Below are 72,089 nucleotides of genomic sequence, written 5' to 3' on the forward strand. Positions count from 1 at the left end.
ACATCAAAAATCTCGCTGAGATGGCTCTTTGTGGAAAAATCCAGATTCTCAAACTAGCTTTCACAGTTATTAAGTCAGTCATAAATATTAAATTATTCACAGTTCATTAAACCATCTAAAATAAATTTCAACTAATTTTTAAAATTCTCATTGCTCACTAGCATACATGCAGAACTGGGAAGCCGCTAGTAGATAAATATATGCTATTTATGACTAGATATATATTGATATACAGATATAAGTATATGTAAATATACACACACAGAAAAATAAAGTTGGATGCAGAAATCCAAAGCTTCAAGCCAGGTGAGCTTAACGGATAGTCTTTCAGTGAACTAACCCTTAAAAGATCAAGGAAAAACACAACACGAAAAGGCTATTGTTCTCATATTTCATATGATAGAAAATAATGAATTATGGCATTACAATAATTACTTTAAACACGTAGAAAAAATCAGGTTATGATTTTGGAAAAAATTTTGGAAAATTTGTCTCAGGAATTTTGCAAAACCCTATCAAACTCCAAAGATTTTGCTTCTCCTTTATTTGACAAGACTTTGATAGTGTATGTTAGAGACCCTGGCTCAATCAATTCCCAAATGACAGAATACAAATCTCACTTGCTGCAGCAGGCAAAATAGGTATGAAAAGCTCTTGAGACTGATCTTCCCACACAATGTGCTGCCCTCCTGTTTCTCTTCTAAGAAATACTGACATAACACTCTTCTATGAAGTTTCTGCACATTTTTCTCGTTCTAATTCTGAGAAATAGTTGAAAAAAATTTTAAATATGCCAGAATAAAGGGGGGAAGAAAAGGAGAGACTCTCAAACTGATGCAACCAACCATTAAAAAAGGCAAGAAACAATGTAAATTCACATTTGATAATCTGTATGTGAAACTGGTCTGTCACTGTACCTTCTTTTTCTTCTTCAAGAACACACAGCAACTTCACACATAATACCTTTCCTGTCGGTGCTGTTGCTTAATTAGTCAACATGATGTGAACCTTATTATAAAAATAATTGAGTTGGGGCCTTCAGTTTCTGAAGAGAGGCATCAACATGTGGGCTATTCTCACAAGATATGGGTTCCATATACTGTGAATATGAATGTGACAGGAAGAAGGGACACCAAGCCGTGCTGCGGAGGACTATACAGAACTTCAGTTTCAACTTATACTAAAAGTGCTACTTAGTCTACAGAGCATGCTTCCATTTTTTAAATCCTTATAAGAAATTGGTAATAAATATAAATATGTGCACATTTTAACGATCATTCCCATTATGCAGCAGTCTTTTTCAATGATGGAAGTTGGCATACGAAACTTAGAAATCTTTCTTCTCCCATCCTCTCCCAAATAGCCAAGGGAAAAACGTGTGACATGCAAGACAGAATTGCATTTATGTGCAACATATACACAGATGTGAAAAACAAAAAGACAAAAAATCCACCAAGACAGTAACAGAAAGTGATTGGTTAAAAATATTTTTCTACAAATGATGATATATAATTCTTCATCTTGATCCTCAGGGGAAGACAGACTTCTCTCTGATGCTTTGTCATTTTATATTCAAATGCATTAGTCTTTAAGGTGAAAGCAGGCAATTGCTGAGACAAAAATGTATTATCAGTGTTGTCAATACATTAATATGAAACAATCAAACCTGTATAGGTACTTTAATATGAACAATCAAACCAGCATTGATGTTTTGAAACAACTATCTTTAAATTTTTTGATTAAATATTATTATTTTTCTATTTGGCAAGGGTTTAAGTTGAAAATCATTTTGTAGACATAACAAAACTATGTCTTCCATTGTGTTTTCTAATATGTCAAATTTGTCATTTAATGGGCCAGCCACTCATCTTTCATTTTCTGCACAAGGAAGAGTAAGCAGTACATTATAAAAACATTCATTTCCTTGCCTTGCTCAACTTCATTTAACTTGAACCATTTCCAGAATAATACATAAATACAGTGCCTATCACAATTTGTTCATGTGTGGTCCCCCTTCAGAATTAACCATCAGGAAACTGCACATTTTCTGAAATTTGTATTTCCTTCTGGAGTACTAAGAACTTACTACAGGAACAGTGCTGGGCAAGAATGTATTCTTCAGTGTGCCAACACATTAAAAAATGCTGTTCATGCCATGATCCAGAAATGAACTCCTCACACAATGAGATGGAACTGGAAAGCCAGTAATTAATTTTCTCTAATAGCTCGAGGTTTTTCCTTCTAGTTTTCTTCCTTCTGATAGCAAATACTGCATGTTTTCCTGTGATAGAATTTTTATTTTGAATAAATGCAAAAAAAATGTAAATCATACTGCTGGAATTTCAGCAGTTTCCAGCAGGCATTTTCTGAGAAAGAATTTTCTCTTTGTCTTGACATTGACATTCAAGATTAGTTCCATTTTTTCTTCCTAATTAGCTTTTCCAAGACAATTGTATGTTTGAAACAAACAGAATACTTTCCCTCAGGGCATCAGAAACTTAATCTTTCTAATTTCCTTTCAACAGACATTGAAAACAAAGAAGTGTGTTGTAACTCAGTTGGGAATTAAGAACCATGTGACATAAAAAAATGGGAAAAGCACTATGTACATAAATTTAACACAGATATCAATAAAAATATAGTAATGAAAAATCCTTTAAGCCACCTTGTTAATACCTGACAAAACTGCCTGTTCACATTAAAGTAGCTTTGCCTTTTAAAGGAAGTTAGGGCACTAAATTTACACAAAACTGAGGAATTTTATATTCACAACAACGCACTGAGTGATTAGCATTAAATCATTGAAATATCATAAACAATCTGAGATCTTTCCAGTCACTTTATCCAGCAGCCTTCTTTGTACTCAAAAGTTTTTTTTTAAACTTTGATCATTCCACAAAGATAATAGTCCCTCACAGAGCTCTTTATTTTCCTTATATTTGATATAAAAAAATCAATAATGCTAAGCATACAGTTACAAGATTATGGTGATAAACCATAAGACTGTTAATGACCTTCTAGATGGAAGCTGCACTCATAAATCTCATCAATAAAAGTAATGGTTAGAGCAGTTTTTGGATTCCGATCAACAAGCCACTAAGAAAATAACTGCAGGTCTCTATTTAAAAATTTTGGAGAATTGAATTGAAAATTCTAATCTTTGTGGCATATGGCACTCTACCAGTATAGCCTACCAGGAAAAGAGCTCTATGGTATGTTTTTTTAGGATTGTTAACATGCAGACTTTCATACGTCGTACACAGTAATTTCTAGTGTATCCCATCTGGAGATAAGGCTGCACACAACCCCGGTGTGTGTAACATACAGACATTGCGAATTCCTTAAAAGTGGACACACGTCTCATTCCTGTGTAGATTTCAAGTTCAGCTGTGCCTCTTAAACAGAGTCCAGCAAAATACTTACTGATGTGTAGAGGAAACCTTCTCCATTTAGGGCTATATACAACCCAGTCTTTACACCCTGGATAGCGACAACTCGAAGTCCCACTGGTATAAGGTTGAATAAAGCTGTGAAGGAAAAGCATGACCAGATATAAATATGCTACGGTTAATACAATATTCAAATAAACATAATTAGCAAAAAGAAAAAAAAATAGTTCCTCTATAATTTTTTAATGCTTTTAAAATTAGACTCACTCAGAAAATCTTGCTTCTCTGATTCTGGCAAGTAGCTCTGTATTTTCTTGGGCATTTTTAAGGTTTTTGGTTAAGAGGTGTCCTCATTAAAGACTGATGTCAAGGGGTCTGTGATTTCAATTTTCTTTTTTCTTTGCTTTTGTGAATGATATATTTGATAGAAGCAGTAAGACACTGGTGTCAGGTAATGAAAAAGGCTTATCATAGTTCATCAAAGCACTGAAATATGTGCCTGACTCTAAATGTGCATAAATGTTATTGAACTGAATACAGAACTTGGCATAATAATAAGAAAATAGTTAGAAAACCACCTAATAACAAATACCCTAGAAATACTATATACTTCTGTAGTAATCAAAACAGCCACAACTTTGATTACTGTCTGAAAAAAGACCAGTGTGAAGAGTGGGAGTTTACCAGCCTCACCACAGAAAAACACAACTTGTTTAAGTAGGTGGCAGGAACCAATTCTTCTAAAACTTATGCCAGCACACACCTATCCTAAGTTTACTGACTCATGCTAGAAAATGAGATGCAAAGCACACATCAGTCTTGGAGCAAAATACCTCGGTGAGACAGCGCTCACGCTAAATGTTTTTCCACTGTGGATGAGCCAGGGGCACCCAAGTCCTTGGATGAAAACCAAAAGCACAACATATGCAGTGGGGACTATGGTTCTATCAAGTCAGGTCTCAGGAACACAGTAACACCTACAATGAGTTCCTCAAAATTTAAGAAGGACATCCATAGGTGTGACCAAAAAGTGTCCTGTATGAGGCTATCTGTAATCAGAATGCCAGAGCTAGAGCCCAAATCAAGAGAAGAAGGATAATTTAATTGCAGTGGATAAACACATTTCTCAAGGTGTGAAAATTCCTGTTTGGTCAAAGGACAAAAATCCACAGTTTGTTTATGATGAAGATGATCAAGTCTTTACAACTGAGAAAAAACCATAGGTTAACTATTAGAAAGATAGGAGTTTATAAAAAAAAAAGAGACACCTTTCCTTCGGCATTGTCATGCAGAAAAAGAATGTGTAACATTAGATCATTTTAGGAACACACAAAGCCAACATAAAGCTAGGAATTGTAGCAGAGTACTTCCCAGAGCAGTAGAAAGAAAAATATATTCAAAAGAGCTCTAGAAGAACTGAAAACAATTTGGCAGGTTTACAAAGAAAATAAAAGAGATTATAAGAATTAGCACAAATAAACAGCATTTTAATTTCTGTCATTTCCAAAATTCTCCATTACGCTAGGATATTACAGTGCTGTTTACTAAAAAATATTTGGTACAGACAAGGTTCCTTCTCTAATAGATGTAAAACAGTGAAATATGGCACTCACAGAAAAGATATCCTAAGAGTATATAGGCTAAACACTGCACGGCTTGAGGGCTTTTAGTTCAACAAAATTTGGGAGCTAAAAATTATTTATAAAGTCATTACCCTCGAAACAATGTCAAAACCAGCAAAATCACTGCTGTGGGTTGTGGAGGGGGAGAATTGAGCTTGGGTTTTTTCCTAGAAGAAAAGAAATTTCAGGAGGAAACCTGCACAGGAACACCATGCTAAAGGAGTGAAGAAACAATTGAGGGGACACCAGGAAGGAAAAGCAAACAATACTTGTATAAAGAAAAGAAGTGAACACAAAAGACAAGTCAGCCATGAGAACTAGGTCAGCTAATGAAAAATAACTCCAAGTCACAGTGGTTCAGTCAAAACTTCTGGATGCTAGATATTATTTTCTGTATTACAAATAAAAATAAAGCACCAAAGCTAGAAAAAAAAAGAAAAAAATCCAACCACCACTGAACAAGAATTACAGGCCTGTAACACATCAGTGTTTAATGCAGCCTATAAAGCTACTGAAGTGGCTTATAGTTGCTGGTGAATTTAGAAAGCACTGTGGAGGGCATGTAATATATCTTTTACTGCCACCAAATTTTAATTGGAGATTTTCAGAGCTCCTGTAATTAGTCTAAACCCTTAAAATTTTAGAGTGCGAATTGCTGCAATTCTGCACACACAGAATATTCAATAAGTTTCACAAAATCTTTCAGACTTGAGTAAAACTAGGGAGGCCAGCCTACATTCAGCTATTGATTGACAAATATTCAGCAATGTGTTTCATACTGAGGTCAGCAAAACATGCACCAGTAAGGCACAGCATGTGGTTTTAATGTACTTTGAAGCTGGACAAAAGAAAATCAATTTCCTCCAGAACCTGACTGCACAGTACCCTTCACTGAGCAAGATTTTATTGTTCAATTACACATTTCAAACATTCTTAGGATTCACCTGTGCTATCCCTCATTCTAGTAAAAACCTGCTCTGAGAAAAGCAGAAAGCCTTCCAGAGTCTGCTGGCATTCCAGTTCTGCACAGCCAAACCTATATTCTTACCTGAGGGCGTTGTTAAAAAGAGCCATGTCCCCTGCTCCCTTCTATCTTTAAGGAAATGATCCAAAACCAAAACCTGGGGTGTGGGGAGTGAGGTCCCTGAACATCTTTATGTGCCTAAAGCCAGTTCAATGAGTCCACAGATGAGTCGAGAGAAGGGGAACCGTCCAACAGCCCAGGAAATATAGCTGTGCCTGGTGCTCAGTGTGCCCATGCTGCATGCTTAAGTAGAAAGCCTGGCAATTCCAAATGTAAGAAAGATGTGGGAACATCAGGGAAACCAAGGGAACTGATTGGCAAAAATGGTCCAAGTAAAACCCCTTCTCCTCTTCAGTGCTGTGCGCACTCCCTTAGCTTTGCATTGTATTCTATCTAAACCACAGCCATAAAGCATTTGGGTTCTCCTCCTTTTCCTAAGCCTGCAAGCCTACTCCCACCGCAACAATATCAGAAAATGAGAGTGGGGACAGTTAGCAGGAACAACTTGCATGAAAAAGGATTATTGGTTTAGGTTTCATGGAGGAGACTTGCAGGAACTTCCGATCTGAGTTGGATTCTAATCCTCAAAAAGTTTTACCAAAAGTTTGAGTCCACTTTTTTTTTATAAGCAGTCACTCCTTTCTTGAGCAAAACACAAAACCGCCACATAACTTTTTCCTTCTCTTGTGTTATACCAACACAGTCCATTAACTTGAAATCTGAAATGCCTGAATTCAGATATTTCCATGTGCTCGTGAAAGTCTATTGAGGTACAGCTGACTTGTAGCTACAAGAAAATTGCTATTACAGCTCCCTGTTTTTCTCAAGATCTTGCTATAAACCGATGGCTTAAGAGTTACAAACTTGCAGCCTCTTCTGCATGCACACTGCCCTCGTGACAGTTAACAAAACTTTCCACAGCACCAAATGTCCAATCAGATCAAAGTAACCATTTCTTTAATTTATTTTCATCTGCAGGCCCACAGACAAAAATGACAACTCCACCAAAACATCTTTTAGATTGGCAATGACTGCAAGGAGGTTGCTGTTGAGAGGTTTGTCCATGCATTTCTTATGGAGCAAACCCATTCCACCTGCCTGATGTTACAGAAGACATAATTAAAACTTTTTTTGAGCATGACTGAACATTGACCCTATCAGACTAAGATTATGCCAGTGGGAGAAACAGGCTTATCTAACTCCCAGAGGTGGTGTAAATAGATGATTAAATGCCTGTATAATTCTTTGAAGACAAACTTGAGTAAAAACCAGTGCAAGTATCAGGTGGCAGATATTTCAGTGCAGTAATGCAAAATTAACATTCATTAATCCAAATTTAACAGCACTGCAGGTGTTTTTTTCCTAATCTTTATGTGCTTTATTTCTATCTAATTATCTCCTTTACCTTTCAAGGGTGCTGTAAAGATTATTTTATGAGTATCTTCAAACCAAAATATGATAGTGGTAGGTATTTTATAAAGACATTAAAAAGTTAATACTTCCACATTCAATTTGGAAGATATAAATGGACCATTAGAAGCATGCATTCATTAAAAGATGAAAATAAAGAAATGTTAAATGGTTGCAGGATTTCTTGAAGAGCAACAATACCAGGTACGAAGCACCATAAAGGAGGTAAAGCATGTTGCAGCATCATAAAAGATGTGCACAGTACAGCCAAATCAAAGTTTCTTGGATAAGGTTCACTTTCTTATTTATCAGTTTATGAAATAAGACTACCAATGAGTAATGCTCTTTCAATTAGAGAATATTATAAACATGGTATAAACACGACTGAAATTTCATAAGGGGCACAAATTGCAACATTTGACGGTTCCTATGAAGGAAAGTATAATCTATGTTGCATTTTTTCAGTGATTGTTGCCTGAGATACACTCTAGGTGAATTAAAACAAGTGATAGAGCTGCAAGATTCAGGGTTTCAATCTCAGAAATTAGAGTTGGAATTTTCTGTTTCTCAAATCAATTAGTCTTCCTACTAAACCTACCCTTCATTCATGAGACAAAACTTTGAAGATAGACCAAAGCCTAAAAATGAGCTGGTGTAGGTGGGGAGGACAGGAGGAGAATGTAATGCTTGTTACTACAAGCACACATGAAAATAGTTTCTATTTCTTTTTGAGTTCTGTGTAGTAGCTTGTGTTTCCTAAGTAATAATGATGAGGCCAGTGAAGCAAGTTGCATTTGCACCTGTAAAATCCAGGAAAATCAGTGTGAGATAATGACAGCTACACTGAGTAGGACCTCAGTAACCACAGCTACAGCTTTAACTACAGTCGCTCCTGCCCTTTGCTGCAAGCAAGACACAAAAGCAAACCAGAAACTGTAAGGCATTAGAGAAAATAAAAAAAAAACCCAAAACTAAAACAAGATATCTCTGAGAGCAGGGCAAAAAAAAAAATACAGACTGTACACACAAGATTGTTTGGCTAACAGCCTTGATTTGGTGAAGTGATTTAAGGAAACTCAGCACCATTAAGCAATAGGTGCATTTATTACCATTGTTTCATGAAACATCATTAACTCAGAAAAGTTATAAAAAGATATTACAGCAATGAACTGAAACCTGTTGGTCTGTTTAGGCTGGATTCTAATATCATGGCCATCAACATGAGCAGACGAAAGTACATTCAGGGATGCAATTACATGTCACATCTTTCTTCCTTTTTCATGCAAGCATTTGCGCACAGTGATAACAACACTAAAAGTATTGCCATCTCTCTCTGCAGTCTTTAGCCTTTACTCAAACTGGGACAATGAGCAGCTTACTAAAACCACTGGTACAACTCATTTTGACTTCAGATGGAAGCAAAGAGTCACATTAAAGGGACTACTGAGAAGCTTTAAAACCACCTTAGTCTTAGTTTGAGCTACCTCTCTATAACACTGTGACTCCAAAAGTGTGTAACTTATGTTTACTGACATACATATAAAATGAGAACAAAATGATATAGGCACTTGAGGGAGTTTTAATTTCAAGTACACCTCTAACTGCTTGACACAGAATACATGGCAGCAGCACAAAAAGTAGCAGCATGACTAAGCTTCAAACAGTTTCTTGCTGAAGACAAAAAAGAAATTGCATCTTTTTTCCTCTCCCTCACTCCTCGCTCCCTCTGGCTTCTCTGACACCCCGTTACTCAGTGGGCTCTCTTCAGGGACGGTGAATAGAGCAGAAGACAGGTGGAAGGCTGGCAGAGATGCACACCCTTTGGCAGTCTGTATTTCTTTTTTTTTATGAAATACACTTTAAATTGAAGTCATCCTCATTATCCAGGTAAATATTCTATCTGTCCTACAGACAGCTAATACATGTCCATCCCTTCACCCACTGAGCACATTAAATAGGCAGCCTGCAAGCACCACAGTCAGAAGCAGGATTTTCTCCCTTGGGCAGCTGCCAAAACTTATTCACTTGTAAGCCTCAGACAGAAATTATCATGCTAAGAAGCTCACAAAATAAAATATCAAAATACTAGAAATTCTATCCATGAGAAAATTATTGTTTTAAAGTGAGAGAAGGAAAAACAACATATGCTGCAATAAACAAAAGCAATAGAAAAAAAATTAAACAGGAAATGAAAGGAAACAGAGTGAAAAGGGAAAAAACTAACAGCGCAAAAGAAACAAACACATATTCATACATTAATGAATATACCAAGTAGATAAATCTTTTTGGCTCTTAATATAGTGTTGATACATATATACCAGCAAAATTTCCAATGGAGACTGTAGGCCTTCCTGGCAAACACAGTAATCTTGCATTCTTCTGTTCTAAACTGTCTTTAATAAAAAATATTGGAAAATTGGACTAGTTAAGAAAAAAAAAAATCACACCACTGAAAGACAGAAAAAAATGACTTTATGGAAAAAAAACCAAAACCCCACACCTTTATAGCCAGAAAATAATTTTGGAGAAAAACAAATTATCTAACAATATTTATACAAAATACTGCTATATGGAATTTGGTTGAGTTTTGAGAAGTTCAATATTTCAGAATATTTATAATATAGATTATTCATTCTGCATTTTGGTAAAACAAGAACAAGGGAGATAGGCATAGAGATGGAAAACCAGAAATGCACAGAAGAGGGGAGAGAAAGAGTAAATAAAAAAAGAGGACAATTTGTGAAGCTGACAACACCAAAAACAGAAAAGTAAGGCACTGCGGTCTAGCTTTGTAAAGGCTCCAAATCCATAGAGATCTAAGAGTTAAAAAACCTCTCAGAAATAACAATAAAACATTAGAAAATTGTTGCAGTCATACACACCTTCTCGCTGAAGCTGAAAATAAGAGAGATGGGCAGAGGGAGAGAGATACGCACTTATACCCTAAGACAGTTCTGAGACCTCATCTAGGCAAAGCTTCTAAAAAAAGTGATAATAATCTTGTCTTGCTTAAGGTCTTAGTATGTACTTCAGTACAGAAGTGGGGATGACAGATGGACACATTGAGGGAAGAAAAGAATTAAGGATGGGGGTGGGATGGGGAGGGCAAAGGAGGGAAACAAAAATACTTGGAAAACAAGCAGAGAGATACACAACAAAATATATTATCTAATTTTTCTCAGTTAGAAAAAAACCAAAACAAACAACAAAAGATGATCATGCGATGTGCTGATGAAAGGTGTTATAAATGACAGCTGTGCATCAATTAAAATCAAGACCTTACCAATGTAAAGCCGAAACCCCAAATACCTTAATTTTTGCAGCCTAATTCCAACATTTTTAAGGAAACTAAGGGGTTATTTATGTGTGCATAACAAGAAGATAAATATTGTGTATTAAAAGTGCTTAAAATAAAATTCAAGATGACACAGAAACGTTACTTAAATATGTCATGATAATTAAAATAAACAAAATACAAATCATATGTTTCTAGAGTAAGAATAGGTTTGTTTAATTACCATTTGCAGCTAAGTTATCAAACATATATATGCTCATTGAATGAAAATATGTGGCAGTATCATAGGAAAAGCATACCAAAGCAGCAACCCACACGGCCTTTAAAGACCTCTTTTGTTTGGAATATTTTTAAAAACTGCCACTGTTGCAGTCTCTGCAGTGGCAGAAAATCTCTTAACATCATTGGAATTCTTGCTGGTGGAGGGACTGTAGGATTTTTAGCCCCAGAATTTTTAGTACCTTCAGCAAGGTAATTTAGCATGTGTTTTATTAAGGACTTTGACAGTTTAGCATACATTTATTTGCTTGTAAATTCAGATTTTTCAGGGAAATTTAGTTTCCATCTCTTGTTATTTCATTGTTATTTATTGGAATATAAGAAATTTATGCTAGATAAAGAGCTTTAATTAAAAAAATTCTTTTATTATAATTTTACCACTTTCATAAAATTACCAGAAGACATTCATTGGCCTAAATATCTCTCTCCTAAGGTGCATGAGCACGTATGCCTTCCCCTTCAGAGGCAAAACATTTAGGCCAATGTCCTGCATGAGCCATGCTGGTGGTCATCAGCTGGTGGTGGTTCAAACAGACAGAACCCTCCTCTTTGGAACAAAACACATTCAGAACCCCTCCAAAGGCATTAACATGGTGCCTGTGCATACACATTTGAGCGATGCGATCTGCGTGTGCGATTAAGACATTCCCCTGGGGCAGTCACTTACTAGAATTACTGCTGTCATCCTTGGTTCCATCGAGACTTCCATCGGGGTGCATTTGCAAGTAGTAGCCTTGCCTGCAATATAACCTGGTCACTATACCCTTGAGCTGGGGATCTGAAAGACAAACATATTTTGTCACTAGCCTCAAAACTTTTTCCAAGAGTTATCCCTACTTCTCTCACTGTAGGAGGAAGTTTGGTGAAGCAGCAATGCTGTCTTAAAAGTAAGTACTAAAATAGGATGTGTGCTGATGGAGATCGAGAAAAATCTCTCTGCAGAGTGTTGTTAGCTCAGTTCTGTGTCCTGTTCTCTGCCTCCAACATCCTTGATTATCATTAATACAGGTGAAAGAGAAAAAAAAGAACACCCCAAATACCCACAGTCAAAAGCTTAAACCATATTAAGCCCTGCAAAAAAATTTTAGACTTCAGCAACAAGTATAGCCCATTACAGAAACTAACAAAACATTTGAAAAACCTTACTTGATTCATATATGTTAGCAACTTATTGTACTGCACGTAAGTTTTAGGGAAACTGGGTCGAAAAGACCTGTTTCCTTTCCTATCAAAAGTGGTAAACCTATCTGGTATAATTTACAACAGTACCATCTGAAGTTCCCAAAATATTTTAACCAAACTAGAAGCAGATTCAAGTCACCTGCCCTCTCCCACCCCCAGGGAATAACACCCACAATCAGGGCAAGACATAACCCATGTTCAATAGAAGGAAAAAGCTGAAAAACTTCTCAGTAAGCTAAAGCTACAGGAAATCCAGGTAGCTGAACAATGAAGGTACTCCATTAAATACGCTGCATTCATGAAAATTGCCAAGAATTGGGCAGGGAGTGCCGAGTCACAAAGTTTTTGATTCACAGCATAGATGTTGCCTTACCAAATCACAAACTGAGCTGTTGTAAAAGTGATTCAGAGAAAGAAGACATCACATCTTCAAAAAAATCAACAGAACTACCTCTGTGTGATATCAGTATTAATATCGTCAAACATTAACTATTAGGCCCAGTTCCAGGCCGCCAGTACATAAATTTGTGAGAAGGTTGGCATTAAAAGCATCTATATCATATCATGCTTAGCCCTGCTGTAATGCATTAAATTCATAAATACTTTGATACAGATATGTAATAAAATAAACGTGAACTTTGAAGGAAGACAGAAAGTATTTTCATGCAACCCTGTGGCCAGAATACAAAATTTGTGTATAATTGCTCTCACAATTAATCATGCTGAGTTACTTAGAGTATCCTAAGGGGATGTGAAAATAAACAGTAATAAACAAAACTGCCTCTAAGTGGTATGTACTGAAATTTCTATAGAGATTCAGTCCTATGAAATTATCCTGCAAATGTTTTTATTGAATATCCAAATTACGAAGTCATATTAAACAATAAGCCCATCTAAATTAAAAATAGAAGATTAAACTGTAAATATACTAAAAACTGTTACTATAAACAGTAACACCATAAGACTTCTGAGGCATGGAAATAAATAATTTAACAACTGAAGATCAACATATAAGCATATTACAACTTAATTTTTTAAAATTTATTTTAACTGCAAATTTTGCTTTCTGGTAATTTTTACATTTGCATAAGTTTGTCTTTATATATGAATACTCAGAAACAAATATTTTTAAAATTTTTAAACATGCTGAACTGTAATTCATTTGAATGTACTGTCTCCATCAACTTCATCAGGTAATTCAAAAGTATTTTCATAACTTAAAAATGAAAAGTGAGTTCCTCTTACATAGGCACTATTCCTGTCAAAGTAGGCTTTCAATGTGTACTTTCAAACTGACATGCTTGGTTAACACTTATTAAAAAGGCATCTTTAAAGACTAAATAAAAGTATAGTAAAAATATTATTAAAACTAGATCTTTAAAAATTATTTACAGGAAAAACATCAGCATTTTGAAAAACACTTTCTGTTCCCAAGGAATCATGAATAAGTGATTTTTTATCGACCCTTTCTAGTGCAAAGTTTCATAGGAAGGCAAAGTACAGTCAACTCACTGTCACCAGCTGTTTACATCTACTGCTTCAAGGGAAAAACGTCAAACTTAGAAGTCACTTTCAAAGTTGTTCTTTATACTCATTCTATTCATTTTTCTAAATTGACAAATTAAATCTACTTTCTAATGATCATTTGTCTGTTTTCATCAAAAGCATTATTTAACCCTGCTTTACCACTTATCCAAAATGATATTTGAATGAAAGTGAAATGACACATCAATCTTGATGCAAGTCATAATAAGACTGCTCCATACAGCTTCAAGGTAAATATCTCCATGATGAAGCAGACAATCCTGTCAGGCAAGAAGTTTATCTCTTCCCCTTGCAGAAAGATAAATTACTTTTTCAGGCCCTTTTTGAGACACCTGAGCAGCAAGCAGAGAAGAGAAATCTGCTAGTCCCTGTATTTCTGTATCATTTTATCTACCCTTTGTCTCTTAATAATATTACAGGAACAGTCTTAGCTTCAGGTGATTTAGAAATGAGTTTCTCAAATGCTTGTTGACCACACTTTTTAATTCTTTTTTCTTTTTGCTGTCTGCTGGACAGCAGTAGTGAGCAGCGATGCCCAGAAACAACAGCAGAAGATTGGTGCTGCCTGTCCACAAGTGTTCTGGGTGTGTTACCTTTTTAATTCTCACCACAGTGATGCAGACAGACAGACAGACCAGCATTTATTCTTACCCTTTAGCCCCCACACTCGCTTTTATCTTCCCATATGTGAAAGAAAGATAATGGCAAAAAAATACAGTAAAAAAATAAACCACAAACAAACAGGATGAGAGCATACAACCTCACCTAAGAGCTCCCAGCTCCCATGATTTTATTATAGAAGTTTTGCTACTAGTTCTCTTAAAATCCCAGCTGCTGCAGTGAGGTTATTTTGTGAACAATGTAATTTCTATTTAATTTTAAACACCTTGATTTCAGGGGAAATGAAACTAAAAAAAGCAAACTTCACCATGCATCAAAAATTAAGAGACAGTTCAACATCTCCTAATGATTTTTAAGCAATCTTATTTTGCACCTTGACTTCTGAGGTTGAACAGTTCAGCATGACATTTCAGCAATGTCCTACATTGGGAAAAATTATTCTGACTTGTTGTTATTAAAGGTTGTCTCTTAAAATTCAAAGCTATACTGAATGGACAAAGCAACAGCTCTTCAAGACTCTCTTTCACAGCAATCTGTGTGACAGCAGCCACTTGCAGCCCACTTTTCTTGCTTTTTTTTCCTTGTCAGTGGTGATGGCAGGATAGATGATTGCAGTTAGCATGAACACTCTGTCAGTAGCTTTTCTGATGTCCTCAACAAAGGCAGAGTTTAATTAAGATGTCTTCTCTCTCAAATAGTGGCTACAAAAATGGCTTTGGCATTAACTCACGACAGGCTGAGTGCAACTCTTGCTCTAGAAAAATTATGACACTTTATGTTTTGAATTGTGAATATTTTCTGTTCACAGAGAGAATGGCTTTAGCATGTACTTTCCCACTCCAACACACTGCCAGAACAGATTTAGAAACTACAGATTTAAAATAAACAAGGGAAAAAAAAAATCCTTAAATATGAGTGTTAAGACATAGACGAACTTAAAATGCTAAAAGAACAGTGGCGAATATGCCTATTGTATATTTAAAAAATTAGTCCCTTAGCATCCACTGGAGTTTTAATTTTTCGTTTTTACCAGAGGAAGGCTTTTTTTACTGTCATTATTTATTTCCTCCCTCCTCTGTGCAAAGATCCTAAATAAAAGCCTGCTGACAAGCAAATGCTTAATGGGGGGGGGGAGTCTCACATCAACTCACATTCTTATGGAGAATAAACTGCAGTATCCAGTCATCTACCAGTCTCTCACAAAATGAGTTGCTCAGTGGGCCAAGTAAAAGCCAGTATTTAGAAGTACATTCTGCTCAGATAGCAGAGCATCAAACTCATGATAACAACTGGTAACCCAGGTCCTTCATGTTTTACTTGTCCTTTATTCTTCACAATTCCATCCTGCAGTTCTCACTTTTGGATATTTCAGTGCTAAAAGTACCACTCACATTGGTCCAGGAAAAAAATAGAGCACCTTTTTCTTTAAGATTTATGGTACGCTGATAGTTACCATGACTTGGCTGTCATATCTTGCTCGCTGATGTTATGGTCAGCTTTTGTTAGGAATCTTCTCCCTCATCTATTAAGCTTTATTGAAATATAAAAAACCCCCAACATATGTATTCAGATTTTAAAAACAAAGTAAACCCCCCAAGATCCTGCAACCAGCAGATTTCTTTGGAAGCTGGAAAGTAAAATACCCACCCAAAGTCCAGAGTGTTTCATTCCCTCCAGACACATCTTCTCATTAGTTTGTAAGCCCTGGGAAGTGCAAAAGGGCTTCCTGACTTCTCGCACAAGAGTACTCTAACAGTAGTGTGTGTGTAGGGTGTGCTGGACTGGAATTCTTGCTGAAGCATCTCTAGTTTGTAAATAATTAACTACCCCCCTGCAGGCACCTTAGACCCCATCCACTATACCAGAGTTCAGGACATCTTCAACCCCTCACTGACTTCTGCACAGAAACTTATTGTTGCTTCAATGTCTGGATAACTTTTAAAACTTCAAACTTGTCTCTGTAGTGCTTAGTATTTCAGAAACTTTCCACTAAGCAATTCAACTCTGGAAGCAGGGAAAAAATGCCATGTAAAAATTACATTTTCTTTTTTGGATTATCATTTCAGGTATTTCAATTCCTGCTGTAATGCTTTTCCCAGTTTCCAAAAGTCATCTTCTTCTCAAGCACATTGCTTATGTTCAATTGCAACAGTACTCAAACAGGTACAGTTGTTATAGATTATAACATTACATTTTGCCTTGTTTTTGGCAAGCCTTGCATCATCATTCCAGCACATAAAGTGCAGGGTCTTCTGAAATGTGTGTTACACAATCATAAAGGCAAGCTTCCTGAAGCAAGTACATTGCCAATGGGGAATTCAAAATACAGAACTTTGTACTTCATTTAAAGGTGATAAAATCCTAAATAGGCATCTGAAACCATCCTTCATTATTAAAGCCTTCAGCTGTTCCAGTGATACAGCTCTTACATTCAAAAGCTTTATACACTCCTTAACTCCTTTATTAGACTGTCCTATCACCTGGTGTCTCAATGTTTCCAAGTTTCTGATCGTGTTTTTACTTTCTCTCATTGTTAATAGGAAATGATAAAATATGGACATTTATTTTATATGTTATTATTTTATTTTAGTGCTCTCTCATTTTAATAATTTTTTCAGTATCTCACAATGTGCATCAGAAAACTAAAATTTAATTAAAAACTTGAAAGAAAAATATTTTTGAAAGAAAGTTTTGCTCTATTCAGGGCAGAAGAGAAAAGCACATAATGTGAACTCAGAAAAGCAATAGCTTCCATTATTCCCTGTTCCCATAAGTAATAATAGTACTTGTTCTGAAACGAGGTGGCTTTCTCTTTGCTCACTTATTTTTCCGTTCTCATGATGATTACAGGGCACTCAACTTTGGTGTTTATTTTTAACTCTACTTTTTGTCCATTTATGTCTCACATCACAAGCTCATCTCCTGCAGAACCTCACTTTGAGAGCGCGGTTAAAAGACAGAAAGTCCTCCTACGTTCCTGCTCTGTCATTGTCATTGGCACTTCCACAGCGTTTATGAAATTTCCCAGTAAACTATGAAAGCAGGTTGGAGTTCTGCAAAATGGTTGCTTTTCTTGAAAGCCCCCTTTGTGCTGGTATCCTTGCCTTTGTGTTGAAAATGTTTTTATGTTAACTGCAAAATGCGCTCCCTTCCATTTGTGGGCACTGACATTTTGGCTCTGGGTCTCACAGTGCATTTCAAACTACATAAGACTTGTTTCTTGCTATATGGTTTTACTTGAACAAATTTGATCATCCACAGAATTACAGGAACTTGGCTTCTAGCTGGGATAATCTATATCTGTTCAGATTTACAAGGTGATTGGATTTAATAGACTTGTCTACAGCATAATAATTAACAGCCTCCTTTACCAGACATATTATTTTTGGAGTGTATTTGCTGGAAAGGAAGAAGTTTAGGTTGTTCAGAAATCACTTTGTTCCAAAATCACAATTTACATGGCCATAGTAGTTTAATTTTAGTAAATTCATTTAATAATTTCCATTTATCTTCCTACTGGACTACATTGTATAATTCTAATTGTTCTGATCTTGCAACACATGGATTTGTTGGGAAATTCCTGCCTGAACACTGCCTTCCACTTTTGACCCATGTTTCTCCTACTACACTAAAATTCAATGATCTCCACTTTCTTAATATCTAAATGATATCTAAGCTTAAGTTATACACAGGAATATGGAGAAAAAGCTGGTCTCTACTTCCAAGCTTACTTAGATAGCATCAGTCACAGTTTAATATATTTAACTAAAAAGCATCAACTTCCACTGATGAAAAAGCCCCATCTTTGCAACTATATTCACCTTCTCAATTTACTTTGAAATCCTAAAAATTCTACTGTCTAAATTCCATGCTAGAGAAATCTTGCTATTACAGTTTTTATTTGTTCTTTTCATTTTACATAAGCCTAAAAAATACCCAATATGTCTTACTGAACGTTAGGAACTTAGATAAAATAACATTCTAGTATTTTGTATTGAAACCCTTCCTATACCTGACCATCATAGTTCTACCTAGCATATTCTTGATTCTGAATTCTAACAGCAAAACATTAACATTATACAAAATATTGTTTAATGTTCCTCTTGGGAAAAAAAAGCATCAAGCAATAGATCCCAGAATTAAGTAATTTCTGTACCTTCAATTAGCAATAATCTCTGTTACCTTTCTATAAAAAGCTTTTGTCAAACGCCAAATATAATTTTTCTCACACTCAAAAAATACCAAAGCACAACATAGCAGCTTCTATTACCACTTAAGCTATGTATAAAATTTGACTAATGCACTGCCCTTGGAATCAGTAAATAAATGGGATTTAAGAATGAGATTTCTCTGAAGATGTCACTGAACATTGAAAGCACAATAGGATGGTCATAGATGACCTTTACAAATGTAACTGAATATATTTCACATAACACCTAACTTACAAAAGAATTAATTTGATACTCCCCTTCCTAAATAATTTCTATTTTTAGAAGTCAATGTTTGAACATTGCATTTGTATTTACTACCTTTACTACTTATCTCCTTGCATGCCGCATCATTAAGTAATTAAATATCTGAAGTCAGCTTCTATTTCTTTCACCAACTGACTTAGAACTAAATTTTAAAGTGCCTAAACAATCTATTTTACAAGAATTCAAAGCCATCAGAGTAATGGTTAATGGAGAGAGAATTAACAGGATAATTCGAATGCCAAGTATTGAATTCTACACCGCATTCCATTTTCTATTTTTGTATTCAGGAGGCTTCTGTAATATCAAGTGGCTGAGGTCTTTAACTTGTAATTAACTTTATTTAATTCTTGCCAGAATACATAAAAGTCCACATAATGAAGTGTATTCCCTCTGCTTTCAGATATGCAAAACCATCACTTCTGAAATATGTTTGTCAAGAGCATAGAGGATCATATTTACTTTTATTTTCTTGCCAGTGGCTCAAAATACTGTAATAAGCCATTCATATTATATTAAAGAAATTTTAGTTTACTGACTAGTCTAAAAATTGGAGAAAAACAGAAATTGCACTGCCAATGTACTGTGACAAAGGAGATTTGTCCTAGTTAGGAAGTGGTAATTAGAAATTGCAAAATATAGAATCATTAGGAATTGCAAGACATAGAATCATAGAATCATGTAGTTTGGAAAGACCTTTAAGCTGCTAAGGCCAACCGTTAACCCAGCACTGCCAAGTCCACCACCATGTTCCTTAGTGCCTCATCTACGTGTCTTTTAGACACCTCCAGGGATGGTGACTCCACCACTTCCTGGGGCAGTCTATTTCAATGCTTTCATCCTTCCAGTGAAGAATTTTTTTCTAATATCCAACCTAAACCTTCCCTGGCACAACTTGAGGCCATTTCCTATTGTCCTGCCACTTTTTACGTGGGAGAAGAGGCCAACCCCCACCTGGATACAGTCTCCTTTCAAGCAGTTGTAGAGGGTGATGTCGTCACCCCTGAGGCTCCTTTTCTCCAGTCTAAACAACCTCTGCTCCCTCAGCCACTCCCCGTAAGATTTTTTCTCATAAGATGTGTCAGAGACACATTGCAGAGCAAAATTAAATTTTCTTTGATAGCTGAACAACTTAAAAGTTTTCCTGGTTTCAGGTGGAGCAGATTTCAAATATCTCCTATTGTAGCAGTCTCTTTTTTTTACTGCCACCACAGATACATTACTACATTTTATAAAGTTACAAAAATCACAGGTTGTCATTTCCACATGACAGTTTGTTGAGCTGAGTAGACTGAGTTGAGATTTGTGCAGGTTTAAATATATAAATCAGAAAGCCAAAAGAAACAGGAATTATCCTTTTTCATCAGTACTAACAAATTAGTGCACAAATGTAAACTCCTGATTAATAACAAAATAAAAGCATTAAGTAGTAACCAAAGATAAATAAACCTGTTTCAGATTAAAAAACTCATTCAAAAGGAAATTAAGATGTTGATAAAACAATTACATTTCAATTTAGTGTTCAATAATTTACAAAACAAAGGGATTTCTTTTTTATATTGGACAGGAAAACATTTACTGTGAAAAATTTGGATCAATAAGCTGCCTTATAACCTTTAAAAAAGTAAAAAGGATTTTACTTAGTAGAACATCATGTATTTTTATATATTAGTATTTAATCCTCATGCTTTAACATATATCCTCATTGTCAAACCATTTCATTCACCAACAGTTTGAACAGATTTGTTTACAAAGACAAAATTTGTTTACAAAGAAATCGCAGCAAAGTGAGATCTGTTAAGTGCAAATTGCATTTCAGTCCTCTTCATGAACAAGCAATATTACTGGAGATGCAGGAATCCAAAGGAAAATTGATTGAGAAATGGATAATCCCATTGTGAAAAGGAAATAAATATATTTCCATATTAGTTATTAGTTAAGAACATTATTGTTTCTGTATAAGCAAGATTACAGAGGTTCCATCAGACAAGCAGACTGTTTGTGCTGTTAGTATGAATACAATGCCTTATTTACTTAGAAAAATATTTATTTGTCTAGGAAAGCATGAATGCACTGGCATTAAATCTTATAGAAGAGCTACAAAAGAATTTTTAATATCATTACACATACAGTGTCATTAACAATTTTTTAACATTTTATACGGCATTACATTCCTCTTTCACAAAGGGTTGCTGTTTTCACTTATAACCTCCAAAACTACTAAAAGCAACAGAGGTGAAAATGAGGCAGTACTACTAAAAAGAAGTATAATTGAGGGTCTTCTGTTTTTTTCATTTATTTATTTTTTTAAAAAATTATATACCGAAGAAAGGACATGAGTTACTGGAAATGGATTATTAAGAACTCTTTGAACCAGAAAATAGCAAGACAAACTAAATATGAAGTTAATGTGTAACTAAGTGTTACCTGGGAATGCTCTTTAACCAGGGAAGAAATAACAGACTTTTTCCTATATTTTATTCTACCATATACACAAGCACTTGTACATTTTATTTGTGAGAATGCAGTGAGATGGAGAGACAGAAAGAGAAGCAATGCCTGGCTGCTTTGGTTTCCTGAGCTAATTTTTTCCCAAATTCTCCCTGTGAGAAAGAGAAAAGTCCATTCAGCCTGCAGATTGCAAGGCTTTATAATCTCTGGTATTAAACACAATTCAGAAATCCTAAGAGTAGAACCTCGGAAAACTGATTTTCAGAGACAAGAAAATAATCCCCTGCACTTGAAGAACACAGTCTGAACATTTTAGAATTCTGAATAAGAGAGTAAGTTCTTCTATCATCGGTATGACAAAACCATACCTCTTTACTGAAGCTACTCTCTGCCTATTTTTTGAGTTTGAGGTTTTGGGCCACACCTTCAAGGCTTTTTTGTCTTCTCCCCATCTCTCTATCCAAGAAAACTTGGGATACACAGAAAGAAAACAAATTATTGTGAAGTTACATGACCCCAGGATCTGGGCTTTAAGGAAATCAGTAGAATTTGACACTAATGATACAGGACAATCACAGCAAACTGTGACAGGCAGTCACTCAACTAGAACCTCTTTGAGGGACTTCAGCACACCAGCCTTCCTTCTCTTCTCAGTCTTTTTTCAAGACTGACTCTAGCAAGAAAAAAAGGCACGGCTAAAACTGGCAAATTCCATTTATTCTAGCTAATGCTCCTAGAGGAAAAATAACAGATAAAAAAATCCCCAAACAAAACCATTTAGATTACTGTGAATGTTTTGGAAACACTATTTAGTCCTGATATTTAGCTACTAACCAGAAAATATTCAGAACAATAATCATAGCATCTATGAGGAAATGTGCAGAATCACTTCAGATCAACTTGATTATTCACTAATAAGGAGTAAATCTTCCAGTTCTGAATCTTTTTATGATATAATGGAGGTTCAGAAGAGACTACTCAGCCACTCACTGTCACCTACAGAAAATGAAAGTATTGTATAAAGTATCTCAAGATTGAAAATATCTGCTAGGTTTTGGAGGAGCTTGTTCCTGTTTGGCTCAAAGTTGGTTCATGTTTTGATGATGACCTGCCCAAAAATACCTCAAAAACACCGATAGAGATTTCAATCTCTGAATCTAAATTTTATTAAAACACAGACCAGAACATATAGCTTTAAAATATATAAACTGAAAATGAAATAAAAAATAAGAGCTTGATAAGGAATCTCCCATCCTATCTAGTGCAATTTTACAGTGATTGCATGATCTGTTTTTTTTCAACCTGCTTTCCCTCCAGTGCAGCTTTCTCATCATGGCTATGCATCTGCCATATGTACTTTCTTAACATGTTCAGATTACAGGCCTTCCTTCCACAATTTCTCACATGCTGTCTTTCACTCCCTACCTACTGTACTCTCATTCCTTTCTTGTTTCCCAGCTTTATTCTTGTTCAGGTATTGTTTTCCAGCTGTGCACATCCAACAATGCTGACTATTCAAGAGGACATAAGAAGATAACACTCTACCCTGCTGCCTAATCACATCTTAACTTTAATAACAAAATAGATTTGTAAGCTTATACAAATAAAACAAATTTGCCTTCAGTCACATATATCATTCTTTACAAATTTACAGAAACAGATTCTCTTCAGGCTGTGAACTTAACAGAAGATACAAACTTCACCTTGTAGCTACCAGGAAATTCAGTGCAGTCTATAATTTCTGGTCGTGTCATAGAGGTATATAAGCACAAAGAGCCAAACCCATCGGCAACTTCATCAGCCATCCAGCTGCGTTTTGCAAAGTAGTGAGTCAGACTGAAGAACCATGGCAGTTTCAAATGTGTATTTTCTCTCAAGATGTGTAATACAAAACTGACAAAAAACCCCGAACCAAAACATATTCCTCAAGGCTGCTGAGCCACAACACTTACATAACTATGGCTCCTGCTTTCACTGTCTGCTTGGCTAAAAGAGTTAACAGCATCATCATTCCTTGTCAAGTCTGGCATCATCTCTTAATTTCTTACAGATGTCCAATTATGTGTGAAGATACTAAACGAGGCAAATTCCAGACCTCCTTCCTTGGTGTCTCCCAATAAAGTAAGAGGTGACATTCCTCTAACCACGTATGGACATCTTCCCCGGAGCTAGTGATTTTTAACTCTTTCAAGATGGAGTAGTGAGAAAGAGGTAGCTCATTCTGAAGGACAGGCCAAAAACGCACTGAATTAACTACACCCAAGAGAGCTTACTTATCCACCCAAAACATATATCATGTGCTCTTCAGACCTGTTCACACTCTGGATGCACTAATGCTCTCCACACTTTGGACAAGTCTTTTCACCCCCACCCCAAGACTCAGCTCCAGTCCTGTCAGATTGATCTGGTTGGGCCAGAATTATGGCCAGCTCCAGACAGCAGCTCATTCACTCTTATGTTGTGTTAGGAGACCTACCTATACTACAAAAATTCAACCATATGGGCACAACTAAATTTAAACTAGCTTGCTTAGCATCCTCAACTATCAGCTACTGATTTTTCTCACACCAGGACTTCCACTCCACCCTTCAATTTGAAGCTTGTCCTGAAAACCACTTTAAAGAATACACAAATTCAACTAGCATGTTTTAAACAGAAATCAAAAGCAATTTCATTCTCCAGATCCATGTGTTTCTACTGCAGCAATCACTTGTGAGAGCCAGGCAAGACTGAGGTGTTAACCATGTGATCCAGCATTCAGGAGACCCAACAGGTATGCTTCTAGAGCAGAAATTACAACATTTTCTGAGTATTAATATCAAACCCGCTTTAAATCTCTTATATTTCCTGCACATTTATTCTACTGACAACTTAAATGTTATTAGAAGATGAAAGATTACAGAAATTGAAAAGTAGGAAATCTGTCCCTGGGACTTCCACAGCAACTTCTGCCTGTGCCTGGTGATGCTGCAATGACAGCTCTGCTATCAGCCCAGAGCAATGAGCAGTTGCAACAAGTGCTGCAAATTTTACTTTGTAATAACGTTCTAAAGACAGCCCTCAACTGAATGTTTGAGATTTCTTTAGCTTCCCAATGCAGGGCCTGAGCTGCCTGTCCTGCTTTCATTTTCTAAACCTCACATTCTCTTACTCAGGCTCTCCAATGAACAGTCCAAGGATTGCTCCTCTGTACCATAAGCAGAGGTGTGGCTGGTGCTTCACCTGTAATACTGCAGGTGAAATACCGTGTGCCTTAGTATCCTAACGCATGTGCAGATTTACATACACTTCAAGAGCAACATAGCATAGCTGAAACACCTAACACATCTACTTTTTATCAGGACATAAATTCAAGCTTCTTCAGCTCCCATGCGCAGTCAGGAAAAACAAACAAACAGGCCATTACTAATTTAGAAAGCTACCTGAAATTAATCTACTTCCTTTTCAATGAAGCTTTCAATGAAGCTTTGTAGCAGAAGTCTTGCTTGTTACTCAGGGACCTTTGATATAGTTCTCTGTTTCTCAACTCAATCACAGCAGAAGTCTCCAACATAACTCTTCAGATTCGACACACAAACCAAACTCCTTTCTCCACACAAAGTGAGGATTAGCCTTCATTGTGCTTTATTAGGTTCTTCACTAAAATCCATGACAGCAGCCTCGTCAAGTGGGTGACACTTGATGTTTCTAAGAAATTATTTCTACCTGTATGCAAAGTGTGGGTTTACCAGAGAAGGAAGAGGAGGAATGGGGAAAGAGAAAGTAAAAGCTCCCATGACCCTGACCAATGCACTGTCGGCTATATGCTGCCACAAAACCCACCTGCCATATTTTTCACAGTGTATTTTGCAGAAAAAGACACCTGGTCCCACCAAAACAAACAAAATCATCATTAACTATGAGTTTAAATCCTTTTTTGCCGAACGAATTAAATATTCCTTTCAGTCAAAGACAGTTAAAATTATAAAGTTCAACTGACTGACAACATGAAAAAAAGACCTGCTTCAAAACTGGGAAAAAAAATTCAAAATTGTGAAATATCTATCTGAAAATAAAAGCTTTACTCCAGACTGTTCCCAGGTTCATACCTTTTCCCTACAAGGAGAACCATGGTTAAACTCACATGTCTGTGAAGACTCTTTTGTTGCTTTGAGTTCTACATTTAGGAATCAACAAGTTTGTGAAGAAAAGTACCTTTAAACACAGATGTGGCCTATCAAATAATCTATCTAAAGCAGAGGCACATAAATCTTTTCCACCTGAGCTAATGGGATTTATTTTGAGGCTTCTGCTTTCAGCTTAGTTCTGGTGTGTATGAAAGGACTCGAAATCTAAAGAACTTGTCATAGGTATATGCCCAATTTGGAAACACAGAGACACCAAGGAAGCAGAGTATTACTACCAGATTCAGATTTTCATAAGAGCAGAATCTATACCCACTCACTGGGAAAGTGTCATGCACTGAGAGAGGACAAGTGTCTTCCATTGAATTTTCCTGGCTGCCTCCTGAAATCTCCAGATGTCCAGCTCTAATGCAAAGAAAACCAAAGATAGTTTTTAATTTCTGCCTAAAATTGCCTCAGAAGTTGCCTCTGTATTTCTACTTAGCATTCTTTAATTTCAGAACATGGTTGGCTTTGAATATTTTGAAATATATATTTTAAAGGCCATAGAGTTATTCATTGAAATTACTGTTCAAGTTCAAAGACAAGCTGCCTCCATGATATTTAGGTTAAAAAACCTGTAGTATCTACAAGATTTTTAATGTGTCCTGTTGATTAAAATATTCTGTAGACTCTAGTCAATACGTTATCCTTGGACATGAGAAAAGCGGGGATGGCCCTGTGGGCAAAGCAGAAAGGTCTCAACCAGGAGAGGAGTGTGGGTCAGGCTCCACTTTGGAGGGGACTGGGCTGGTCCAGAGCACAGGGGCATGTTGCTGAAAGAGGATAAGCACTGGCCTCATATTGTAAAGTCACAGTAAAAAGCCCCTGCTGCCAGCAAATTTCCAGGCCACACCTAAACACAAGGGATTAGCAACACCCTCACTTAACAGACAACACAATAGAAAAATGAAGAGGATGAACAGTTTGTCCAAAGCAGCAATACAAATGTGGTTTTCTGCATCCTAGTCCAGTATGTAGATGTCCCTGCCAGGCTATACAGAAGGACTTAATAGGACTGGAAAAGACACAATTAATAACTGGGTAGACAGAAAGCACTATTTACAAGCACGTCAGAGGCCCCGAGTCATACATTGATTGAGTGTGTTTGTTTCTGTAAAGCAGTGTTAATCCCACTGTTGAGGCAAACATAAGGATTTTAAAAGAGGAATTTAAAGTGGGGTAAGTGAAGGGGAAAAGGCTTGCCACTCTTCATAATATAAAAATATGTCAGTGCAAATAGCCATCATTTATTAGAAGCCTCCTATCTGTGTAGCAAAATGTCATCTACTGATGAATGCAACTGGAAGGGGGAAAAAAATAAAAAGAAACTCTTGTCAACAGTTTCCAAACAATTCCAAATCAAATAATTTGCTTTTAAAATTATGTTTTGGTTAATTCATGTTAACTACTGGATATGTGTTGTTCAGAATACATAATTTCTCAGTGGAATTAGCTCTTCTGAAAAGTCACCAATTATTTTAATGGCAGTTTTTGTAAGCCATAAATATCTCTAAGACTTTTAGAAAAGTCCTGAGATGTTTCATAGAATCATAGAATGGCTTGGGTTGGAAAGGAATTTAAAGGTCATATTGTTCCATTTCCAATGCCATAGGCAGGGACACCTTCCACTACACCAGGTTGCTCAAAACCCCAAACAACCTGGTCTTGAACACTGCTGGGGATGGGGCATCCACAGCTTTTCTTGGCAACCTAAATTTAGAGCTGAGTAAATTGGAAATTAGTATGGAAATTACTTTACATATTGTTGGGACAATGGCGAAAATCTAAAATGTTGAAGTTGTCAAAATCTCCTTAATAAGCAAACACTACTAAATGCTTCAGGTTTCTATCAAAGGAATTTCTATACTCCAGGCATGATAAAAGACAATAAATTTTAGTGACAAGAGCTATAATTAAGATAATCAGAATATTTTGGATGATACAAATGGAAGGGTAAATGGCAGGAAATTTTAGATTTCAAAATATATTTATTGCACCCTAAAATACTCCTTATTCTTTAGAAATCTGACTTCTCTGTGAGAGAAGAATCCAGTTTTCTCAGCTCTGCTGAGAGCAGGACATTCTGGGAAGTTAAGCTGCCACTGCAGTGCAAGGGAAGGCTCCCAAGGGTTCAGACTCCCAACTCCATCAGCCAGCCTGCTGTCTGTCCAGGCACTGGAAACTGGGAGGCTGTAAAGAGGCAGATGGCTTTGTTTTGGGATCTACACTACTACTGTGGGTCTCAGCTCTCCTCAGGCCTGCTGTGCAGCATTTCAGAAGCATCCTACTTTAGAGCAGACTCTATGACTAGAGTCATTAGGCCTTCTAAAGCATACATCTGATGCAGTCCTCCTTGGCTCCCTTCACAGCTAGTGAACCCATCTATTTTAGGGTGTCATGAATTACTCCCTAGAAATAAATATTTTTAATTAATTGCATGTCAGTCAAAACACGAACCTATAAATTGCCCAAGTTTTGGTATCCACATAGCAAGAATTTTCATTCAATCAGGTGAACCTAATTCCAAGGGTCTAGAGTAGATCCATGGCCACATATTTGCTGGTTGGAAAACATTCTTCATCCTGAAACTTCAGCAGAATCAAAATATCGTAGAAGAACATTCAGATTCAATGGTAAATGACCACAACAAAAAAAATCAATGATGTAACAATGATGATTGCAATGAAACTTGTCTAAGAAAAGCTGTGAGTCATCTGAACCCAGCCAGTATGGAAATCCTTTGAAATGCCATCCTTAAGGCAGAACTTTTCAAAACTGGACTTAACAGGAAATTATTTCCTAGCAGGAAGAACAGGAAAAGGTGTTCAGTAACTCTGTTTTTCTCCAAAGAATTTTAAATTACTACCTTAAATTCAGAAGTCTACACAAATATGTGGTAATGGTTAAACCTTCCCTGAATGACCTGAAGGGGAACAACCCCTCTGCCTTTGTGACACACACCCACAGCATTCCAGAAGTTAAATTACTTCCCTATCCTACTTGACACCTATCTTATGCAGTCCCTTGAAGAAACAAGTTTATGAGATCCTTCAACAGCAAAAAGCATTCTGCATAAAGATCTAGCTCCCATTCATAGTGTACAGGTAACAGGTTTACATGTGCCACATGTATTAGTTGACTGATGTCTAAAATCAGCATGTGGGTGTGGGAAAATGCATGAAACCAGCCTCAAGAGGGTTAAAGTTTATACATTTGTTTAACAGAAAAATGGTTCTAAGACATTGAAGCGACTCCTCTTGCTTTATCTGCCTACAACTACCATCACTCCACACCACCAAACCCTCTCTGATAATGTCCTGGCATTTGTAATAAAGATCAGTCACCTGTTACCTGACTATGTCAATGTATTTTGAAAAAGCTTTCCAGACAGAATTAAGCAGAAAATACTGTTCCCATTGTGAAATATGTTTTCAGGATAAAGCCCAGAATAAAGGTTTCTTCAACAAAAATTAAAAGGAAAGGAAAAACATTTCCAGGGTTACTCACACAGGAATAACTATCAGCCTGGCAACCAATGCAGGCTGGGGTTAAAGGCTTTTTGTCTGAATCAAAGTGAGTAGGAACTCAAGACTTGATATGTCCATGTGGTAGAAAAGTGCTTGAGCTGCAGAGATGCTTTTTATGCCCTGGGGTTTAAAAAAAAAAACAAAAACCAAAAAACTTCAGCCTTAAGACTGTTTTCCAGCACAAATTTTAACAGAACTATCCTGTTTTGATGGAAGTTTGGCATTTGGCCAAATCTGACAGACCAGTAAAACAGTTTCAGGCAAAATCAAAATATCAGTCCAACAACCTCTACCAGAAGGTCAGAAAAAAAAAAAATGTAGCTCCTTCGCCTAGGAAGAAGGATTATGTGTGACAATTTCACTTTACTTGCTCACCATAAAATATTTAGTTAATTCTTTTCTTCTTTCCTTGATGATGATATACAGTCCTAAAGAACTGCTTCATTTTTGTTTTTTTTTAAAGCAATTATAGCAACAAGCATAAAAACCAAAGCAAAATGCAAAACTAAACAAGCACAACAGAAGGTCACTTGAAGAAGTCACAAAATAAATTACCCAGATCTCATGTTCATTAGGGCAGAGTTTCATTACTGCTACAACAGCAATAGACAATCTCAAAATTAGCACAAACTCTTAGTGCATATTCTACCCTCTCTAGCACAGGTGACTTACCACTGTCATGACTCCTTTGTCAGTATGTGAAAGCACAAACCCTTACAAAGCGTATGTTTGGCTGCTAAAAATAAAGCCTAGATAAAGGAAGCTAATTTCTTAAAACATACTCTTCACTCAGGTTCCTACACCAGGTAACATGCCTGTCCCTGCTTCTCTAGAATGATGACTGGAACTTTCTAAGCTACACAGCTCGTGATGTCAAACCACACATGTTGCTGTGCTTCCATATCTGAAGTTTGGAAGATTTGCTTACATTTGATAGCGCAGCTCCTCTAAGAATGCAAGCTAGAAGACCAATGCAATGTACTGAAACGTGTCTGGATGTCAAACATGACTCATTTTAGAAAACACCCAGTAAAACTTGCATCAACAGAACAATTGTAGTTATATTTCAAATCAATTCTTGATCCTTGTTTCGGTTCTGGGGGAGTGGGAATGAGTGGGTTGGTTTTTTTAAAGCTTCCACTCAAATGAAACCTTACAACATTTATTTCTAGTAGGCCACAGCAGTTTAATGAATCCACAAGTATCTTTCCTTATATTCAGTGGACATGAACATAAAGGAAGATATATTTTTGATTCATATATCTACTACTTCCAGAACTACTTGTCTGGTCTCACAGCCTTGCTTGCTAGTTGCAGTGGTGAACTCAGAATGAGGAGCAATTTCTGCAGCTTCATGTGCTAAAATGAAAAACTCAGTCTTGAAAGATTTATATATATTCTGCACATACAGAAATTGGTGAAATGGAATCAAAATCTCTGATTTTGTTTATCAAAACCTGTACAAAAGTTGGTTGTGGTCATTAGCAGATTCCAAAATTGCAGTCCCAGAAAAAACTGGTTGTATTTAATTTTCTCTTTACAGATTGAAACAAATTTCATCTATCTGCCTATTTTAGTAATAGAAAGATATAAGAAAAATAAGCTCAGTGAAATATACTGGGGATAGAGGGATAGGCCTGAAGTTCAGCCACAGCACAGCGTGACTTGGCTGTCAACCCCACTCCACTGACTGAAATTACGTAATTGCTGTCATGTGGATACAAAATGCTGCTAGCGAGGATTTTCTTGTTATTTTCTAAGCCCGTGAGAGACTTTTCTCTCACACAGAAGAGGTAGCAGAGTTATGTAAACAACCAAACACCTGCAGCCTTGAAAAGTCTTGTTTAGAATACAGTAGAAAAATATTTTGACAATGGATGTTTTAGGACTTTAGCCAATCACCCCCAAGGGGTGGCTGATCCTTGTCCAATTATGAAGAAAAAAGTCTATAAAAGAGTTTGTAAAATTAAATAGATCAATCTTGCTGCACAATTCCTGCCTGCTGGATCTTCTCTCCTCTTCCTCCTCTAAGGCTGCGGGACACGGTGATATACCCTAGGGCCTAGGGCTGTGGTAATACTGTCAGGCAGTTGGTTGTCACAAACCAACTGTTACTCCCCTTGTTGTGTTTTAATGCATGAAAACTGCACAGGATCGTGGCAGATACGAGGCATTACAGAACCAATGAAATAAAAGTTAAAGCCTGAATTATTCATGTAACTACTCTTTGAATAAGTCTGGTATATCTGCCATAGTATTTCAGATGGAACAAGACATGAATAGCACATTTGTTTGAGTTTTCTCCCCATTCCATCCCTCGCCCTTGGGTAATCAGGTGTTTTACCAATATGGTAAGTCCGGATGTGTCTGTCAAAACAGGCTTTGACTGGAAATGCTGTTCCGACAAAATAGAAAATGCAGCGTTCTTCACAGTGAAAAACTCCACAAATCTGAATGTCGGTTTGCTTTCCCAGATGACAGTACAGTCATTTTCTGAACAGCTTTGTTTAATAAGTTGTTGGTATTGCTACTGTGATTTTCAAGCTGAAGCTTTTCTGCAGCCGGAGCAGTTTCCAATGCACTATGTCCTGTTTGGAGCTTCTTAGGGAGCAGACCACAAAAAACTACTACTCTATTTTTGGGTTTTAAGTAGTCTAAAGGTGTGGACCTAAGGTATCAGGCCTTCCAGTGGTCTAAACTTTGTCACAGCATAGATAATGATAACTATGGCCTTGTCTACATTGGAGTGTCATATTCTTCTATTCAAGGGTCCAAGTGCTCATGGAAGCAACATTACCACCTTACCTACTTGCCACAGAGTCACATAAATACCCAGAGCAACCTTAATATTTAATAGCATAACTCATCTGCATATTTTATGTATCTGCAGCTCCATCCTATTGCTAGGATAGTCAAAAAGAACTTCTTTCCTAGTACTGTTTTTTTCTAATTTAATTTGAGGGCACATAGTTAACCAAGTGGCATATAAGCTCTAGGGTATCTGTTTCACTGCTCCCATTGGAACAAGATGTGAGATCCAGTGCTGATTGATTTTACCTTAATGACTGCCATGGCAAACCTTATTTCAGCCTTATCTTCGCAATGAAGAAGGGCGGCAACAAAGCTCAACAAAGGATACAAAAATGGCAGGTATTTCAATACTGGTATTTCAATAGTTATCCAGTAAAGACAGTTTTCTGTTTCCATGGCAGTAGCCAGAAGAGTCCAAAACTGTGTAATTTTCATGTTACTTACAAAAAAATTTAAAAATAAAAGAAAAAAGCCTTCTCAGACATAAAAATTCAACCCAATAACCAAATGGAGGCACTCAGGACTCACAGAGCTGTCAACATACTAAAGCCACTGTGCAAGACATTGCTGATATTATGGCAGAAGTGAAGAAACATTTTTTCACTTCCTACGCAGCTACGACATATCCCTGAAAAAAACCTCAGTATGCCACAATCTATTGGACTCAGGATGTGAGTTGCACCATTAGTCCTCTGGTATCACATCTGAGCAGCCCTGAAAAATCAACAGCAAACACCTAAATTGTTCCTATGTAATGGCACACATCTATCTGGAAACCAGTTGGAAAAAACACCATTGCATCTAAAATACTGCATGATCAAAAACTAAATAAAGTAGAATAAAAATATGTAGCAAATAGTTAAAGATTGTTTCTACATCAGATCATGTTTGTTGTAGTTTGGGTCATCCTTGATACAACTGATTGCAACAAAAATACCTAAAAGGAAACAAAACATTTTTGCTGCTTCAGGCTCCAAATGTAGCTGGTATCCCTACTATAACTAGGAACTAAAGTTCTGAAGTTATCATACTACTTATATTCAAAGTTCATTCTATTCAAAGAGAGTGCTTCAAACAACTCCTATTATGTCCCAGATGGATGCTAATACCAGGACAGAAATAATAAAAAATCCTAAAAATTACCTTGTCTTTACAGGTCTGTTTAATCTACAAGTACTCAGATCTCTAGCCAGTCTGCTCAGGTGCATTTAACTTTCCCTTTCCACACCTTAACATGATTGAAATTTCTGAAAATTTAGCCAAAAAATTTTCAGTTGATGTTTTTGTAAAAACATCATCAGCAATTTTCCACCGGCTCATTCCCCACAACTACTTATCTTCAACCATTGTACCACTTGTACCTAAACACTCAGCAAAGAGTAGAAAACAGGCTGATCTTCCTTGCATCCCTCTCAATATTTGAAACAAATGCAAACTGTGAAAACCAAAATAACAATACTGTCTGAAGGTGGTAACGATCTGACAAAATTATAGTTAAGAACCTGTATGCATAAACAATTTTTAAGATGAGATTCACCATAGTCTTCACACTTTTGCCACTGAAGCTGCTTAAACCATTTTTAGCTGCTATTGCTTAAGCTCTGAAAGTGGAGAGTTTTAGTAACTCAGATTCTGAATTGTTGACTGTTTATCCCTGACAAATTTTGAACACAACCTCACTGGCATCCATTGACCTAAAAATATACCCCAGCAATTCAACAGAACTGCTTGCTTACAGCACCAGTTAATTTCAACCATTATGTTTGCAACATAAACCACTGGTAAACAGGATGATGATTGATTGATTGATTGAATTACACTGAACCTGATAAGTAGCCCTGAGATGGCTATTGTTTAATCCAATCACTTTGTCATCACAACAATGAGATACAAATGACTATTCATACCTTAGTTTAATTACAACAATATTATTCAGGCTTAACCTGCATTGATTTCTATAACTTTTAACTTTATGAACATGAACATGAGTCTGTTTCTCTCTTGTTAACAGAAACACACTTTTGAAACAAAAAAAACTCTGAGAGTGCCGATACACTTTTCTAAAATAGAGAACTAGAGAGTATGGCTAATGGGAATGATTTAGTTTTTCTTCCTTTCTGTGGTTTGGATTCAATTATCTCTACAGCGACATTCACTGTTTCCAAAGAAAGATGGCTGCTTATTAGGAGCATTCAGGGTTTTCAAAGTGTCATAATGTATATAAATCTGAGCCATCCATTCATTTTGATTTATTTACATGCCTTTTTTTTTTTTTTGGTCATTTTACATAGAACTTGCAAGAGAATATTTGTTATACAGAGCAGTACATATTAATTTTGCAAGGATTCCCCAAATCATGTGCATTACATCAAAAGACCTGGTGTTAGGGTAGTAACATCACAACCTTGCAGTTGTTTAGCACATAAGCAACCTAGACAACAGAACTTAATGAATTAATTTACATCTACCAAAGTGCTAAAATGCTACAGTTCTTAGTTGTACATAAATTGCAAATTTGGGGACATCTGACTTGAGAGCCGAAATTTAAAAAGTTTTATCTCTTTTTCCGTAAATATTGCCTCAAAAAGTCATTACTGATGCTCCATGGAAGCAGCTTTCTCATTTGTTTTGGCAAAAGTCTGTGGATATATAAACTAGAATGACAGATATTTCTACTTTGTCAGAAAACTAAAATACAACTGGAAGCAATAATGAAGTCGGATTTATCAATCGAATGCCTTGAAGAGTTCAGCCATATACTAATCTTTGCACAAAACCATCTTCAGAGGGAAAATAAAAAAAGATAAGCAAAAAACCCCTGTTGTCAGAATTCAGACTGTTAATTTAAGCAAGCCCTAACTATGTTAATAAGGAGGTTAAGACTATGGTCATCATTTTTTAATCTTTGTGAAAGATGCGTAAGTAATATGTGCACCAGTCTCCTATTGGAGTTAGTGATAAATACTAAACTTGATTATCCAAAGTAAGATTAAAAGAAAGTGAATCCAAAGTAAGATCCAAAGAAAAATTTAAAGTGTCCAGATGAAAAAATCACTTGCTTGGTAGTGAGAACTGATGATGATGATGATGATAGATGATGATGACGACAGTGCATATTGTTCACGATCAATAATTTTCTAATGAGTACCTTAGGAGGAGCATATAAATTTTCAAATCCTTAAAACATACACAAGCTAAGTTCAATATCACTTGCTAGAAGCAAAAAAGTTTTGCTTTTCTTCGGATTATCTATATCAGCAGGGATCAATCTCAATTTTTCAGCCCCAGGAATGGTTTTCTATTAAAATATTCCAAAGTATCCTGTGCCATTTTATAACTATTCCTACTTCTTGGCACAGTCATGATACCAGATAATTGATAAGATAATGAAGAGGAACTAGTAGCATGAGGAATCCATTATTAACTTATTGTGTATCCTTACACAACCATATTTAAGTCTTCATCTTGTAATCATGCCTCTACTTGCCTGAGGGCAAGCATGGCTAATCCTCAGGACTAATGACATAACTCTGCTTCCAGGTACAAGCCTCACCACACCTCTGATAAGACAAAACTTGCTCTGGACACAAGGGGAGATTTGCTAAATTTTGCTGTAGCAAAGCCCTTCCTATCTTGCAAGTTTCTTTCTAGGGCCTTAGAAAGAGATTCAATAGTTGATGGAATCTTATTTTTGTTGGCTTTAATAATACAGTTTAAAATGCTGTTTGGAACAAAATATTACCCATTTTATGTGTATTTGCTTTGATTACATAGAAGGAACTGTTCTGATTACACAGCGAGAAAAGTGAAAAGTAAAGTAGAGCAATGAAGTTTAAGAGTTCATTTATTTGATAGTCGCTGGTATACAGATTACAGTGGCAAATTTTTCAACTCATCAGAATTTCATATGAAGAGATACAAACCACTAATTAAGTTAGAGGAATCCAAGTCCCAATTATACATAAACTACATAGATGAAAATTAGAGGAGCATCTGCTCGGGCTGGAATATTCACAATGCATAAAGCAGTAAGTGTGTGAACAACCAAACACTCAGAAAATGCTGAAAGATTTTGGAACAGTTACTATAATCCATGAACTACAGAGGTACAAGGAGGAGTGGCTGGAAGAAGTTCTTACTTCACCACATTTCTGAATATACCAATTTTTTATAAGATTGTTCCTAAAAACAAAGAAGAAATAATCAAGGATTAAAACAAAAACAAATGTAAACACCTATTTACTTTATATTCTAGCAGACAGACTGTTCTTTAGGAATTACCAATAAGCTTCATACACACCATTTTAATCACAAAAATTAAGTCTGCTGTTGTATGAAAAACTCTGCTGCCGATTTGTAGAGAAATCATAAGAATCATACTGAAATAGACTTCACTTGATTCATTATAGAACATACTTTTAAAAAAGAGTATTTTCATAACCTAAGCATTATATATATGTAATGGTTTCACATAAGTAGGTATATATAAGCCAAAAATTTAGTATTTATGATCACAGAAGTCTGAATTAAACAGTTACCTTTCACAGACAACCCTTTTTCACACTACAGAAAATCCTAAAACAAAAGCACAGTAAATTTACTAAAAAAAAAAAAAAAACTAGAGCCATTGCTCTAGTTTTAAATGGTAACTAAGGAAGTCTCTCTCTACCACTCAGGGAGTGCAAATGCTCATCAAAACCAAACATGAAATACCTATAATGCATTATTGCATTAAGGGAGACCCTGGTTCCAGCTCCCACCTCTAGGCTCTTAGTTCCACAAGAATCTTTACTGCAAAGAAACCTGCTGACCTTTTCTTAATCCTGACAGATCTGCTGTGTGCTGAGTGACTTTGAAATTCAGTAATAAAAATGCCTTGAGGCTCAAAAAGTCCCTTTTCATTAGGACACAAAATTCCACTCATGTTCACCTGTAAAAAGAACCATTAAAAATGAAGAATAATTTAAAACTTTTCCTTCCTTCCTTCCTTCCTTCCTTCCTTCCTTCCTTCCTTCCTTCCTTCCTTCCTTCCTTCCTTCCTTCCTTCCTTCCTTCCTTCCTTCCTTCCTTCTCCTTTTCTTTCCTTTTCTTTTGTATTTTTCTAAAAAACACTGAAAATAATCTAACAACCAAAAATACACTCTTTCTGGGGCCAGGCTTCACAGTACTAAAGAAGGAGCAGCTACATTTAGTAACTTGGATACATCTTGGAATTTGCAAAATAAAGCAGAAAAGGCAGACTGTGCAATGGAAATTATAATAAATTATGGTGGTTTTATTTTTATATTTTTTTTAATTAACTTCTCCAGAGAGAATAGGTTGTGTGCTTGTGTTTCATAAAGCTCAATTCTTCTTACATGAAACAAAATGCTTGATTTAATATTTTTCTTAAATGCTGAGTTCAGTCATTTATTTTTGCTGATTACTGCCAATTAGGTATCCAATCTTGGTTCAATGTACAGCAGTTTTATAGCACAGTAACTCCAATGCCTTTCAAAAGTTCTACACCTGGGTAAGGGATTAGAATCAAGACCACAGATGTAATTAAATTGTTTAATTTAGTTACATCCTAGGGATTATACTTTATATCCCAGAAAAAGGATATTCTTCACATTCCTATTTCCGTCAACTTTCTCTAGCTTCGTTTATGAAAATCTGAGCGAACATCCAATATCATGCTTACTAGCTTCTACTCGCCATTTTACAAAATGGCAACCATAACAACCTGAAATCCTGAAAACCTTGAAGGAACAAGGTTTCTGTAATTTTTTTCAACACAGCCCATCTATCTAAATTTTATATCAAGCTTTTACCATTTAATACTTCCTATCTTATACTAGCTTTCCTTTGAATTACAAAAATTCTCCATTTTCTTTGGTTATCTATTTATTTACCAAAATATAAATTTAGATAATGTTACCTATTACTGAAAACAGCTATAGTTTATAACATATAATCAGATCTTGGTAGTCCTGGACTCTACTCCTGCCCATCTGTAACTTAATGCAAAAATTATATTCCTAAATCCTGGCATCAAAAGCATCTAGGCTCTTCGTTGGCACCAGGAAAGCATATGTTCTTTAATTTTCAGTCCCATAGGAAAATTAACTGGAAGATCTACACTGGACCTCAGCAGGTTATCTTATTTATATAATGGAAATGACAAACTAAACCCTTGAAGTACAGAAATGTTGCCATCTACAATGTAATGAAAGCAGGTTGCTGATTTTTGATCATAATAAAATAAATTTAAAGCCTTACTAATTTTCTTATATTTTTCTACCATGGAACAGGAATATCCTTTCTATTTTCACACCGCTCAGTCTATGGCAGAGCATAAGATCGGAGATGATTAATAATAATAATAATAATAATAACAACAACAACAACTATTGGGAACAAAAACAGGCCAGTGTCAAAGGGTTTCAGAAAAAGCTGATGGCACAGTAAGAGTGCATGTCAGGAGTACGTCTTCCTGTCTATCACTAACTCCAATAGTTGCCTAAGGCAGAAAGGAGCTTACGTATGACCAAGTAAGACAGACCCCTGTTTACTCACTACAAAAAATGGGGATCCACAGCTGTGTATCTTCAAAATGATGCTTAGAGTCTAAATCAAAAGACTTCAACAGAAAACTGTTCTGTAACAAACTTTTTTGGTGTTATCTCTATATTGAAATTAATTACTTCTGTAATTACTACTGCTGACTTGAAAACTCATTCAAAACAAATTTTAAGTTCTGGGTTTTGTTTGATTCAAATCAGAGCCTGAAACACCAAAAAAAATAATGTCAAAATACTGTTAATCTATCTGTCAATAGATAATATATTTTTTAAAGACAGCATTCTGTCTTTAAATACAGTGTAGAAACCTGACCTCACCTGTAACGTTTCTATTGGTACATCACCATGAATCAGACGACCTGTACTGCAATCTCCCCTAATATCTTTAATAATCAGATAATTTAGTTCTACAATACATTTAATAGATACAATAAGGGATATACCTTACAAGGCTATATGTGGACTGAAACTGCCTGAACTTTAGAGATCCAGAAGATCACTCAAGCTTGAAGAGTTCATTTTCTAATGAAGAGTTAAATCACCAATTACTAAGTGAAGACATTCAAAAGCAATATTAGTATATGGGAGATATTCTGAAATGACACTGCTACAGCACTATCCCTACATTAAATGCCCACTATTCTATCACTCCTGTTTGAGATATTTCTAAAAATCAATAGTCCTTAAAATTATGTTACCATTTTCAAGCTGTTTTTTCCCATTTGCTCTCAAAGCCAACTCATTCATCACTTTTAGAGCCACCAATACCAGTTTAGAATAAGAATTTCATCCCAGCCATTACTGCATTTCTTTCAAAAGCTTCCCTTAGCAAGCACAGGGTTTATGTGAAATACTGAATGCATGGGAAAGAAAGCTTGAGACGGAGTCTAAAAAGTCATGTTTTCAAAAATATTTTTTAAACATGCTTAGAATATTTTACACGAAATGTAGCATATTTGCTACACAATTTCAGTTTGTGATTATCATGCAGTCCTTTGAACAGGTTAACAGCAATGAAGGAAAGAAGTAATAATTTCTTCTATACACTGTTAAGAGTGTTTATAGTTCCAAAAGGGTTGTGGCTTAATCAATTTCATTTGAAGAAAAATAATGAAAAACAAGCAACATCAGCTAAACACCCTGAAAAATAGACAGTCTTGCACCTAGACAATGCAGGAGCAGTGGACTTTAGTGAACTACCAAGAATTAATTCTGAAGACAGTCACATAGGAAAACACAGACACAAGTTTTGGCCTTCTGAAACTTTGAGCAAGGCAGATCATCCAGCGCTGGAGCTGACTGGTGGGAGTTGATGTGGTTTCTTAAACTTCGGGAAACAAGTCATGTACACTCACATGCACAGATCTCCATTCCAGCTCCACTTCATTCCACAAGTAGGAGAACTAGAAACTACTTAGGGCATTATGCATATTGGGAATTATCTTATATCTGAGATTATGGGCGACTCCCACATCTGCCAAAAAAACATTAGCTGATCTACTGATGAATTTTCCAAAAATCCTTTCTTTGGAGAATTAAATTACCTTTGTAGATGCAGTAAAATCTAATCAGTGCATTTTCTGAACATGTTCCCTAGGTCTCTCTTTCTTATAAATATTAATGTACGAAATCAGGGGCCAAGCTGTCCCAAAATTCATACACTCTATGTATAAATTTAGAAGTCTTAATGTGGTATTAGCACACAGAAACAGTAAACATCACACTTGGCTTTTAATACATTTAAATGTTGAGCATTTTTAAGTAGAATACTCTCAAGGGACCTAATTAACCAAATGAAGATTTTTCAGATTAGCAAAGCAGCTAGATATGTAGATGAAAATACAGGCTAAGAAGTTTGAATTTGCACTAGTGACAAGCATATGCTTTAAGCTCTGCACTTTGTAGATGCACGAGGTGAAGTGACATTTATTTTCTTCTTTTTACTGGGTAGTTCCAGGTTAGATAAGGTTATTTCACATGAAAACAAAATATCATCTGTCAATTCTCCTATTTGTGATTACATTAACATAAATTAAACTGTTAGAACTAAACAACCTCTGATGCAGGATAGGATGACTCAAAATTGATTGATGTCTGGCATCAGATAGGCAAGATCTTGGCTTCCTGGTTATTCGGAAATTAATGACAGTGATTTGTTCATCAGATGACAGGTAGAATAAAATAAAAATTAAATAAATTTGAAATATCATAATACTAAACAATATGAATCAAATATGTCCAGTAAATGAAAATGGTTTCATCCACTCAGTAGATTAGCAAACATGTCTCCCCAAGAAATCACTTTGGCAGTTTAATTCATTAATCAAAGTCTTAGAAAGGCTGTTTAAAACTACCATGGCATCTATCATTAGAGCAAATATACAAGTAAATACAAATATTACTCTTTATTCTGAGTGAGCCCCTGGATGTATTTTTAATGCTACCATTCCTAAATGTTAGTCTCCCAAAGCAAACTTCTGTTGATATTTTAGTATGCCCCTAAAGGAAGGACCATGAACAGAGAATATGTCACAATGACAGAAAAAAATTCATCAGGGTATACATGATTGGAGCATTTTATGTATTCATAATACCTTCATTTTTTCTCAAATAAATCCCACTGAACAAGAACAGTACTAACAGGCATTTGAAAAGAATAATTTAAAAATAAAGAATATTTTTAAAGTGTGCTAACATGTTGGTATGTGTGCATATATTGTGTATATCTATTTACCTAATTCACTTATACATGTATGTACAAGAGTAAACGTGTATTTTTAATTTTAAAAGCTGCATCACTAGTTTTTGCTGCCTATTTCAAAGATGGGAAGACAGTTATTTTTCATATGCAAGCACAAAGCAAAACACTTTTTTATTCCAAGAAAAAGTTTAGCTTTTACTACTCTACATAAATATTTTGCATATACTTCTATTCTTCCATTGAATTGTATGAGAATGCTACAGATGGTTTGTCACATCTCGATTAGCTCATTTTTCACAATGCTCTTGTGACACTCTGTATCATTTACACAAGGTTTATTTGTCAAAATCCCATAGCACCTTTCTGACAACAGAGGTTTTGAAATTCATCTTATTTTGCTTGGCAAAGACTTATTTTAATGGATGTGACAGTATGATTTCAGTGAAGAATTCACTGGTCATTTAACTCACTTTAGAAAAACTAAAACCAGACTCTGATAAATGTTCATTTTGTAACACTTATAATGTATTTTAAAGCAATCAGCCTTATAAAATGTGGTTTGTTTGGGTTTTTTTCAGAAATGATTATTCACTCTAAGCTACTCTGCATAAGATATCTAAATAATGACTTCGGCCTGATTGTTTCTTCAGTTTCCCTCTTAAATAGAATGCAACTTTGAATCCACAGGTATTCCATGTATCACTTTGTGCATCAGGAACATGCATAGCAGAAGGTATGACAGTATTTTTTTCAGCAGGAATTCTTACAGATGAGCAGTAATTCTGAGACCTTAATGTAAACCAATGGACAAATATCACCATGTCTCATCATAAAGGAAAATAAACTCAGGGGTCTGATACTGCAGATTTTACTGGTGAGTAGCCCTTGTTCTGATTATTCTTGCTGAAATGTTCTGTGTCAGTGGTACAGGTTAACAGAGGAGTTATATTCTAATTCAGTTCTCTTATTCAAGGATGTGACAAAGTGCCTTATGAAAAATGAATGAATGAAAAAGGATGAATTCACAAGTCTCCTTAAAGCCCCTCCTCACCTTAAAAATGTTTGGCATCTCAGTGCTGTGAGGCAGTCATCTCCTCCTCAAATGGTAATATTGTCAAATACAGAGTTTTCCCCCAAATAAGAATGCACAGGTGGTCAAGCACAGTTGCTCAGTTAGCAAATCCCCCTAAACTTGTTTTACTGAAAAATATAATTTATAAAAATCCACCATCATATACCAGATACTCTAGTCTGCTAAAGCACACACAGACTGCTTAAAAAAAAAGCCACCATAGATGTTGCCACTGACATTTTCCTGCTCATCTTCATTGTATCCCTGTACTATCTAAAAATGGCAAGATTTAGCTTGCATTAGGAGTTTACTGCAAGAAAGCCATGTAAGAATAAAATTGTGTGGATTTTGTTGATTTATGCTTTTTCAAATGTGAGCCGTGATAAAGAAGGAGGAACAGGACAGTTCCCTGATTATGCTTCTTAAAATGATCTTCCGACCCAACCTAAAGAGGAACTGTAGTGTACATACGAAACCACAACACATGGTGGCATTCTGTAATATAACAGAGGGTAGTTTGTACTTTATCATTGACTGGTAGGTATTAGCCATGTTTCAAGTGATACTTAACATTTTCACTCTTCATGATATAATCCTTTTGTTCTAAAAGTGCTTGTTTCCTGAGGACATAGAGTAAGTCATTACCATTTCTGAATGCTGTTGAATACCACAAAATTCAAAAACAAAGAAGTCACTGCAATACCATTGTACTTCTTTTATTTCTAGGGTTCTAATACAAAGTACTGGATAGAATGCAATCACCAAGGTACCAGTTTTCTCTGTTGACTCCTGGTCATCTTCCCTGAATAAGAACTGCCTGCAAAACCTGCTGGTCTGCATGGCAAGGCCCTGGCTGGCGATGGGCAACAGGCAGGTGGACCTGCACCTGGGTGCCCACAGGGATGCCGAGAAGCTCTCCCACAGCTGCCGGCTGTGCCTCACCTCTCACTGTGCTGACTGGGAAGTCACCGAGCGGCGGGGAGCGGGACCCCTTCACTACAGCCGGGCTGCACCTACCAAAGCCATATTGGTGGCTCAGTGAAGGGGCTGGCGAAGGATGGCCCCCGGACACCGGACACCCAAAGCGCCGTGCGCTCTTTGTCCTTCAGAGAGAAACACAAGCGAGACGGGGACGCGCGGGGAGGCGGGCAGGTCTCCCCGAGGGGCTTCCTGCCCGCAGCACACCTGTCGTGACCCACACCGGAGTCCCAGCGCAGATAGCCGGGCAGAAAGGCTGGCCCAGGGGGTCCCGACCGAAGGTCCGCCGGCTTCCGCCCTCCTCAGCCCGCGGATCCCTTCGCCCGCTGCCGGGGAGCAGGGAGCCGCCGGCTGGCGGGAGCGGGGGCGGCGCCCAGCCCGGGAAGTTTCTCGCCACAGGTTGCCCCCTCCCGCCCGCCCCCCGGGAGCCCACGGGCGGGCCCGGCCACAGGGACGCACCTTGGCGCCGCAACCGCCGCTTCTTGAGCCCGAAGATGCGGACCTTGGAGAAGATGTCCACCAGGTTGCCATTGCAGAGCCCGCGGTTCTTGTTGGGGCTGTTCCGCCTCCTGCTGGCCGAGGGCCGGTCCCAGTGCTGCTCCCTTGCCTGCCGCTTCTGGCGGATCAAGCCGCTGGCGATGGCCGCTGCCATGGCTGCTCGCCGGCTCGCCCACGCCGGGCAGGGAGGAGGGAGGCGGCGAGGCGCTCAGCCCCGGCGGGAACCCATCCCCGGGGGCGCGGGCGAGAGGGAGCCTCCTCCCGCCCGAGGCACGGCTGCGGAGGGGCACCGGCACCCTGCGGCCGGCGGGAGCTGCCGCCGCCGAGGGTCACCGCATGGGTGCCCCGCCGTCCCTCCCGCCGTGTCCCGGCGCAGGGGCACTTGCTCGGGCGGATGCCTGCGGGCGGGCTGGCGGAGCGGAGCGGCACGGAGCGAGTGGGACTCAGGGCAGAGCCGCGCCCGGTCGGGTCGGGTCGGTCGGGTCGGGTCCGCCAGGCAGCGTCGCCTCCCGGGGCTGCCCCTCAGCCCCGAGCCGCCGCCGACCGCTCGCCCGCCGCTGCCATCGCCACGGCCGGGGCGGCTACCGCCGCCTCTTCCTGGCTCCCGCCTGATGATTGCCAAGTGCTTCAGAAATCAGCATCTGGAGAGAGCAATCTTCTTCTCCAGGGAGAGCTGTAATCACGGCTCCTCGGTCCCACCCCGCTCCAGCCTCCCCTACACACGCACGCACGCACACACACACACACACAGAGGCACGCACCGCTGGAGCTTTTTTTGTCCTCCCCAAGGCGAGGGGCGGCGAGGGTGCAAGCAGTGGAGGAGGGAGAATGGGGAAAGGCAGAGGAATAAAGCACAGGGGGAGAGAGACTGAGGGACGGGGTGATGCTGATGTGGTTTGCTGGTGGGAACCGGGAGGTTCCCGGTGGATCAGCCGCCAGCTGCCTCTGCCCCCCGTTAGGTTTCCGGGTGGCTTCGTGCGGGGCTCCCTTCCCGGGGTAAGAAGGAGGGCCCTACGCACTGGTGGAGGGGCGTATGGCCCTCCCCGTTCTCCTTCGCCCGCCCCGGCACACCGAGGATCCCTCGCAAGCACCCTCTCTCCAGCTCCCCGGCAGCGGCTCCCTGCCGGCCGCCCCCGCCGCCTCCAGCGGTGACACCGGCACTTGTCCCCGTCCCCAGGCGGGGGGAGCCGGGAGGCAGGGCAGACGGCTGAGGCGACACCGCGTTCCGCCAAGGGCACCCTGCCCCGCGCAGCCCCTCCGCCCGCCAGCGCGTCCGCAGCTGGGCAGGGGTGCCCGCCCGCCCCTCCTCGCCCCGCAATCCAGGAACGGAGAGAGCAGGAGGTGAAGTCTGGAGGGAGAGCGGGTTCTGTCTCATGGGAAGGTTTTAGAGCCGTGAGGGAGAAGCACACCTACGGGGCTGAGGGGACCTTCAACCCAAATATCAAAGGGATTACGTAGGGCACCCACAAATAGCCACAGCTATGGTGATTTATCGATCACCAGCACCGTGTAAAATTATAGGCTACGTCTTGGAGCACTTAAGGAAGCACCAGCCAAGCTCACTAGACACAGAACACCTAAGAAGCATCTGCCCCGAGAAGTTCACAAGGCGCTGCAAATAGTAAATACCGTGTAAAATAAGACATCCCACTTCTTTCCTTTCATCTTTTTCTGTTGGCTTGGCTCCCTTTCCAAATAATGGCCCAAAGTTTTCCGTATTTACTTTCTGCAAGCCTAATGGTTAAACTTTCTGAAGTTTTAGCTAGCCAGAGGAAACTAGAGGAAGGAAACAAGCAGCTACACAGAAAAATATGCAGTTAGCCTATAAAGAAGGGCAGATGCTTGCACAGGCAATTATCTATTTTTATACTGTTTTCACAATACTCTAACTTCTTATCAGATGGTTTTGGGGTTTTTGTTGTTTTTTTTTTGCTTTTTTTTTTTTTTTTTTTTTTAAACAGGCTTGGAGGTGTAAATATTCATCCAGGAAAATTCACTGCTTTGCAATACAGAACCTAGTATGTAAGAATAGGTTCTTGTTTCAGCAGAGGATTCAGCTTCTTTGATATTGACCATTTTTCCCCTAAATCCTTTAATCTACGAAGTGCTATTTTTATACAAAGGGCAAAAGTGTATGGTGGGAACTCCAGTATACAGGGATTTTGTATTAATACTAGACCAACTAGGAACAGAACATGCACAATCGGATCTGGATAATACATTTTAATTCTATTTAAAAGTGTCTCTAAAGAGATTCAGCTAAGACTCATTGGATTTTCTATCTGGCAATTTTTACAGAGCAGCAATTTCCTTACAACGGTTACAATTGCTTTAACTAATGCAATTAGACAGAGAGGTGATTGTTGTTTAAAAATTTTAAATTTCAGTGTAGTATTTTTGCATACTGCTTTCTTTTTCCTTCCTTCTCAAAAGTGGACAAGACATGGTGTTGCCTTCCCTCGGACCCCTCAAGAGGGAAGCGCTCCTCCGAGTGCCGCCCCAGTGGGCGTCCCCCTGCCCCGGCCTTGGTCCCGTGCCGGCCGCCTTCCCTGTCCCGGTCTGTTTCTGCCTGCAGCACCACGGACAGCGGAGCAGAGACCGGCCGCGGGTGGCACAGGGACATCCCGTCCCTGCCGTGGGCGAGCTGACAGGACATAGCCCAAAGTCAGCTCGACTTGGCTGCTGGCTCCGAACAAAGGAATGAATGAGAGAGAGTAGAGTGAAATAGAGGCCAGCCACCCACTATCTCTCATTTTCTCAGGAATGCAGGGCTATGATACATACATATAGCCCTAACATTTGCATGAGAAACTCTCTCCAAAAAGGTGTGGGTCCCAAGTTCCTCTTTATAGTATCCGATGATGCTATGCATTATATACCATCTACTACTGTTGTTCCTTTTCTGTGTTTTCCTTCAAATACTGGGCCTTTGCCAAAACACACATTTCTCAACAACATGATGCTCAGGGTGATGGCAAAGAAAGGCAAGAGAGAGGGTGAAAACGGGCGGTGTGCTATAGACAAAGAGAAATGTGTTTCTTACTTTTTACATTAAAAAAAAAATAGCTTTGTACTCACATCTCAGAAATGCAGAGCAGTTGTTTACAGCTTAGGGTTTTACAAAGAAAACTCAAGAGAGCCATCTGGTGTCCTAACCTGTGATAAAATGTGTGCAATTCGAGTCAAAGCGAAGGTTCTGCTAACAGATGGATTGTACAAGTATGAACATATCGGCTACCTTAAAGACTAGGAACTGCATGAGATTATGCACTTAGGACAAATGGAAATATCTTAATTATGACATTTTCTACATTAAAACAGAGTTTTATTTCTGATTAACAAAATTCGGGATATGAAAACAAACGATTAAAAGCCAAAGAGGGGGTGAAGAGATTTTCAGTGCTTTCTATTCTCCCATCTGTTCATTTCTAACTGGTAATTTATTATGGATTTCAGGAGTTTTCTAAAACAAAAACATTACAGAATCTGTAAAATTGCTTTCTTGGACGAATTTTAGAGTAAAAAATTCAATGTATATAAAGTGTGCATAAAATGCTTGCTTTATTATATGCTAGGGTATGAAGCATTATTATTCCTTAATTTACTTTTTGCTGTATTACTGGGAACAAGCCATATTACATGCCAGCTAATTTAACATGTACATTTCAATGTGATCTTTTCAGGCATCAAAGTTCAATATTAAAATATATGTCATTGATATTTGTGTATATGCATATACTAGATATACATAAAATGCTTTTTTAATAACTTCCATTAGGAAAAATGGTATTCAATGCTTTATAGTCTATCATAACCTAGATCCATATGCTACAAAATTTGTAGAACTTAAAATGTCATCCTTATACAGTATGTGCAGTGGGAGTTTTCTTTTTTCTTTTTTTTCACTTATTATATGTTTTGCAATAATTTGGATGATGTTACAAGATGCAGAGTAATATCTGGTCAATGCAGACATTAAAACTTTACAGAGATCTTCCTTTCATAAACCATTTCAATATAAACAAAAATGTACAGGTATGTACCCATGAACGCACATTCCACCCAAATTTTCTCCTCCCAGATATCCTGAAACTGTTCTTGATATCAAAACCAACCAAAATAAATCAAATAAAGGTGAAAGTTCTTACAAATATATTTTCTACAAGTGTAAAATGCCAGATTATAATGCTGCTATTAAGCATGTTTAAGTTTCATGAGTTCTACTGAAGTTTTTATTGCACTTACTTGCCAACAGTAGGGCACACACAGCTCACTTGTCCAGTTAAATACACTAGAAGATGATGAGGTAAAGTCAGCTTACATTCTAGAAGTCATTAATAAAGTATAGTGAATCTAGATGTTCTTTCAGACTTTACAGAGTTGAAGATTGTTTCATGTCTTTGAAAATGTTTGTCTTTTTTGTTTCGAAGATGTTGTGTGCTATAGTTGCAAAAAATATTAGCACCTTACTCCTTATACTTCCACTCAAAGTAGAAAGGAAAGTCTAGGGGTAAAAGTACCAATTTAGGCCTAGCAATTGAAAGGCATGCATAAAACTACATCTAGACCACTGGGAAAATTAAATATTCCAAGAAGAGACATTTCAGGAGTGGAAAAATCACTTGTTTCTAAATTGTGATGGCTTTATTTAATCATCCTTATAGTGCTTCTGATAAGACTGCAGACTGATTCCCAAAGTACTGTTTCCAGCTGAAGTTGTGATTCTGATTTGTTGGTTCTGATAAAAAAATGTATTGAAGGTTGCTGGTAGTTTTAGTGGACCATAATTAAACTGTCTAAATTCAAGGTACATACTAAGACCCCTCCACTCCCCAAAATATCATAAGAAAATGTGATACAGTCCTACAAATAGGATTATTCATGTAATTGCAAACTGATATCTTCCCAGGGCACACAGTGTGTATATATGGGGGAGGATGGGTGTTGGCAAGCAATAGTAACTTTCAGTTCTTGATTTAATTCTCTTGGGGGAAAAAGATGGAGCAAGAGAAATAACTTAACGACTTGAACAAGGTGAAATATATAATCTATGGCTTACTCTGTAGGTAGGTAAGTGTTTAATTGTACAAAACTGAATGAGCTAGAAAAACGTTCGTCAGCTTAAAAGATCACATTTTTCATGAGCATACCAGTATGAACATATTAAAACATAGATAATAATTCCCTTTTCAGATATTTCATGTGCATTCCATGTTTATCATAAGACTAGTATGGTATGTTTGTGCAATGAGCTGTAAAGAGTTTAAATGAGGTCAGTTTTATATGTTCTTGTATATTAATATGGATATAATTCTCCTTATAAGTTATTGTTAATTTCTCAAAAGTGAATTTAGTATGAAGCACTGAAATTTGAAATCCTTAACACCCTAAACACTTGATGGTCATTGATTAGACTTTGAAGAACATTAAGAACAAAGTTTGTTAAACATGGTGATATACTTTGCAGAATTTGGATTTCTATCCTTTCGCACTTCTCTGTATCAAAAGCACTCAGCTTTCAGTCTTAGCATTCACAATGCACTCAAAGAGCCAAAATCATACCTATTAAAATTTACTAAATACATAGAAGGTTTTATGGAGTCACTTGTTTAAATAGGTCAGGTGAATCCGTTTAATTAAAACAAAAGTAAGCTTCCAATATGTTGGTCAGAGGACTGCACATATTTTAGCCAGCTTCTTCACAGGCTGTGGACTTACTTGATCTTATGTATCCAACTCATAAGAAAAAACATTAAAACATAATCCCTGTATATGCAAGAATAAATTAATGCACCATGTAAGGAAATCCTGCATTAGATGACTGGTTATGCAGAGAACATAACCATCCAAATATGTAACACTGCCTATAGCAGCTCAGGTGCAATATTTCTTCTGCATTGACCAGTGATATTTCTTTCACGTATTTCCTAGGTACATCTGTAACTCACAGGACTGAGTACCTCTACACTAGATATTGCCTTACTCTTTAGACATTACATAATTCTCAGATTGCTTGGGGTTTTTTTTGCTTTTTTTGACTTTGCTGTCCCCCTTCCCTTTCCAATGACAAATTGCACTGATTATCCTGTAGTAATGAGTCTCATGAGTAGTGCTGTGTCAAGTGAAACACCTGCTTTAATTCAGAGTTTCATTTTTTATTCCATGGGCTAACTCTTCATCCTTCAACAAGGGAAAAAGGCGGATAAAGATTCTTAATGCTATTTTTAACAATTGATCTTTCATCCAGATAAGATGTATGATTACATCTGCTAACTTTTAGCACAGCTCCTGTGACATCTTTCATGACTCTTCCTGTTTTTCACTCCACCTGTCCTCTATTTCCAATACCACTTCTTTTCAGACCAGGTGAACAAAAGAAACCAGCTGGATTGACAGGAGTATTTGAACAGCACACAGATCATATAAGGATCTCCAAAATAGCTCTCCCAGGCCCAAAACTTAAACCCATTTAGTCTCTTTTAAACAGTTAACAACAGAAGTGAAGGAAGAGAAACATAAAAATAATCAAGATCACTTCTAGTGTAAAATCTGAAAAAGTAATTAAAAATTAAATACATTGTGGTTTCTGCAGTGACATATATAAGATTTTACCTTTAAAAATGAAATAGTCTCTACAAAGAGAGGTTAGTAATAACTAATAACAGATACACATTACCATTAATTTTGTTCCTACTGAAGCTAATAGTAGATCTGCCACCAGACTGCTTCAAACAAGGCTCTGGTGACACAAGCCAGAAAAAGGACTTTAATTAGAGAAAAGCAAACATAAACACCCCCCCCCCCATCTTTAGTCCACACAGCTGCAGAGAGCAGTTTAAGATTTAGAGGCCTAAAAACAGCATGGAGAGCTTCTTCATTAATATGCACGGCTTAAGCCAACATCTGTTGCATTTACTTATCTAGGCACAGCAGGACTTGTCTGCTTTGCCTGACTTCTGAAACATGCAACAGACTTTGCTGTTATCCTCTCAAGTAACTGGAAGTCTCTGTAAGGTGAGTCTGCTTAATTTTGTTCTACAGAAACAAAAGAAATACTGTTCCTAAGAAATTTGGTCTCTACAGTGAATTTGCTCTGGAGTCAGTGCAGCTGGCAGAGCATGTAAGTTGCTATACCTGTTTCAGAATACTCTCCAGTGGGGATTTCCTACACTTAGAGCATATTTACAAGTGGCTTTCTTGCTTTCCCTGGAGCAAATGTGAAAACACATGACAATATGAGAAAAAAAAAGTGCAATATTTGTGAACCTTAAGAAGAAGGGAGGTGTTGGATTTTGACCATCTCACAGAGATCCAGGAGAAAAGGCACTTAATATCCATTAAAATAAACTACTGATAAGAAAAGACAGTATGAACAGAGATGTATATAAATTGCTGTCTTGAGAAGCAGAAGGATGATTCCCCTCAAAATACATCTAATAATCTTTTAAGTATAAAAAGTGATTTTAACCAGTGACAGGAAGAACTGGAGCATGTCTGTCCATGCTCATGAATGCACACATGAACATACAAACACACCCAACAACAACACTTTGTTTCTTGGAAGAAAGCATGAAACACACTCCCTGCCAAATAATCTAGGAAAAAATAGTTTTATTTTCTGCTATGTGACCTAAAATTGACAGTGTGATTAATTTCACAAAATAACTTTCAGATAGTCATCTTTGTTTGCAATTTTCTACCATTTATTTTTGAATACCTTTTGCTTTGCAATCCCTTTCATACTATTTTTGAGACATTTACAAGGAAAAAAAAACCCCAAAACTAGCATCCTGTTCTTTTCTTATTCAAGAGGGAAGGTCATCTTTGGGTACTGAAGTGAGAAAATGTAGATATAGAACAATTCTGGTTCATCCAATGTTCATCCAAAGGGTAAGCCTTGATCTCCTCTCAGATCTAATCACACAGATATCAAACACAACTAATGTTCTCTGAAAAAAGTCCCATACTGTGTTCCCCTTTCCAAACAAACAGAAAATTCAGTGCATTGTCTAATACTTTTATTGAATGCAGTAAATTGATGACAGATATAAATCCCTGAAAAGCAAATATGCCTATCTTCTTTTTAGTTAATCTAGACTTTCAGAAGTATCTGACATGCTAATATAGTTTATATTAGCATAGGAACAGATTTTTGCTTTCTCCCCCTCAATGTTTCTTTCACTCTGTATTATTTTCTTTGACTGAAAGATTTTCTTTGCACTAACACAATATTGTTAAGCAACAAATGCAAAGAAATATTATCTATTACAAAAAAAGCCACGAGGAAGCTTTTTAGATATCAGCCTTCTCTTTTCCTCTCTTTGATAAACAGTTAATTCAGCTCTAGCTTCATCACCAGTGGTACTTCCTATATCAGCACATTTCCATTTTACTTCTTCCAAAACAAAAAAATTCATTTCTTCTATACTTTTTTATGTATTTGAAAAAGTCTAACAAAACTAGTAATGAGTTCTTTGACCTAAAGAGAAAAAAGAAAGAATTTAAGAACTTCTGTTTGCCCATCTTGTTACTTATATGATCCTAGAACATCAAGACAAAGTTCATAGACTTTTGCTATCTTTTTACTTATTTTGTAGACCTGATAGAATAGAATGAATACTAGAATTATTTTTAAATCCTGAAAAAATTGCAGTACCTGCTCATGTTACTGTGGTGATATTCCTGGCTATTAGTTCAAATACCATAGCATTTATTATTAGTGGTAATAGCATGAATACTTCTAACATAGTGACCTGATTTTACAATCCAGTCTTACGAACTCAATACAAAATATCTGACAATTAAGACAACTCATCAAAACCTTTCAACATCGTATCTCTCTAATGTGCAGTGCAATTACCTGATTTGCCAGCAGTGGACACTGTTTGTCTAGTTATTCATGGATATATTGACTGAGGAATATCTTGCTACACATATTGGCATATTTTTGTTTTATTACTTGCACTGCAAGTAATATACAAAAAACTTGAGTTATTTGTACCAGACACAAGCTGAGTAAAAATTGTGTGGTAGGAATATTTTCCAACATCTGTGTAATAGCATACTACTTTACATACTATTTTTAAGTAACTTTAGGAAAAATAGACTTATTCACATGGTTTTAGTTTTTTTTTAAATCATGATAATTTCAAGTTGTAAAAGATGTTCTGATATAAAAAAATAAACAATTCTTTGCTTGTATTTTTCATAGACTTATGGTTATGAGAATGAAACTGTACAGCCTTTGCATTGCTTCTACAAAATTCTTGCAAATAATGAAATGAGCGAGCTAAAAAATTCTAAGGAGAATATTTACTTCAGTATATTGTACCATTTGTTTAATAATACAATTGTTCAGGATATGCAAAGGATATGTTTTACCCACTGATATTTTTACAGGCACTTTGAAGTTAAGCTGACGAGTAGGTGTCTTGGGGTGACTTTATGATGTGTATCCCATATCGCTGCCCTATGCCCAGAAATTAATTCTTGTGCCTTTCTGTGCTTCTAAACTGAGCCTGAGAGGGGGAAGGAAAAACTGAGCAAAACTTTTTCAAAGCAGTTTGCAGCTTGTTCAAGGTCACACAGAGATGGCGACTTTCCCCAGCTGCAGCAGGGGAGCGAGGAAGCACCCACCTTGCTGCTGCCCAGTCAGCTTTTGGCCAGTGGTTCAGTTTCTTTTTCTCCCGAGAGAGACTGAGAGTTGAACTTTTTTTCTTTCCCTGGAATTTTGGATTTTCTCCCTTTTCTGCTGGACTGCTTCAATATCAGAACACATCAGGAGGACTTTCCACCGGGCACAGAGGGCCTGGCCCTGGGCCAAGCCCCAGCTCCAAGGAGACCAAAGGAGGACTCTGACACTTTCCCAGGTTTTTTCTCCACAGCGAGAGATTTTATTATTTAGCATTATTATCCTTTTCCCATGTGTTTGTTAAATAAATAATTTTTATCTCCATCACTTTCCTTCAAAGAAAATTTATTTTTCTCAAACCTGGTGGGGGAGGGGTGGTTGTGCCTTCTCTCAGAGGATATATTTCTAAATTTGGCCAAACCGGAACAGTAGGTCTTTGGTTAGGATGAAAGAATAGATATCTATAAGACCAACATGAAGAGTTGCAGAAGGTTTAGTAGAAACAACCTAGCTAGTTGGAACACAGTTTCCATTAATCTTAAAAATAGAAAGAAAGTCTAAGCATTTTTAAAAAGCAATGCACAGGTTTAATCACATTATCTTAGGCACTATTACAAAAGTTACAGCAAACACCTGCCTATCTCAGTATTCAAATGACTCATTAAGCTCCTCCCAAAATGCCTATCAGTCTAACAAATAAATGCAGTTTTCATGTAAGAATGTCCAGTATCTTAATAGCATAATTAGCTCATTTTCTGCCTAATACAGCTGAAACCTCATAAACAGGGCCCAACAGTTTACTGCCAGTACCTGTACACAGGACTCCCACAAAGCCTACCACAACTATGCCTTTTGCCATATGAAAAGCCAGTTGTATTCAGTGGTAGGATCATTTGAGATCTGCCTAAGACTGCTGTGAAATTGCCTTCCAGAAATCTGGGAACTTCAGAAGTATTGGTATGAGATCTAGGTTCTGTCAGGCTGTATTCCAGTCTTTGAAAACCTGGAGTATCCATCTGGTCAATGACTTTTTCAGTCTTTTATTTTGTGTATAAGTGACTTAGAAGCCACCAGTCAGTACACAAATCCAGGCAACAGAGAATGCTTGGACTAGACTGAGAGACTGCTGAAACTTCCTTCCACTCACATCAGCTCTTAAACCTGCTCAGCCTGTGACACCGGTCCCAAACCCCACTTTTCCCAAGCCATCCACCATAAAACTGAGTTTGCTACTGATGGACATGTGTCTCTTCAAACTCAATCCCTTGGGACAGATTTATTACCAGGAATCTCTAAGTATCCCTTGCATTGTCCTTTTATGTTAAGGTAGGTCTTGTATTTACAGAAGTAAATTAAAATTTATCACCCCAAGTCTCAGGGCTTTTTTACTTATTTCCAGCCTTAGTTTAAGCACTATGGAAACTTGATTTAGCTACAGATGTAGGGAGGAAGAGCTAAATTAATACCAGGAAACAGCTTGATGAGTGGAAGCTCTCTTTGATGCAATCCAAACTGTGCTCTGTAAATAGTAAATGAGAGGTTCTGGCTATGCTAGACTGAAAAGGAAGAACAGAAGTCATTAGAAACAGAACAATCTGGCAGCCAAATTGCTGTGAACCTTAGCTCCTTTGCTAGTATTCTCTCTCTAGAGACAAAACATTACTTTCTGGGCCTTAAAGCTCAAAGACAAACAATGTACATATCATAATTTTTTGTGAAGAAAAAGAAATCTTAAAATTACCGTTGCAGTTTTACACAAGGAATAAGGTACTATACCATTCTCTAAGTATCACTCATATAAGGAAGTTTTTTTGGATTTTGTTTGATATTGTGTCATACAAAATAATAGTGCTTTGATGCCACTCACATTTTTTAAATTAACCACTAAAACCTTGGATACAGGTAGATCAATTTTGCATTGAATCCATTTCTAAAATAAATCTCCTAATTGAAAAAAAAAAAGGTTACCAACAACAGCAGACCTGGATCTGAACAGCATATAGATATTTCTAAATCTGACGGTTTTCTTTTTCCCAAGACAGAAAAACACTTCTGTTTTACAACAGGATCTTTTAACTGAAAATGTATGCAAAAAAAGGATGAAAAATATTTTTTCTGATAAGCGGTCTGGGCACAATTTTATGATTATATTCAGCACATTTAAACATGTGGAGCTGTTGGCAATTTAAACCTTGACTGCTTCTTACATGCTTCAAATGACATGTGATTTTCTGAAGCACAGATAATCCTTACCACTTCCAGCATACTTTCACAATATTTATTTTTGATGTCCTTGATTTATGAACTATAATGAAGTTAATCTATCAATAGTCTACACAGGCTCAAATATGAATATCAGCAGTTACCTGACAAAGCTTAAGCAATTTAGTTCTCAAACTCTAAATGTTTCTCCAAAGATCATCACAGGACATAACTTCTTATACTTTTACTTAAAAATATTTATTTAATAATTATACTTTAAAATGGCATAGATTTATACAAGAAATGAAACAGATAGTGACACAAAATTTTCCCACTGCCAAAAGTGAAATGTAAGACTGGAGTCTAGAAAACAAAACCTCAGATAGCCTATCAGGAGTGAATCTAAATGATAAGATAGGTACAATATGGAAGGGCATAAGAGAATGTGTCTTTAAAATTCCTCAGAACTTTTTACAAGGATAGAGGAATTAAGTTCTTATATATGTATACTGATATGTGTGAAAACACACAAATGTGAGAGAGAAGAGAAAATAATATAAATTAAGATGTTATTTAAAGAAATCTGTGACCAGTTTAGTCATCTAAGCAAATTTCACATCTATCATTACTAAATGAAGACTGTTTTCTTGATTCCAAGTATGCTTGATTCCAAGAAAACAAATTAAGCTACAGAAAAAGCTTTTTGAACTGAAAGAACTATCTTTTGCAGACTGAAAAATAAATTGGCCATTTTTCTCTATGAGAATAATAGTATATGACAAAAATTGTCAGTAAATTTATTTATTACTTACTTATTTTATGAGTTAATTATTTAAAAAAAAAAAGAAAAAAGTCTAAGACAATGATACTGTTACCAATCAACAAACCTGATCTTACTGAAATGGAAATCTGTAGGATAATTTATCATATATAGCAAAGTTAGAGCAAATGTTTAACAATTTCAGCCATCACTAACAACTTTGACAATAAACAAGAAGGAATAGTATAATATCTAAGGAAAGACAGAGTGATTATTCACGGAGAAGCCTTGCTGTGCCTTTTTTTGATTCACTCCAAACAAAAACTAGGACCTTTTGTTCTCGTACAAAAATTAAGGCAGACTAGTGGATTTGCTGGGAAAATCTCCTTCATAAGACAGTTACCTTAAGATGAATTGTCACAAAGTTTGAGTTAACAGTGGTATTCAGCACCCTGTATGTACAGGTATTTTTCCAGCACAGATTCTGAGCTGCTGTATGCAAGACCCCATTCCTCTCTCACTTGCCCTAAACGTAGCTTCTAGATTTAGATTCCTGAGCCTAAATCTGCCTCTGTAAATGCCTCTCTGATGCTTCAAACATTATGAAATATTGAAGTTCCTATAGGGAACTAACTAAAAAAGTTTGAGATAAGCTTTTCTAAAAAGAAATTTTCAAAGTTATTAAAAATGTTATCAATTTTCAGTAGTTAATAATTCATCATTTGAAATAGGTTTTTTGTATTCCAGCATCAGCTGAAATATCCTGGATTTCCTTTTTTTCCTGCTTATAATGCTCATGCCCATCAGAAATCTTTAGGCCATTTAAATTTTCCCACAAAAGCCAGCAAGGGTGCTAATTAAAAGATTATGTAAAATATTTATAATGTGAAGTACTGTAACAATATAAATTATCAGGGATTATCAACTTTCATGCACTCAGTTATATCTGCTGGAACTTTAATATTTTGTATCGTAGCTCTGATCATTTGTCCCGGTTATTCCGTGATGCCTGAACACATCCCAAGACAGATCTCCTTTCTCTTTTGACTATACTTAATCAACATTCTAACATACTAACAAAATCTGGTATACATGTACGTTTTTGCACACAGGGGCTCCCATAGTGACCTTAGAGCTGAGAGGAAAGTAACTGCAGATTTATTATCTAGCTCACAGAAATTAATAGTAGTGTGAGCAACTATTCTCTATGATAAGAGCTGGCTATGTCCCCACTATTTCTCTGCAGATAAGTGGCAAGATACTGGTTAATGATGGGCTTTTGGGGTGGAAGCAAGGAAGGGAAATGAAAGCATTAGATGAAAATCTGAGATGCTCTATGTTGTAAAGCCCTCCCAGCTTGTATTGGAATACATCTTCTGAGAAAAAAGAAAAGCATCAACCATTTCCACACACACTCTGGGTTGGAAAAAATATTTCCACTTTAAAACCTCATATTAAAATACTATATAATTGATTGTCCTTTTGTATGAACTTAATGTAATTTTGCTCATTAAACTAAGTCAGCTATTAAAAAAATATTCTTGATGCAGTTCTGCCATAAAATTAAAAACTATACCTTATTTAGCTAAGGCACAAAACACGAGTTTATTCATTCTAACCACCAGCACATGTTGACACTGCCTTGGGAAAACGAATTTTACCTTCATTCAGGCTAGAGATACTGCCTTGCTCTGGGTTGCTCTGTTCCAGATGAACACAGAAGTGCAAGCAAAACAAGCCCCTCTACTTTTCCAAGATCTCCTTGTGGATACTCAATTTTTCAAATGTATATTAATAACAACAAACTGACTTTTCCTAAAATATATTTTCAGCGTCCCTTTTGTCTGTTTGGTGGACAGCACCATTAATCCTCCTGTTTCTCTGTTCCATTACTTCGGCTTCATTAACTTTCTCATGCTACTGAAAAACCACAGTCTTTACATGTTGTCGAGATTCAGTCTGTATTATTTTTGAATTGTTAATTATTTTTTAGCTCCCTTATAATCAAATCTTATTCTCTCCTTTGTGGCAGAGCTTTCCTTTGGAAGCCACTGAAGTAACCCATAGTGTTATACTGTTCCGTATATGTGGTATCTAGTGCAAGGACTGAGCCTCTGTGACAGCTATGGCAAGACAAATCCTGCAGCCCACTGATGATCTCCATATGCTAAACATTTCTGGTTTCATCACCTATCCATCCCACTAAAGGCTTTCTCCCACAATACAAAATATTAGGAGGAAATCAGTGCTGCTGCCAGCATCAGAATATTTATAAAGTTCTGATGTAGAGCACAAAGCTGTACTTCCTTTAACATAAATTAGACTATATAGATCACCTAACTTTAGCATAAATAGGGCCATATTCTCAGTGGTGTCCATGAAATCTTAGTTTTGTTGTAATTATGATAACTAATACAGGAAAGGAAATGAACTCTGAAGAACAGTAGGTAGATTTTAAAAGACAAAGAATGGTTTTCTCTCTGATACATTCAATAGTACTGTTAATTAGAGACAATTTACTTGCTTATCTCTGCCCACATAACATGGCAAATAAAGCAACAAATGCCCTAAATCAGACATTTGGAAAATTAAAATTTTATGAGTCAAAAAAAAAGAAACCAGTACGTATTCTTTAAAAGCCAAGATCATAGAGGCTCAGAACAGTCTAATTCACTTGTAGTGTTGCCTTAACTGCTTACTGGCCAATTGAAACTACTTGTTTTTTTATGACAAACAAAAGCCAGGTAATACAATCTCATTCAGAAATTGAACCTTAGAGTGAGAGAAATGTTGCTCTATTCCCCTTTCCTTACTCTCTTACCAGCAGGTGGCACAAAGAGCAACAATAATGCTCAAGCTCACCCAAAATCCTTTATTATGTTATTATATTGTTTCCTCACAACAAGATCAAAGATAATTCCTTTATTCTTTGCATAATAGTAATTCCACTCAAGCTCCAAACAATGCTAATATTACTCAAATTTTTGAAATATCCTTCATCTTTATTGTGACCCCTTAATAAATCCTCAGCTAATCAAAGGAACATTGCTAAGAAAACACTGTAGGGATCCAGAGTGGGAGATCATGCAGGAATGTAAGTATGATACATAAAAGCATTAAGAACTCTTTGAGGATCCAGATTTATAATACCAAAAGATGCAAAGAACTAGACTGAGGTCACTTAAACTTCATCACTAGAACCTTGGAATTTAGGCTCCCTCTGCATGGATGAACTTGTCAAAAGGAGACAAACACCCACCGAGACTTTGGAAAAATCTCACCACCCTCTACTGATTATAAATAAATCTGTGCTCCTAAGAATTAGTTGAAATGAGAGGGAAGTATTCAACAGCTTTAGTACAACAGGAACTGTTTTTGCATCCAGCTTCTTACAAGGAGCTCTCTGATCTCTGCCTGATTTAGGTTTTCATAGTCCAGGTCAAGATTTTACAAGCCTGCTTTGTCCAACGTGCAGATAGGTCATCTCCATTCTTTCGATCCTGTATTTTGCTAACTATTCCTTCTCTTCTTTTCTGGAGCTCTGTGTCTCTCTCTCCCCAGATATGAGACAGGTATCACAGAAGCTGTTCATTCTCTGCTGAAGGTCAGGCTCAGACCAGAATCAGAGAAGACATGAACCAGAGTGGAGCTGCTTTGCCTCAGAGCACTCATGTTGTGTCAAGGTGCAGTTGGCATAGTGCCATTTGTGTGTTGAATCCTATAACTGTTTAGGCTGGAAAAGACCTTTAAAACCATCAAGATGGTATGAAACAGGAGAGGGAACATCGATTTGTTTAGCACAGTCAACATGTCTTTGTGTTTATGTGGTCATAAATGTCACAACTTTCTGTAGATACAGTAGGAAGATATTCAAATGAAAAGTGCAGAGAGAAATTAAAATTCATTAGCTGCGTCTATTTTAGCTAAATAATTTCCCATGGAAATCACTGCATTCAAATCCTGCAAGAATAATTTTCAGTAGAACATCTGGGCATGCTAGATTCATTGTAAGAAGATCTCAGGGATTAAGGGACAATACTAATGATTTATATTTATTTTATTTTTTTAGTATCCTGAGCAGTAAGAATGATAAACAACATTTGAGGATTATTATGCTCTTGGTTAGGTAGTACTTTATTAATTTCCTGAGTTATTAATCTTTGTGAATGACATGCCTGTTAACAAGCACTGTTAAATACTGGAATCAGACATGCTTCCAGTACTTAACAGTGGCAGAAATCATTTAATGGGCTTTCTGTCTCACTACCTTCTGCCTCCAATTTTTTGCCTTCTCTTGCTTTTTCCCTCTACCCACCATCCTTGCCTTTCCATTCAGAATTCTAAATCCTGTAAATTACTCACCTATTGTGTAAGGGATTTTAGACTAAACACTCACTGGGCAGGGTAAAGAACTGCCCTACCAGTAGGAAATGAAAGCCAGAAAACCTCTGTTTCTTTTGTTACAAGGCTACCAGTTTACCTGCTGCTCCCTTCTGTTAGAAGGTATTTGCTGCACAGGGCTACAGCCTGAACAGAAGAAAGAGATTGTCCCTTCTCATTGCCTGGTTTGTAAACTGCCATTCTCAAACCCCTCCTGTCTGCAAAAGACGTGTAGCTAAGATCTATCTATATAGATATCTCTGCATCTCTATCTATAGTCCAAAGCAAGTAAATCTGTAACTGCAGAGGCTATTTTAAAAAATGAGCATCATTTTATTCTGTGCTAGCTGTGCACCATGGCAGGAGAAGTTAACTAAATCTAATGCTTAAAATGACAAAGAAGTTTCTGATCCCAATCTCCAGAAAAGGCTTTGGCTGTAAATACCAAGTGAACAAATACAAACAATTCCACAGTAGTTTATTGCACTATTGAAGAAAAGAACTAAAATTTTGGTTTTGTTAGTACAGACAAAGAACTACAGACAAAACAAATTTTATTCACAAATGAATTCTTTTACTTGACAGGGATACTGCCTTTGCACTCTAATAACAGTAAAATTTCATGTTTAAAAGTCATGTGAAAACACTGAGTATTTTCATTTTAGTTAAACAAACAAGCATTAAAAGAAAAAATACTTGAAAGGAACTAATGCTCAACACTGCAACCTATTACAGGTGCAGTTGACATGGCTTTAAAATGAATTTTAAATTAGTTAGACAAAAATCAAGGGATTTCATTTGCTGGTCGTTTGTGAAAATCTCAACTGTCTGTGCTGCATATAAAAAGTTAACAATACAAGACATTATTTTGAATATCATAAAATAAATATCTACAATATTATTGGACGCAGAAGAAATTGTCTTTTGACATTATTCCCCTGTTCTTTTGGAAAGACAATGTTTCTCTGGTTCAAACAAAATTTTATCTGAATGCAGAGCTTAATATGTTATCATACAAAAAGACTATATTCTAATTAGCAGAAAACCAGCAAACCCTTTTTTCTGACATAGCCTTGAAACAAAAGGTGTAAATTCAAGGAATACTATCCGATGCCTGTGTTAGAAGCCATTTTAATGAGAAAAAAATCACAGCAGGTGTCTTAACCATTAACAAACCCAAGAGCTACAAATTAAAAGGTTGACAGGTAATTTGGGAATGTCTAGCCATTCCTCACTTCTTGCATATAATGGTGCAGTAGAAGCAAAATTAATTGCCATGTCGATGTCAGCAAGATGCACAAAAGAAATGTCAATGATTAGTCAGTGAATGCTCCCACCAAAACACTGAATATGTTCAGACAACTTCTCCCCTCTTATGCAACTTATTCTCAGCTTTGAAATTCTGGAAGGGGCAATAAGTAGAGCTCAGCAATGAAGAGCCAAGAATAGGGATCCATCTCTTGTTTTGAAAGTGATTAGAGGTATAGAAATATAATTTGCTGGTCATAGAAGACGTGGCCATTCTGTGGAGATGAAAGGTCTTAGCCAAGAGCGCATTTATCTTTGCATTTTCTCTGTGTCTGTTTAGATAGATATTCAGTTCCTGAACAAAATGCAGTTTCACTTTCTGTTGATTTATCCACTAATCTCCAGCTCCCTTAGTCAAGCACCGCTTCCCTCTTCCAGTGACCAACAGTTTTACGGGGAGTAAGAGCAGCTCGCTCACACAGCCAGTAGGAAAAATAGCATTCATTTTAGCAGGTTAATCTGCTGGATCTACGTGCTGATCCTGCTCACCATGTAGTCACAGTGCTGGAAGGCAGAGAAGAGGAATGTGAGACCACAAAAAACCTATGTCCTCCCAGATGAATGACTTTATAAAAGCTTAGTGTATTTTCTTAAAATGTCTGGTGCTCTGTAAGAGGTGGTTGCCTTGCATGCTTGAACTTCTGAAGTTTGCGTGTTAGTCCGGCAATTGTTAGCAGAAGTGTTATTGCTACTGGAAGTCTACGACTGTAATATTCTATCACAAGGATTTCATAAATGTTTAAAATAATTGAGTTACATTTTTTAAATCAATGGAAAGCTACTTTAATGAATGTTCCTGAGGTTTTTTGTAAAGAGACAGTAACTCATGCGAATGGTTGGGCTATTTCAAAGTCAATGGCAGGAACGTATGATGATTTAAAGACTTTTTGTATTGAGAGAAAGGAGATGCTATGGTCTCAAGGAGTTTTCAGACTATTGTATAGTGTTTGCAAATGTTCTTCTATAGTTCAACATTGTGATTACTAGATCAGCTACTAAACCCCCTTTAGAAAACAAACCTGAAGAATAACTGTTACTGCAAATTATTTTGTATGTGATCTCGGCTTTCTGAGAAAATATAGACCAGTCTGACCCAAGTCTTAATCATGACTTCTGAAGTACAAGGCTTTTAAGGTTTGACCTGTGCACTGGAATTCACTGATACTAGGCACAAAAGCTATCATTCCATGGTACAAGTCCTGCAAAGATCTGTGGTAGTGTGGTCCTACCTTGGCTTTCCCTGTGTAGCAACTGACTGACTTTAGTAAACTACTTATGAATTCAGATAATTTATAGGAGGTTGTAGCAAGGTGGGATTTGGCATCTTCTCCCAGGCAACAAGTAACAGGACAAGAAGAAATGGCCTCGAGCTGTGCCACGGGAAGTTCAGGCTGGACATCAGGAAGAATTTCTTCACTGAAAGGAAGCATTACAATGGCCTGCCCAGGGAAGTGATGGAGTCATCATCCCTGGATGTATTCAAGAAAAAACCAGATGTGTCCCTTAGTTCTGTGGTGTAGTCGATGTGGTGGTGTTTGGTCAAAGATTGGACTCAATGATCTTGGAGGTCTTTTCCAACATTTATGATTCTATGATTGTCTTAAGTTGTTCACTGACCTGTTTTCCCAATTGCTTCAAACATGCAGATTCAATGACTGGGTTGTGTGAGACACAGAAACTGCATATTTATATTTGTTATAATGTTGAAAACCTCTTTCATACCAGCCTACTTCATAACAAGTGCTTATTTTTATTACAGTGATAGTACCAATGAAGTGACTTTTCATGGAATCAATGGCAAAATGTCAATGATTTTGATAGATCAGACCCAAAATGGCTGCCAATTACAGTACTCCAAATTTATTTTGAATGTGTTTAAAAATGTTTATCTTTGTTGAGGCAGTTGGGGAAGAGCTGCTTGTTATTTCAGCTTGCACAAAATTTATTTGTGCAACAAGAAATATGAGAAAAGGATAATAAAATACTGCATTATACATGGTTTCTGTTTTTCTGTTGTGGTGGATCAGAGCACATTACATGGTTAGTTTAATGAAAACCGTTAGAAATTGATGACTAAGAGTTACATATGCTGAAATAACTGTCCTTTGTAAGAAATGGCTTCAATGATGAGAAAGTTTGTGGCTTCTTCCTCAAAAAAAGGTGTGATTTTAAGTGCCTGGACCAGAAAACACAGCCTGGTATGAAGTAATAATACTGAATTTGTCTTAAGTAATATAAATAAAAGTAGGGCAAAAAGGGAAGGTAGTGGCTGAATCCTAAGGAAGGAAGAAGACATAAGTAATAGCTACTAAAAACCATGAAGGAAATAGTTTCCCATCGATGTAAAATAGATATATAGATTAAGTCAGAAAAGAGGTTTGCAAATATTAGTTAGTATAGTTGTTTTTAAAGTATCATCCTTGAGAAGAAGGTTGTTTATTATGCTAACACTTCAAAATAATAACAAAGCTTCTTAGTTTGCTGTAGCCCTTATATATAAAAACATATTTTCCTAATTGATGGCTTCACGCATACTGATATCTGTGTGAGAATATCTTACCTTTGACCTCACTCACAATGTTTTATACTATGAATTAAAAGAAATGTCAGAGACTTTCATTAGGCAGTCCATCAAGACTTTACATCGCATAAAATGTAGGAATACACACAAATCAAGAACGTGTGGTTTAAAAATTACTGTGGATAACATGAACTAAAGCATATCAGAGAGGTTTTCTTTAAACATGTATGCAAAGAAATTGGAAGTAAACAATGGATTCCAACACTCAGATGATAGTGAGGTTAACCATTAAGTGAGGCTTTTTTATTTCCACAGTGAAGTGGAATACAGAAGAGTAACACAGTCACAGTTGCACATGTAGAAATTGAGCTGGTAGGAAACACACTACGGTTTCCTGAACATATGGCTCAAAAGTTTGGCATCAGAGGGTTAGCAATTAGCCAGAGCTGTCTCCTACTTTATGTTTGGGTTTGATATTTTTTAAAATCACTGGAAGCTTAATGGCCAAGTTTAAAATTTTACAGTAAATCAGAGTGTTTTGAATATGTGATAGTTACAGCTATTATTAATGAATGGGTTCTGCTAAGGATTGCTTACAAAATAACTGTGCTTATGTAAGCCAGATATATTTATGAAACTTTATTATGTAAAACATACTACCTTGACATAGAAGTTATACTCAGGAAAAAATTGTTTCCTTCTGTAAGAAGCTGTAGCTGAGATTGGCTTGTGGTAAATTTAACACCAAAACTTACATAGTAAAAACTCAATATTCTACATTGAATAAGAAATTTCTCATTAAACATTTTTAAGGGAGGAGAAAAGAAAGAATATGTTGTTATCTTCAGAAGGTCAGCTTCACTTCATAAACTGTAAGTAAGTATGCTGGAAAATTAAACTTTCTTGGAATATGCATGCAAATATAATTAAAGCCCTAAAAAGTAGGCAGAAACCCCCTGCATAACCTTGGTAAAAGTTAGTTTGCTGATTTATTTGATCATCACATATCACCACTTCCAAGGAAGGACAATCAAAGAAATCAGAAACAGAAGTAGGTGAATTCAAATCTATTTGTTCACAAAGGGAGATAAAAGCCAGAATGCATTGGTTCTTAAAGAATGTTATTAACTAGTCCAGTGTTTTGCTGAAATGCATTACTTTGATACAACAAAAGAACTATGAATGCAGGTATTATGTCTGATGTGTTTTCCATGTCAGAATCCTTTGCTAGACCTTCTCTAAATGCATGAACTACATTGCTTCAGCTTCTAAAAATTGTTTTAGTTAAGACTTAAATTAATGGAAGGTTTAAATCTTAATACCATGCTAATTTTGATTTATCAAAATGAAAAAGTTTCCTTTCGAAAAGGAATAACTAATAGAAGTTTCTGACATGTATTCAGAAGCAGATTTTTAGGCTTTCTTGACTTTTTTAAAATAAAGCTGTTACTTGTTGGAGACTCGTCACAAAAGGAGTCATGTCCTTAAAGGGTTATCCTATAGGAGGAGTCATGCCCTTAGAGGAATATTCAACAGGAGGTTATCATTAGGCTAGCTGTAACAACGACTATTAAAAAAAGAAACAAAAATTGCTGGACCTCAAAAAACATCAATATTGGTGGTTCCAGCCAATGACACATTACCGAAGTTGTGGCTACAATGGCAGACACATAAGAGCATACAAAACTCACTGTTACTGCACATTTAAGTCCAAAAGAATATGATTTTTTTTCCTGTTTAGCTATATAAAATATCTTGCTATTAAACTGGAGGCTTGCAAATTAATTTCCTTTTTAAAATAGGCTTTTGGACAGAAATCATACTCAGCTTGCTTTGGTCAATAGTTTCTAAAGCAATTTAAAGGAAATTTCCAAAGAAACTCCTCAACTCTTCCATCACATAAACAAGAAGCTTGCTTTCCTAGCAAATGGCCATGTGTTTATCACCCCAGCTTTGAGCCTCTCAACCTAGGCCAAGGCTTTCAAAAGCAGGCTCCGGAGGCAATGCTTTTAGGGTAACAACCTACCCACCAGCACTTGCAAAGGCTAATAATCTCCATTTTTGGAAGGCCAAGCCAAAATCCTTGCCCAAGGTTAATAATGTCAGTCATGATACAGGACAGTAAAAACCACTGAGCCCTTTTCCATCTGTTGTACCCATACAATTTCTCAGTGTTTATTAAATAAATCATACATAAACCGGTGGCCAGCGGCTTATACATAATTTCTAAAATAACCTCATGTTTTGAAAATCAAAATAAGAATGATAGAACGTGTGCATTGGAATGAGCATTGAGGAAGATAGCCATTAACAACTGATATTTAAAGGAATAGTTGTCTATGTAAATTAGCTCATAAGGGAGATATAAAGACACCTTTTGAACAACCTAAGTTCGGCAAAAATGTCACAAAACAAATATTTCTTGAAAAAGCTGTCTTTAAAAAATATGTCCTCACTTTTCATTGTCCAGCTATTGTACCATAATGTTAAAGCTTGAGAACTGGGAAGTGGAACAAAAGTACAAATAGAAGCCAAAACAAAAAAAAAAAAAAAAGGGGGGGGGGAGGGGGATTTAAATTATTATTTGTGTCAGTGGAATACATATGGTGAAAACTAAATTTAGATTGGCTGTGATCCCACATATCCCATTAATTTTGGCTTTCAAACACGGAAAGACTGGAACAGGCTCAGCACAGTGGGGTCCTGGCCCAAGACACAGAGGTATTAGATGAGAAGAGTAACCATGCATAAATATTCACATATAAAGTAGGCAGGAAGCAATGCATGTAATATCCCACATACTCATTCTCCCACATCCCTGAAATGCCTCTCTGAAATGTATCTGCACGAAGATCAGATATTTGTCCTTAATCACAACCTTCCATTGTCTAATCAGGCACAAGAAGAGTTTGTACACTCCATGGTTGACAGGGCAGAAATTTTTAAAGGAAATATTAAGGTTAGTATGAACAAAAGGAATGGATGTATGGTTTTGTAGAGAAGGGGAGGAGGGAAAGTGAATGTGCAGGTATGAAAGGAAGCAAGCTTTGATTTACAGGATATTGGTTTCAGCTTCAGAGAAAGAGTTAGTCAAGAGGATCCCTAAATTACAGTCAGCTCCTGGCTGGAAATCATACTCAAAGAAATCTGCCTGTAAATTTTGCAGAAAGCTGAACTTTTTTAATTCTAGTGATTGATCTGTAGGCTCAGTGGTCATTACACCACTTCTCACATTACACCATTTCTCATTGGACCAAAATCTTGAATTTTTGTATGACAAATTTTCCACTTAAAAAAGAACAATGCAGGATTTTTTTGGTTTCACCTGGCATTCCACAACGGTGCCCCCAGCTGCTTCTCTAGCCTGATTGGCAATGTGGGTGCTGAAGATCCATAGCCTGGAAAATCACTGCAGAGAGAAAAGTTCCCCCAAAAAAGGAATCCCAGGAACCCAGTACTGCAAGATTCAAATTCCCCTGTCAAAGAAAAGCTATTGCATCCCAGACCTGGAATTAGAAAAATATCTGTACTCTATCAGCTATCACCTTGTGTCTGTGTACTAAACTGGGAGTCACAGTGCAAACTGAAGTGTCCCATGCTGTATTTGTCTGTGTATCAAACCAAGATGACCTGAGAATGAGAAAACTTTACATCCTACAGGCCTATCCACTTAAGTCGGTGTTCAGATACAAATGATGACTATTAGAATTGTTCTATATGATCTTAAATTTTAAAAAATCCACATAAAAGGATTCAGACTAAATTGGTTATCCTTCCTAGTTTTCTTTGCTTCTGAAAACTTGCCTAAATGAAGTCTGTTATTGAAAGGTGTGCTTATCATTCTTGTGAACTAAGGAGAGAGATTTTACTTGGGAAGGTAATAGAAGTGAGAAAAGGAAAAATAAAAAAGCAGCAAAAATGCAGCTACACTGATTTTTTTTTCTCCTACCCCAGTTGCTTTCTCTTTTGATCTGTTGTATCCCACATCTTGATAAAAAGATTAAGGACAGTACTTGAAATTAAAATATGAATGAATTGCTTCATTAGGGTTTGCAGGTTCCATTCTGGAGTAAAAGTACACAACTGAGGCTTGACATAAAAGTAAGCTGTGTTTAGGGTACACTAAACCCACAGTAATATTTCAAGTGTAATATTGCAAACTACTACAAGTCAGCTGGAACATGTTAGCTGTTTCTGGCTGTCAAAACAAGACAAGCTATGATTCAAAGAAAATATAGCTATTTTTACTGCTAAAGTTCTGCAGTTGGCCCTTAGTTACAGGTGAGGGCACTATAAGCAAAAATAAAACCTCGGGACAGGCTAAATGAAGATTGTTTTAAAGTGAAATATCTTTAAAAGGCACAATGAAAACATGCTCACTGACATTTCAAATCAAAGAACAGTAACTCTTAAATTGAAAAGAGTTTTATATCTGGTATATAGACACCATTGTTTAGAGAATAATTGGAGCTTTTCACTATAAAATACATATTATATGCACATGCATATAGACATTTGAAGATAATTGCCAAAACTCAAAATTCATATAACCAAAGTGATAAAAAGTTAAATCTTCTGCCCAGTGCACCTAATCAGGGAATGATCTGAGGTAAAACTGAAAGAGAAATGAAGACACTAGTTCAGACATTTTCCTCTATGGTTATCAAACCTCACTTTTAGTTTTGATAGAGGAGACCTGGTATTCTAAGGTAGCTCTGTTTTTCCTAAGTAAATGCAACTGCAGAGAATTTCTGTACTTGTTTTCAAATAGGTTTCTGATATAACAAAATACATCACACACTCAAAATTATTTGAAGCTTAAATGTTAGTATTTTCTTTTCTAAATTACTAAATATGGCTTTAATATTAGAAACTAGTATTTTTTTGGTAGTACTTATATTTTCCAAATACAAAAGGCATTTTGAATGACAGCTACCATGACTTTTCCATTAGATATATTATTTCAGCTCAAAATACTTAATTGAATTGAGCAGGAAAAAAGGCCACATTTAGTCACTGGTGTAAATGAGATGATTTTAAAGAACGCTCAGCATCAAACTGTTCCTCTAATAGTGAAGCACTTTTTCTATTTGGTTGACTAAGCACACAATTTTAAAGGTCAGCAAGAAATGAATAAAGTCTTTACTTAAAAGTTTTGAATATGGTTTGAACCTTGACTTCATAATCATTTTTTACAGTCGAAGATATGCAATAATGTAAATGTAAGGCATTTTTCTAGAATTACCAATAGAAAAAATGCCATCTGGGTTGTCTGAAAACTGGTGTGAGAGAACTGAAGATGCTGGCATGTGCGTGCACAGGAGTGGAGTCTTGTATTTGGTTTCATTTGAGTAAAATTCTTAAAAATAAACAAAGAATAAAATGTTCCAAGAATATGAAGAAAGAAGAAAAAAAATAGTTACATTCTCTGGGATTTTAAAACTGGGCTATTACTGCATTGCTTCAATGAAACTATGTAAGCAGAAATATGCTGTGATGAAGAACTTCATGCAGAGAAGACAAATGGAAATATTTGATTCATTTACCAGAAGTCTGTTGTCTTTTGTGAAGCACTACACATGAGGTCCAAACCCTAAGATATTAAAATTTTTAACTAATCCAAGTTCTGCAGGTTCTGTGACACTGGACTATCAAATGCCTGAATGTTTGGATCCAGCCCCACACTTAAAACTATTAGATACAAACATAAACAAAGTCAGCTTGGCAAACAGAGGGCCTCACAGCGGGGTTCACTGCTGAAACTTGGGATTTCAGGCTGATTTTCCCATGCATCTTTACACTGCCTAAACACAAAAGCTAGTCAGCTCAGATTCTAGTAGGTCAAAGTCATCTACTAGCTAGGCCAAAACTACACACTGTGTGCCTACCTACATGTTTTGCTCAATGCCTCCTTTATTCACAGCAATACTGGCAGAACTGTCCAAGCCCAGGATGGTCCCCAGGATCCCAAGAGAGGGAGCAAAGTTGTCTGTTAAACACATGATGAGGGTGAGGAACCAGGAGCATGATGATGATGCAGTCAGCTGCTCCTAGAACACTGCAAGAAGACACTTTTCTTCATGGAATGCGCTTTTCTGACATTTTGAAAGCATATGTACCTATGAGCTCGATGACACAAAATAAAGCCAATGATGTCACAAGGAGGCAAATACAATTTTTCTTTCAACTCAGGGCAGTCAGGATATCACCTCATGTTTCATGTTTTGAGAGAAAGTGAGCACTACTTTCATGCACAAGTAATTTAAGTTAAACCTGTACCACTTTGATAATGTTACATTTGAGCAGCTACTGTTAAAACAGAACTGAAAGAAACCAAAGCAGTGCCTTGTTTTTGCAATAGCAAAAGCACGTGGAATAAAAAAAATCACAAGCTGTCACATAAATTTCATCATTTAACATTTTCTTCCTCTTTTTTTTTTTTTTTTTTGCAATAGAAACAGTATGAATGTAGACATTTATCTGGTCTATATTCCGCTCATAAAAGTAGGTAAGTTTTACTGAATCTTCCATGCAAATGAAATTAAACAGTTGGTATTTATCAAAAAAATGATGAGAACACTGTCGGGCAAAAAAACCCCTAAAATCTATTGCTGAAGTTAAAAATATCTATAAAAATTATTCTGATGACACCTACCCATGTTATTTAATAGTCTAAGTTCCCAGAAAAAAAAGAAGATAAGCCTTCCTTCCCACCTTCCTTTTTCTTCCAACATCCTTGCTGCCACCAAAGCTCTTATTGATGCAAGTGTCTTGCAGATCATATACTTTCTAGGGGCCTCAAGTATATCCATATATTACCAATCATCAGTCTTCCAGTTTCAACTTTTCTTTACTCCAAAGTTGTAAAAGTATGTTTTTTTAAGAAATAATTTTAGATAATGCAATCCAACTTTGACAATTTGTGATGGATGAAACTTCATTTTCATTGCAAGCTATTTAAATCATGTGTATAACACCAAATAGAAAATCACTTATATTGTCTAAAACACCAAAAAGAAGTTAGTTTCCATCAGAGCATAACTAAAGAAACTCTCTCCAAGTAGGTTCAGAAAATCCTCACCTGTGTGAGGAAAAATTTGTTTAATAACAGACACAAAAATACTGGCAGTGGGAAAGTGGCATAAACGGCTGAGGCTTTCAGCAATGCTCTGCCAACATCAACAGCAAAGGGAGGAGAGCCTCGAGGTAGAAGGACTGCTATGCCTCAGTCAAAACCCAAATATTTTTGGAGATTAGGAGCCCACTGAAGGAAGTAATTGGCCCAAGAGATGGCAGTACTTATGACATGGATGTCTAAATTCTTCAGGGGAGACATCTTCTTCAAGACTTCACACAGTTTTGAGTCAGCAGCAGTATTTACCTAATACCAACATAGATTTACGGCCAAGGATCAAAAAGAAAAATACCATTTTGCTGTTCTAGCATCCATTTCCAAAACCCTCCTGATACTGGTTCAGTCAGATTTACCTTATTTAATTTGTTTGGGATTGCAGGCCTGCATGACAAATAAAGCTGAATTAATTTGTGTTTCTTGTGGTGAAGTAAGCTACACGTGTAAGAAAAGAATATTTATTTTTACTAAACCAAAGCATTATCTTAGCAAGACTAAGTATGAGTGTCATAATAACCAAATATTCATGCAAATTAATGTCTGAAGAAA

General features: G+C 36.8%; 1 protein-coding gene across 1 annotated transcript; it reads right to left on the reverse strand.

The window, feature by feature from the left end:
• Positions 1-2,414: 2,414 nt before the first annotated feature.
• Positions 2,415-44,111, reverse strand: LOC121672859 (fibroblast growth factor 14-like). Its single transcript, XM_042045765.1, has 3 exons — positions 43,568-44,111; positions 11,687-11,797; positions 2,415-3,527 (listed from the first exon to the last, which is right to left on the reverse strand). The coding sequence occupies exons 1-3, from the start codon at positions 43,758-43,760 to the stop codon at positions 3,397-3,399; spliced, it is 435 nt and encodes a 144-aa protein (XP_041901699.1). The 5' UTR covers positions 43,761-44,111; the 3' UTR covers positions 2,415-3,396.
• Positions 44,112-72,089: the final 27,978 nt, after the last annotated feature.

This window comes from Corvus kubaryi, unplaced genomic scaffold, assembly GCF_017639235.1.
Source record: "Corvus kubaryi isolate FWS band 111438036 unplaced genomic scaffold, C.kubaryi_AGA036_p1.0 65012, whole genome shotgun sequence".
Classification (NCBI taxonomy): domain Eukaryota; kingdom Metazoa; phylum Chordata; class Aves; order Passeriformes; family Corvidae; genus Corvus; species Corvus kubaryi.

What these genes read in the sequence shown, in the direction of transcription:
- LOC121672859 (XM_042045765.1), bottom strand. Translation starts at nt 43,760, where the DNA reads ATGGCAGCGGCCATCGCCAGCGGCTTGATCCGCCAGAAGCGGCAGGCA. An exon ending in GCGGCGGTTGCGGCGCCAAG is followed by an intron (nt 11,798 to 43,567) that starts GTGCGTCCCTGT and finishes TTTGTCTTTCAG; the next exon opens with ATCCCCAGCTCAAGGGTATA. An exon ending in GGATGACAGCAGTAATTCTA is followed by an intron (nt 3,528 to 11,686) that starts GTAAGTGACTGC and finishes TTTCCTTCACAG; the next exon opens with CTTTATTCAACCTTATACCA.